The sequence below is a fragment of the Durio zibethinus genome, chromosome 7 (assembly GCF_047325235.1).
Source record: "Durio zibethinus cultivar Kanyao isolate XHJ-2024 chromosome 7, ASM4732523v1, whole genome shotgun sequence".
Classification (NCBI taxonomy): domain Eukaryota; kingdom Viridiplantae; phylum Streptophyta; class Magnoliopsida; order Malvales; family Malvaceae; genus Durio; species Durio zibethinus.
The window spans coordinates 16,912,007-16,967,779 of NC_143168.1; the positions used below are offsets into that span (position 1 = coordinate 16,912,007).

General features: G+C 27.5%; 2 protein-coding genes, 1 non-coding gene and 1 pseudogene across 5 annotated transcripts; 2 read left to right on the forward strand and 2 right to left on the reverse strand.

The window, feature by feature from the left end:
• Positions 1 to 8,963: 8,963 nt before the first annotated feature.
• On the reverse strand, positions 8,964 to 12,101 carry LOC111277714 (auxin efflux carrier component 5-like). 2 transcript variants are annotated; one of them, XM_022864127.2, is made up of 5 exons: positions 11,200 to 12,074; positions 10,986 to 11,071; positions 10,367 to 10,524; positions 9,742 to 9,818; positions 8,964 to 9,289 (listed from the first exon to the last, which is right to left on the reverse strand). In XM_022864127.2, exons 1-5 carry the CDS (start codon positions 11,856 to 11,858, stop codon positions 9,217 to 9,219), a joined length of 1,053 nt encoding a protein of 350 aa, XP_022719862.2. In that variant the 5' UTR covers positions 11,859 to 12,074; the 3' UTR covers positions 8,964 to 9,216. The 2 variants fall into 2 exon arrangements, with proteins under 2 accessions (XP_022719862.2, XP_089620470.1); XM_089764344.1 differs by lacking the exon at positions 9,742 to 9,818 and having other exon boundaries at positions 11,200 to 12,101.
• Positions 12,102 to 22,720: 10,619 nt separating this feature from the next.
• Positions 22,721 to 22,938, forward strand: LOC149518033 (small nucleolar RNA U3). Its single transcript, XR_016343874.1, has one exon. It is a non-coding gene; the product is annotated as a small nucleolar RNA U3 (small nucleolar RNA).
• A 1,501-nt stretch (positions 22,939 to 24,439) lies between these two features.
• LOC111276853 (CBS domain-containing protein CBSX6-like) lies at positions 24,440 to 29,840 on the reverse strand. Its single transcript, XM_022862759.2, has 3 exons — positions 29,284 to 29,840; positions 28,820 to 29,195; positions 24,440 to 25,703 (listed from the first exon to the last, which is right to left on the reverse strand). Exons 2-3 carry the CDS (start codon positions 29,161 to 29,163, stop codon positions 24,776 to 24,778), a joined length of 1,272 nt encoding a protein of 423 aa, XP_022718494.2. The 5' UTR covers positions 29,164 to 29,195; positions 29,284 to 29,840; the 3' UTR covers positions 24,440 to 24,775.
• A 12,870-nt stretch (positions 29,841 to 42,710) lies between these two features.
• On the forward strand, positions 42,711 to 45,447 carry LOC111277715 (receptor-like protein CLAVATA2 pseudogene; annotated as a pseudogene). The gene has a single exon (XR_016343522.1). The product of XR_016343522.1 is annotated as a receptor-like protein CLAVATA2 pseudogene (transcript).
• The last annotated feature ends 10,326 nt before the right edge of the window (positions 45,448 to 55,773 follow it).

Below are 55,773 nucleotides of genomic sequence, written 5' to 3' on the forward strand. Positions count from 1 at the left end.
AACAACTGAATGACCATAGGATTCTTTGGTGTTTTGAAAGATAAGGATAAGCAAAAAAAAAAAAAAAAGTGCGAACTCGTGTGAATAGGATATATATGATTCAGTCATTACAGCCACGTGATTCCATTGTTATAACAAGAGATAGATGCTCTCTTGATCACACACTTAATTTGACTGAAAATGAATTAATACGCGGAGCTTACACAGATGTTTAAAATGCTCTATTTTTAGCCCATAAAAAAATATATAGTAATTAAATACCTTTGATTTCTATTATTTAGATATTCCCCTTTATTTTCAATTGCCATCCATCGTTTGGGTGCCTTTTGGCGAGGGAAAATGATAGGAGATTAGGAAGTAAGAAGGAGAATTGAGACTTGGATGTTACGCGTTGAAATAAAAAAGAACATGTTTTATTTACACTCCCTAGATTTTGTGAATGTGAATACGTGAGTTTCATTAATAGTGTTTGTGTTTGATGGGACGGAAAAAGGTTAAATTATAATAAAGGTTTTGTACTCTTTAAAAATTTAGAATTTAATTTTTATATTATTTTAATTTTATAATTTTAATCTAATTATTAATTTTATTAATTTTTTGTGGTTAAAAATATTAATATGACCGTTGATTTGATGATGTGAATATTGGCTTTGTTGATGTGATAATTTTAATAAATGAAATAAGTTGTTAAATTATGTAAATGATCTCTACACTTACACAAAAATTAAAATTTAGTCATTTTAGTATAAAAATTTAATATTTCAAATTTTTTTATAAATTTTTTAGATTTTCTAAAATTATTAAATTTGTTTAATATTTTAATTTCATTTTTCAAAATTTTTTTTATTTTTTCAAAAAACATTAAAAAGTTAAATAAAAGTATAAAAAATTTTATAAAAATTTCAAAAATTTAAAAATAAAAATAAAAATGTTGATTAAATAAAATGTTAAAAAATCAAAAAATGATTTTTATTTAAAAATTAAAATATTAAAAAAGTACATTTAATATTTTAAAAAATTAGAAAATTTTCAAAAAAATTCAAAATTTTAAAAATTAAAATATCATTTTCAAAAATTCAAAATATGATTTTTAAAAAATTAAAATATTTAAAAATATTAAATTAATATTTTTCAAAAAATTAAAATTTCTAAAAGTTTTTTAGATTTGATTTTTTCAAAAAAATAAAATTTGATTTTTTTAAAAAATTAAAAATTTGATTTTTATTAGTAATTGTACCAATATTATTAATTTCAACTTGTATGAAAACAAGATTTTTATGAAATTAAACTAAATGGATTAAATTTCAAATTTAGTACAAATATAAAGACCATTTATATAATTTAATAATTGATTTCATCAATCTAAGTTGTTATGTTAGCAAATCAATGTCACATTAGTAAACTCAATACCCATGCTATTAAATTAATGGTTATGTCAGCATATTTAATGTAGGGCTGTAAATGAATCGAATATGAATGAACAAACATATATTTGTGTTTGGTTCGTGTTCGTTAAGAAATTTGCTCTATTCATTCATGTTTGTTCATTTAAATAATAGGTTATTCGTGTTTGGTTTGTGTTTGTTTAATTAAATTAAATGAGCTCATTCGTGAATATTAAACGAATATATTCACTAACATGTATAAATAAATAATTCATGAACAATAAATAAACAATAATCAAATAAATTTAAATAAACAAACCTTAAAATAAGATTAGGGTAAATGATAAAAATGTAATTTTATTAGTATTATTATAAACAAACAACAAACGAATAATAAACAAACGAATTTTAAATAAACCGTAAACGAGCTTGTTTGTGAACATAAATAAACGAACAGATAACTGTTTGTATTCGGTTCATTTAATAAACAAATGTACAAATAGTGTTCAAGATCGTTTGTTAAGATTAGCAAACGAACATAAATGAATAGAAATTGAACATATTCATGAACGATTCGTTAAAAGCTCTATTCACTTACACCCCTAATTTAATGATAAAAAATTGATAGAATTAGTGATTAAATTAAGATTATTAAATCAAAATAGTACGATAATTAAATTTATATGAATTACAATGCATAAACTAAATTCCATATTTTCGCAAAGTCTAGCATAATTTGACCCAAAAAAATGATTTAGAATATTATTGCTACTTTTTTTATTTAGGGCACTACCTAAAATTGTAATAGTATATATTTCATTTTTTGTTAGTAATAATATTATCGATGAAAAATTCTATCAATATATCCCTCATAGGAAATATAATTTTTTTGGTATTATAAAATTTCATCGATAATTTATTGACACAAATTTCCATGGATAAAAATATTTTTTCCTCAATATATTAATTTAGTTTTTTATTTCAAAATCAATTTTTAATTTTTAAAAAAATTTAGTAATAATTAAAATTTTGTCTAATGCGTTGTAGAGTTTTATCCAAAACTTGTATTATTTGATAATGTCATGTGAATCGCTGGAAACATGTGAAGTGTATGGCTAACCCAATAACAAAAGTTTCATAAGGGGATTAGAGTAGGCTATCATTAGAAAAAAATCTTCATTTTAAAGAGATCCGATTTGAAACTATTATATATCTAAGGTTCAATATTGAAATAATTTCAAAGGTTTTTACCTAATGGTAGCTAACATTTTCATTAATACTTATTTTTTAGTATTATTTAATTATGTTTTTATTTATAATTTTTGTCATTTTATTCTAACTTTTTAAATTTGTTTTTAAAGTAATTATATGAATATTAAAATATATAAATAAAAAATTAATAAACAAACTATTCCTTTTCATTTATAAAAGAATATAATAGTATTTTGTAAAATTATTTATGAATTCTAATTAAATGAAAACATAAAAAATACATATATGTTATAAATTCTTACAAATATTTGCTAATACACACAAGCTTAGTAACCAAGTTTGCATCAGTAAAATTCCATCAGTAATATACTTTGGAGTGTTCATTTGATCAGTTTGATTAATTTAGAATTGAATTATCCAAAATTGAATTAATTGAATTAATTGAATTATATTACTTTATTTTTGTTAACCGAGCCAAATTTATTAGTTTCAAAAATTAACCCAAAAATTAATTCGGTCGGTCCGGTTAATTTTTTTGGTTAACCGGATAATAAATACATTTAAGTTAAATTAAATTTTAAACTCTTAATTTCTCATATTTTAAACAAACTAAATAAAATTATCTAACAAAATATTCAAATATCAAAATATTATATTAAAAACTTTAATAATTTATGAAATAAAATGATTAATTTCATATATTTTTCATTTTATATTTGAATTATATTTTATTTTGGTTAAAATTTTGGTTAATTTGGTTTTTGAATCGAATTAATTAAAAAGCAAAATTATTTTAAAATTATTTTTGTTAATCGATCGAAATTAATTCGGTGGTTGATCGGTTAACTGAATTAAATTAGTTCAATCGATTAATACAGTTAAAATCGAATTATGAATACCCTTAAATACACTTAATTTTGGTAATGGGAGCTACTAAGGCTTTGGCTTAATGGTAAGGAGGAGGCTTTAAAATCGTAAAGTCTTAAGTTTAAATCTAACTGTGTATGGATTTAGTTGTTCAGTTATACTCTAATTTATTAATTAATTATTCAATAATTGTAAATTAATTATTATATAATAATTAATTATTTAGTTAATTATATGAATATAATATTGATTATGATTGCAATTTAAAAAAAAAAGGCATTAACACCATGTAACCAAAATGCCATTAAGTATTTTAGAATTGTTACCCTTGCTACTTTTTTGTTAAAAAAAAATGAGGATAATAATATAAGTGATGATAAATAAAAACAAAAATAATATTAAAAATTTTCTCATTTTTTATTACAATTATAATTATAAAATAATCATGAAATATCTAATATAAAATAAATGAAAGAGAAAAGAAATATAACTAGTATAACAAATTTGAACTTTATCAAAATTGCATAAGAACTTTTTTTTAATTTGTCAAGGTCTTTTTTTTTTTCAATTTAAATGAATGAAAATAGCAAATTACCAAAATATAAACAAGCAAAACTATAAGTCAATTGTAAAAGAAATGAAATATATGATTCTTAAACATTTGAAAGAATCTTACGTGGGTGACTTAGCTAACATCCTACTTTGTTTGATGTTTCTCATCAAGCGTCAATGTTGACTTATATCCCTTAGATTCCTGTGATGTTTAAACTATTTGAGATTGACAGAATTTGCAAAAGCTATTTCTTACCCCAGTTATTGAGTCATTTGTCAAAAATCTTACCATACTAACATTATCAATGTTTTTTATTTTTACTTTCCACCATCTTTTATATCAGCGAGTTCATTTTATTTTCTCCAGATATTTTGTGGTTGAACTAATATTCCAAGTCTCCTGGAAGTGAGAATTTACATGCTTAAATTTTTTTCAATTGTTTTTTCTAGAGTTTAGTAACTTGAATTTGGGTTATTTTCAGAGTCCCATGTGAAATCAGAACCAGCTGACCATGTTTTGACACCAGAGATACAAAAAGAGGCTCCCATTCGGTTGGATGGTAGGTGCCCTGATACTTTACTTGCTTCAAATTGGCTTGAGCAGGGTTCTGGTTATGATAAGGACCAAACAATCATGACTGATGCCATAGCAACCCTTCTTGGAGATGATTTAAGTAGCGATATGGCAGCTGGAACATCTATTTCAAGTCAAGCATGGGGTCTTGATCCTTGTGCATGGAATAACATACCTGCTGTCTGTCAAATGTCCGAACTCCCTTGAGATCTGCTATCTCAATTGTATGAACTTCTATGGAGCTTTTTGTTTGTTTCACTCATTCCATAATTTGTTTGATGTGGGTAGTCAGGTGAACCTGATGTACTGAAGATCATTTGGGGTGAGACTATAATATGTTATTGAGTCATGGATGTTTGGTTTGTTGTTTTTGATGCTTTTCTGTTGAACTGTTGAATGTGTGTATGCTAATACGGAACTACGAGGTATACAAATGCATTCATGCTGTTGTTATAATTTTAGAATAACTATGCACTTTTAGCATGGAACCCCCAGTCCAATGATTTTCTTTTTGGTATAAATGAGGCCATAACCTGGAGATAGGAAAAGAAGTTATAGGTGTTAGGATTTGAATTCTAAATCTGTAAGATGCCGCCATTTAAGGGTGATTATATGAATCAAGTGAGCTAAACTCCGGATTCTTAGTCCAATGACTTTCTTATTTGATTCATGTGTCTTAACTGATGCTGATTTGTGGCAGGGCTGTCAATGATATGATTGTTGGAGGAAACACGTTGTTAATTTTTAGCCATATCTCAAAACTTTCCCCTGTTTTCATTCATATACAATCATCTTTGATAGATTGGTTTTTGATTGACTTTTTTGCTCGGGGTCAATTTATATGAACTTAATGGTTTTTCTAACCCTTTGTTTGAGGGAAGTTTTTGGCAGATGTATAGATGTTTAGCTACTTGCTTTAAGATTCATTTTTTTTGCAATTCCACTTATTGTTTTTATGCTGAGGGCTGTAATGTGTGATATTTCAAGACAGGTTTTAAAATACATTACTTTGGCAACGTTAGTTTTGAAAGAGCATGACTTTGATGATTAAAATTACTTTTAAGTTGAAACGTCCTAGATTGCACTATTGTTCCCAATGAAGGTTTATATTGAAAATTAGACATGATAATTCATGTGTTTGTTTCGTGTAAAACATGTATAAAACGTAAAATTTGTGTTATAATTCGTATTAATGTAAAAATATGAAACATATTTTTAGTTATTGTCAAATTCATATATATATATATATTTGTAAAAATTTTAAACTATTTTTTTTTTATCATTTTATCTTTGACAATATTATAGTTTTAATTTGAATTCAAACCGTTATATTACAGTTTTTCTTTTATTTATAGACTGCGGTCCCTTGTTTAAAATGAAAACGATATTATAGTTTAAGTAGATAATTGACATCAAAGGCAAGAAAAACAAATTAATGCCACTACTTGAGAAGGTGTGTTGAAGTAAGTGTTAAACATAACTAATAAAAATAAAACTTAGGGAAAAACAATAAATTCGAAGAGCATTTGGTCCATGGAAATGGACCAAAAAAAAGGTTGATCTTCTGTTTTCTGTTAACTTTGTGCAAGTGGAGATTTGTTTGACTTTGGGATTGTAACTTCCATGAGAAACAAACTGCAATATTTAGCATTGTGTTGTTTATAGTTCCGAATTCGATTCTTGTGAAGTATTTGATCATAATTCTTTTTTTTTTTAAATCAATTATTGCATTTTTTTATATAATTGCAAAAGTTAGAATAATTTAAATTTTATAAAAAATATATAAAATTATGCATTGGCATGAATTGTCATGTTTATTGTTTTTTTATCAAAGTTTTATATTTGTTATATTATCAAAGATATAATGATAAAAACACATGATTTAAATGACACAAATTCCTCCAGTTAAACACAAAAAATATGAAAAAAGAAATATTTTAAAAATCACATTTTTTTCTAAAAATTATATTTTTTCTGTTCAATTTGGGCAAGTATAAGATATCTTACGTGGGTGACTTAGCTAACATCCTGCTTTGTTTGATGCATCAGAAATCTGTATCCTACTCTTGTTTTTATTGTTGTTCATGAGAGTTCCTCGAGTTTTGATCATTAGAAAGTTTAAAGTTTTGTATCGGTAATACATGGACTATAGGTCTTTTAAAGTTTTGAGTTTCTAGTTGATTTCGTTTCTTTTTTTTTTTTTTTCTTTTAATCTATCAGGTTGTTTTTTTATCCCTCTTGTTTGTTTAACATACAAATATTTTATCTTTGGCTAAAAAAAATTAATGTCAAAATAAGTCTTAGCCTTATTGAGTGCCTCAACACTCCATATGAATTTAAACATAATAATTTAAAATATGATATAATAATATATCATAAAAATAATATATAAAAAGATATAATTTAAAATTTTAACAAAATTATATATAAATTTGATAAAATAAAAAAATTATATTTTCATATTCACACATTTTTTTTGGATAAGTTGTATTTTATTTATCCAAAAGAAGCAATAAAATTGTTACAGTACATACACTTCATATATACAGTCAAATCATATTCTAACTATTATACAATATAACTTTATTTATATTCCAAGCATCACACAAAATCTTGTTAACTGGGTTAGCAGCAATTGAATACAATCCATGTAATCGAATCCTAACAGCTTTCTTAATCAACTCATACATTTGTCTTTCTGTTCTTTCTTTATTTTTGAATAATCTGCAGTTTCTTTCTCTTAATATATAGTATATATGAGCATTTCAAGCAATGCACAATACTATTGACATCGGTGCCTTGCCTTTTATCCTTGTCATTGCCCATTTCAATTCTTTAATCCACTCCCCGACTATTCTATCAATCTTGCATAATTGTAACACCTTTCTCCAAACCATTTTTGCATATTCACAACCAAAAAATAGGTGGTTCCTGGATTTCCTCCCATGTTAACATAGGTAGCACCTTTCATCTATCTTCACTCTCCAATTCCTTAATCTATCTTTTGTTGGAAGCCTATTTAGTATTGTCATCCATGCAATCATTGAGTGCTTCGAGATATGATACTGAAACCAGATTAATCTGTGCCACTCAACCTTCCTTTGCTTAGACCTTATCTCATTCCAAACCGTTGCAATAGAATAACCATTGCGAGGGATAGGCCACACCTCAATACCATTTTCCTGTTTTATGAATTGATGTGCAGTAGTATGGAGTTGAAGTAATTTCCTCCAACCCCAACTGTTACCCTGCTGTGGTTCAACTTGCCATATACTTTTGCCTTTCAAGACATAGGCTTTAATCCAAGCTATCCATATAGATCCTGCTTTTGAGAAAACAGATCAAATATTCCTCATCATGCATGCCTTGTTCCAAGTTAGTGTGTTTTTGATACCGAACCCTCTTTCGGACTTAGGTTGGCAAATGGCTTCTCAACTGATTTTAGCTCCTCTGGCAATCCTTTCCTGGCCTTTTCAAAGGAAGCTAGAGCATAGTTGATTGATCTTTTTTAACACATACTTAGACAATATAAAATGTTTACACCAATAATTGTGTAAGCTGAAGAGTGCTGACTGGATTAGCTGTAGTCTTCCAGCATATGCATTGAAAGTGTTGTTGGTATTCACACGTTTTTATAGACATTGATTATAGATCTTTTAGGCTATAGTATAGATGCTGCTTTCTTTCTTTCACGATAATCAGAAAGAAAATCCGAAAATTTTTTTATCTTCACGCCAGCATATGCCTGGTGTTTCTGGGTGGGTTAAAATTGGGCTTGTGGCTTATTTAGATCATGTTGGCTACCTTTCTTTGGGCTCCTTCACTTATTATGCAGGCTTCCATCTATCGAGTCTTGAAAAAGATTTGGTACCCCAAAGAGACTTGGTTTTGGGGTTTTTAATAATTGTTTGGATTTTATTTTCGGCCAATAATTTGTCTTTGATTTTTTTTTCTATTGCTTTGTTCAATAACTGTCTTTGATTACAACATAAATATCAGCATATATTCTGATTATTGTTGTTAAACGTGGGACAATTTATATTATTTCATTAAAACCGTTGCTATTATTAGTATAAATTTGCATTAATATATTGACTACGAGATGATCATGATAAAGATACTGTTATTAAAATTATTTAAGCCCCCTAAGATGGCTTCTTTATTTATAGTTTTTTGGGCTAAATATTTGTATATAAGTTTAGCAAATGCGTTGTTATTATTTTTAATTTTTTATTATGATTAATGTTCGAACTCGAGATTTTCGATTTTAAAATTGACTTCAACAATGATAGTTCATTGATAAAATCTTGATTGATAAGGAAAGAATAATATTTTTAATACTTGAATTAGCTACTAAAATTAAAAATTCAACATTTCATCCATAAATTATGCATTATTTTTGTTTTATTTTATACTATAAAATATAAATAATTCATTGATGAAATCATCGAAATTGAAGTACAATAACATTACTTTTACTACTTATATATTGTTAATTTTTTATAAACTAATAACTTGGATCAAAATCAAGAAAATGAAAAAGAGTCCTTCATCCTTCCTTCCTCCCTCCCTCTCCTTTGATCAAAAAGGAAAAAGTGTCGAACGAGGCGGGGGTGGCGAGGTAGATTAACTTACAAACTCTAAAACTGCATAATAAGCGACTAACACTGGCAAGGCTACAATGGTACCAAAGATCACTCTGCAAAAACAATAACCACAAATATTGGTAAATGATCTTCAATGTTTCATACTAGTTAATTTCAAAATAGATGTCCAAACCACTCACAATCACAAGTTTCCTAAATAAATTTAAAATAAAATCAAGGCCTTTATAAGATTGTGAGTGATCTCAGATTGTTTCAGCTTAAAAAAAATCAAGTTATTTCGTATTTCTCTAAATATTATATGTAATTATGTTATTTAATATGCCATGTAGATGCTGATGTGACAGAAATAATGATCATATAGATGTTGAGGAAAAAAAATAATAAAATTTAATGGTTTCATTAAAAAAAATTGATTTTAAAAAATAATATTTTAAAAATTTAATTGAGAAGAGAAAAGATATACAGATTTATTTAAAAGATTTGAAAAGGTAGGAGAACTTTTGTAATATTGTAGCCAATTCGGAAGCTATGAAGGAGTTCTTACGCAGTGCTAAGTACTTCTGCATGCATTCCATATTCCTTGGCGAAGATGAAGGAGGTAATGGATTGTGGCAATGCTGCCTGCAAAACATTAATGGACAACATAAACATTAAAATCTAATTTCTATGCCTATATTTATTGCCTTACATAAATGTAGTTAAAGATCAAATTAACATTAATCTACATTTTTTTTACCAACACCTCCCATGTTTTTGTCTTCTCAAATAGCATCTATCAAAAGAATAAATTGAAACTAAAAGAACTTAAGAACTATATATTATAATCGATGATCCAAACCATCTACTATCCATTTCTAATTTGGTGATCTCACAATTTTGTTTACACGTAAAAATGTTTCGAAAAAATAAATTTAAATTTTTACATATATAGTGTTGAAAGGATGAAAAAAATAAAATTGGTTTGAGTGAAATAAAAAATGAAATCATGAGTCATTAAGTGATGAGTCGAGGGGATTTGTGTAGAAGTATAAGTTAAAAAACATTTAGAATGGCAAAGGCAAATAAAGGAAGGTTAAGATGAGATGCTATGTATATATGGCCTCTGACTCTGAGTAAAGGTGAACATCCAAAGCAAAGATGGAATATTATAAGAAATCATTTATAATAACCTGAATGATGGCGACACGTAAAACATCACCATGCAAACCCACCGCAATGGCCCCAATAGCCATGGCCGCTGGTCCAGCAATGAACCTCATTACCATAACAAATATAGTCAAACTTGTCCCACATGCTATTATTTTTTCTTGCAAAGCCATGAACGTTCCTGCATATATAGTTCCAAATAAAATTACAATGTATCAAATATTGTTATAATTAAAATTTATAGTTTAATTTAATTAGTTCATACAATTATATTTAAGAAATAATAATATCTAAAAAATTTGAAATTCAAATTTCAACATTTATAATTTCTTTTTTATCAACGAATTATGAATTTCTTCATACCAAGAAAATATTAGTTATAATTATAATATATCAAATATTAATTTATACAATAAAGTTATCGGTTGAAAAATTAAAGCTTAATTTTTAGACAATTAACCTTTATCTTAAATTACGATGTGAGAGTTAAATTGGGTATAAAATTATAATAATCATACTATTAAATATGCACATAAATTTTTAATTTTGGAAGATGTGCATGCCAGGTGACAACATCAATTCCGGTATTTTGTTTATCTCTCAGGTATTGTAGGCAATTATCTAGGATGTATAAAGTCTCACCCATGCTAAACATGGCAGTGCCTGTTCCAGCCTTTGACATGATCAATATTGATCCCTCCATGATGCTTGGCATCTCAAAATGCCACCTATAAAAGAACGAAGCATACGGTCAGAGTTAACTACATCCAAGTTAAAGCATGGTACTAATATATTTGAGATAATAATCCCAAACATCATATATATATATATATATATATAAAATTTTAATGCAAACCTTTTTGCAACAAAAGCCCAAGCAAGTCCAATAACACAAGCATATGAGTTAGGATTCGTAGCCATTTTCATCCCCACAACCTTCATCAGATACCAGAAAGAAGGCCTACTGCTTACCCCACCATCTGTGTTTCCTTCCACATCTTTCTCCTGTTCACCATCTTTCGTAGCTGAAGCAATGGAGACTCCTGACCTCCGAAATTCAAGAACAAATAGCAAGACCGTCAACCAGATAATGGCTTGAACAACAGATGACTGGACAACAAGATCAACACCTATTTGGCCATACATGGCTTTCATCAAAGGCACTCCTACAACCAAACCATTAGTTAAAGTAGACAAAGAGAAACTTGTGACGGACCAGCAATAGCTTCCTTTGCTGCTACACTTGGCCCAAAAGGCCAGAACCACCACAATAACAAGCTTGGAGATGGTATCAGCTCCAATAAACCGATAATTCATTTCAAAAGGATCAATATGACTAGTGAATTCTACAGCAAAGAGGGGGAAAGTGAAATAGCAGACGAGGCGGTTTATAGCATCACACTGCTCTGGGGTGAATATCCCCCACCATTTCACTGAACCATACCCTAACATCAGTGCAACATAAAGAGGCACCATAGCCACAACCACCTTGTAAACATCTTCCCACCCTATCATCTTCTTTTTGTATTCTTTTTCCTTCTAAGTTGTACTTAAAACCCTTCAATATGATAAGAAAAGGATTGTATGGGATGGTGTATATATATGCATTTCATGCAAAGACAAAGCATAAAAGTTTCTTTTAGTTTTTACAAAATTAATAAGTAATTTAGAGATCATTGGTGGGTGTATATGATTCTATACCATGGATTCTTGAAATAAGGTTTTTATGTGAGTGCATTAAGAATAATGTGGTTTTCGACAAATGGGGTTTTTATGCTATGGTCAGCAATCTTTCTGTAGAATAAGGAATGAGGTCCAGTGATCATTCCACCCACCATTGCAAATAGAGTTTCTGACTTTGTGTAATATTTATTGTCATTATTCCCTTCAACATTATATACCAAAGTGATGGGTCATCCGGGAACCAGAAGCTTATCAAGTTTGGGATTCAAAATTTTGCAACTGTAACCCTTTTCTCTATTTCAAAACTTGATTTCTTTTTGTTAAAAAAAAAAAAGAAGAAGAAGAAAAAATCATCCAGCGATAGAGGCCAAAGATTGCACAAACTTTTTTTTTTCTTTGTTTGTTTTATCCAGACATTGACATTTTATACTGTGAACTGTAATGAGTCATCAGTGATCTCTTAAGCCAATGGTTTTGGTCTTGAAAGGGAAAATGTTAAAACATTTAAGCAAATAAAGGCATCATATGCTTAGCACTTAATTCCGAAGTACTTTCTGTGAGTTTCGGAAGCAAATTTTGGGTTACATAATTTTTCTAATGAAAGCAAAACATTAATTGTGCTAATTTTAAGCAGCCAAATTGCTCTACAACATCTGGGAAAGTCGAACATTAATAGAACAGCATCACTATTTTATATATATCAATGCTTTGAAAGATGCTTGAATTCTTGAGTCACAGTTGGGGCGATTTGACTCTCCCATTGCATGAAGATTTCAAGCACTGGCTGGTTGAGCATCATGGCCGCACTTCATTACAAGAAGGATAAGAATATAGAATAAATTCCATTTGTGTTGATTATATCATATATGCTGCCCAAAATCCGATCCTGTTAACTACAGACCCATCATTGCATTGGCTATCTTGGCATTATCTGAACCAAAACCCACTTAATTTATTCCTCTTCAGAGTTGTTGATGGAATGTGAAAAAAAAAAATCGATGTACAAAATTGTGTGAAGGAATTATCATTTCAATGATGTATAGCTAGTTGATTGAGCTAATGGAATTCATTTTCTTTTTGGTTTGGATGTCTTATGACTAACGGCTTTGTACTGATCAGGACTAATTCATGTGCTTCATTCAACATTTTCTCCAAGTGTGCTACATTATACAGGCAAAGGACAAGAATAATTGTCTATCTGTTTTCTCTTTTTCTTGGTCTTTAACTTTTATTATATGTTTATTATTATATTCTGTCTTGTCATTTTCATTAATAAAACCAGATTGAATTGTTATCCTATAATGTATTATTGAATCCAAAATGCTTGAGAATAGCATCCCTCTAAAGGTGGTGGATGATATAATATTAATTTCCCTCTTTTTCCCCCCATTTATGGGGCAGTTTAATTGTGGTAGAGACTAGAGAGAATGGAAGCAGAATTTGTTCACTCCATTCTTTTTCATCTGTACCTCTCGTCTGCATGCTGGACAATTTGTCCTGGCATTAATGGTGTTGAATTTTCTTATAAATATAAAATATTAATATATATATATATATATTGTTACTTCCACAGCTAATTTGTCATCAATAGTATTTCAACATGGTAATAGCTTAATCATATACTTAGGTATATTTGTTACTAGAAAAATAGAAAATCTATGTGCAAAACAAGTTTAAATAATCCTACACAAAAGGTGCAGTATGCTATTCCATTTTCATCATCATCATCATCATCATCATCATCATCATCATTATTATTGTTTGGTAGCATGCATCACTTTTTACATCAGATTAAGGTGGCTGAGTACTCAGCAGGCAGTCTAAATAATGGGATCCTATTTCAATTTTCATCTCAAATTCACAACATAAAATTAATTAAAGATTCATTTATAACTTTGATTATATCTCTGCTTCCCCCTTGCCTTCTTTTGACTAATTTCTTGTCAAAGTAATTTTTTACTTCAAACTTCATTAACCATTTATTTTATTTATTTGTCCTTTTTATGTTGTCACCTAAGCATTGTGAGTATTTTCCTTTGGAAAATATAAAATTTCTAACTCAAGAACAAATTCCACATTGGGTGGTTCTTAAGCTGACTCGTGTAATTTTCTATTTGGACTCTCTCAAATATTATATTTTAGTATAATTAAAGCTACCCCACTTTCAGGAACAGAATTTGGCTATTTTCAAAGGCCATATTAATTGGTGGGTGCAATTGAAACTAGTTTTAAAAACTGAAGGAGGTATTTACTAAATTCTCTATGTAGGCATCTCGTCTCATCTTCAATTTGGCCAATCTGAATATTCCATTGTTCTCCAACAATTGCTCCAACCTTACATTGGAAGCTCTAGCTGCTTCTATCACACACATGTTGGACCCTCTCAGGTGCTTTCCAAGCTGGAAGATCCAAAAATTGGAAGGAGAAAATATTTTTTTTCAGTTAAATACGGAAATGGCTAAGCATTTTATTTGAACAACTATAGAATCAGAATGAATGATTTTCTGTCTATTATCGAAGGCATTTTGAAATATTTGTTGATACAGACAAATAAAAAAATCTTCTGAAATTATTTCAATATTAAACTTTGCACATGCATATAATAGTTCCGAATCGAAATCCTTTGAGAATAAAACTTTTCTCATGATATCATGTTACATGATAATATTACATTATACACGTTGTTGTAGGAGCTTTTTTTTTTTTTTGTTTTTTTTGGAGTTATTTTAACATTAAAATGTAGAAAAACAAGTTAAAATATAATAACAAATCATAATTTTTAAATTGATAACATAAGAAATTATGTTCAAATAAATATTATAATAAGAAAAAATTTAGTGTATTATTGACTTATAGTTTACCTTGTTCTTTGTTTTTTCTTTTTTTTTTTTTGGAAATTGTTCAAGGAATAATCTGGAGGTAATTAAACTTGTATTGTTGAATCAAATAAGCTATCATCAGTATGATTTTATTCATATGTATTTACTATTTAATAAATATGTTAAATTTAAATTACATTAAACATTAAGTATATTTATTCACAATTAATTGAATTCATCAATATCATAGATCCATGAATAATTATGATTATAAATAGTTAAATTCATTCATTTTGGATTTGATTCATAATTAATTAATTGTAAATATAAATCTACACTCAAAATTTTATATGACACAAAACAAAAGTACATTTATCCATAATTAACTAAGTTTATGAATATAACAAATTCATGAATGTATAAGTTCATAAATAATCAAAATATAGATTAATGTTAGATTATTTATTACTAAGTAAACCTTAATGACATATAAAAAAAAGTTTACATGACAATTAATAGATTCAAACGTGATAAAAATTAAGCTGACAGTGTCGATAAATCACAATGATAAATGATATGGGATATATATATATATATATATATATATATATAAACACACGTATGTGTGTGTATGTGCGCATTAGATATGAAAAATGTTAATGGATGTCTATGAACATCTGTAAAGAGGCATTAAAAGCCTGTCACTAAGTGCATATTACAAAGGCTAATCACATTTGTAACTGATGATAGACAGATAATTAGACAGTTATTGACTGCATTATTTAGATGACTAGAACACCCTTTTCTTAACCTCTTAGTGTTGAATTGTCCATTATATCCTTTTGTTCTATATTTTATTTTTAAATTTCATTTCATTTATATTTTTGTTTTTATACAAACTAATTCATTTTTATTTGAAATCATAGTTAATTTCGTAATGATAGTTCTTTCAAAATGTTCAACAATTATATATTTCATTTCTTTTACAATTGACTTATAGTTTTGCTTGTTTATATTCTGGTAATTCGCTATTTTCATTCATTTAAATTGAAAAAAAAAAGACCTTGACAAATTAAAAAAGAAGATCTTATGCCAATATTTTTTTTTACATTGTAATCATAATCAAGAATTATATTTATATAATTAATTAACAAATTATAATATAATTAAACAACTAAATCCATTCACAGTGAGACTTAAACTTAGGATTTTAAAGCCTCTTCCTTTCCATTAAACCAAAGCGTCATTGGCTCTCACTACCAAAATTAAGTGTATTTATGAGTGTTCATAATTTAGTTTTAATCGTATTAACCGATCAAATCAATTTAATTTGGTTAACTAGTCAGCTATTGAATTAATTTTGATCGATTAATAAAAATGATTTTAGAAGAATTTTTATTTTTAATTAATTCAGTTTGAAAACCGAATTAACCAAATTACCTAAAATTTTAACTAAAGTAAAATGTAATTCAAATATAAAATGAAAAATATATAATTGATCATTTTATTTCATAAGTTATTAAAGTTTTTAATATAATATTTTGATATTTGAATATTTTGTTGGATAATTTTATTTAATTTGTTTAAAATATAATTTAACTTAAATGTATTTATTATTCAGTTAATCAAAAAAATTAATTGAGCTGACAAAGTTAATTTTTTGGTTAATTTTCGAAATTCATAAATTTGGTTTAGTTGACGAAAATAAAGTAATATAATTTGATTAATTCGATTTTGAATAATTCGGTTTAAAATTAACTAAGCCGACCAAATGAACACCTCTAAGTGTATTATCGATGGAATTTTATTGATGCAAACTTGGATATTAAGCTTGTGTGTATTACCAAATATTTGTAGGAATTTATAACATATATGTATTTTTTATGCTTGCATTTAATTAGAATTCATAAATAATTTTATAAAATATTATTATATTCTTTTATAAATGAAAAGGAATAGTTTGTTTATTAAATTTTTATTTATATATTTTAATATTCATATAATTACTTTAAAAACAAATTTAAAAAGTTATAATAAAATGATAAAAATTACAAATAAAAACATAATTAAATATGACTAAAAAATAATAATTATTGAAAATGTTAGCTACTATTAAAGATAAACCTTTGAAATTATTGCAATATTGAACCTTGGATATATAATAGTTTTGAATCGAATCTCTTTAAAAAGAAGATCTTTTTTCTCATGATAGCCTACTTTAATCCCCTTGCCAAACTTTTGTTATAGGGTTAGCCATTCACTTCACATGTTTCTAGCAATTCACGTAGCATCATCAAATGATATAAGTTTTGGATAAGAATTTACAATGCACTAGATGGAATTTTAATTATTACTAATATTTTTAAAAAATAAAAATTGATTTTGAAAAAAAATCTAAATTAATATATTGATAAAAAATATTTTTTGTTGATGAAAATTTGTGTCAATAAATTATCGTTTAAATTTTATAATATCAAAATAATTAAATTACCTATGAGGGATATATTGATAGAAGTTTCTATCAATAATATTATTACTGACAAAAAATGAAATATATACTATTACAAATATTTCAAGTAATGTCCTAAACCAAAAAGTAGCAATAATATTCTAAATCACTTTTTTAGTTAAATTATGCCATAGGTTCCTATATTTTGCAAAAATTTGAAATTTAATTTTTTCATTGGAATTCATACAAATTTAATCATCGTACTATTTTGATTTGATAATCTTAATTTAATCACTAGCTCTACCAATTTTTTACTGTTAAATATGCTGATATGACCATTAATTTAATGGCATTGGTATTGATTTTACTAACATGACATTGAGTTGCTAACATAACAAGTTAAATGGATGAAATCAATTGTTAAATTATGTAAATGGTTCATATACTTGCACTAAATTTGAAATTTAATCCCTTTAGTATAATGTCTTAAAAATTTTGTTTCCATACAAGTTGAAATTAATAATATTGGTACAATTACTAATAAAAATAATATTTTTTTTAATTTAAAAAAGATTTTATTTTTAAAAAAAATCAATTCTAAAAAGCTTTTAGAAATTTTAATATTTGAAAAATATTAAGTTAATATTTTTAACTATTTTAAAAATTTAAAAATCATATTTTTTAATTTTTTAAAATCATATTTTAATTTTTAAAAATTTAATATTTTGAATTATTTTGGGAAATTTTCTAATTTTTAAATATCAAATGTACATTTTTTATATTTTAATTTTTAAATAAAAATCATTTTTTGATTTATTGATTTTTTTTCAATTTTTAACATTTTATTTAATCAACATATTCAATTTTTTGTTTTTAAATTTTTTGAATTTTTATAAAATTTTTTATACTTTTATTTATTTTTTTTGAAAAAATACAAAAAATTTCAAATAATGAAATAAAAATATTAAAAAATTAAAAAATTTAATAATTTTAGAAAATCTAGAAAATTTATAAAAAATTGAAATATTAAATTTTTATACTAAAAAATTAAAATTTAAATTTCATGTAAGTATATGAATCATTTACATAATTTAACAACTTATTTTATCTTTCACATTATTACATCAACAAAGTTAATATCCACGTCATTAAATCAAGAATCATATCAATATTTTTAACCAAAAAAATTAATGAAATTAATAATTAGACTAAAATTATAAAATTAAAATAATATAAAAATTAAATTCTAAGTTTTTACAGACTACAAAACCTTTGTTATAATTTAACCTTTTCCTTCCCACCAAACGCAAACACTATTAATGAAACTCACATACTCACATTGACAAAATCTAGGGAGTGTAAATAAAGCTTTTTCTTGTTATTTCAACAAGTAACATCCAAGTCTCAATTCTCCTTCTTACTTCCTAATCTCCTAACATTTTCCCTCGCCAAAAGGCACCCAAACGATGGATGGTTATTGAGAATAAAAGAGAATATCCAAATGATAAAAATCGAAGGGTATTTAATTACTATATATATTTTTTATGGGCTAATAATAGAGCATTTTAAACATCCGTGTAAGCTCCGCGTATTAATTCATTTTCAGTCAAATTGATTGTGTGATCAAAGGAGCATCTATCTCTTGTTATAATAATGGAATCATGTGGCCATAATGACTGAATAATACATATCCTATTTCCACACGAGTTCGCACTTTTTTTTCTTTTTTTGGCTTATCCTTATCTTTCAAAACACCAAAGAATCCTATGGTCATTCACTTGTTTTAATATTTGACAACATCATAAATGTTAAAGTTGACCAGATTTATCATCCAATATCATCTTTGAATACACAAAAAATAATTACTATTAATAAATGGATATTGACTTTAAGTGTTAAAAAATTTTGAATTTGTATTTGAAGAGAGAATGTAATATTTATTAATTCGTTAAATTTGATATAATAAATTTCTTTAAATCAATTAAAATCATATTTAAATAATTTGATTAGATTATACCTGTGTTCAACATTGGTAGGGTTTAGGCATTTTAGTTATTATATATAAATGATATAATGTGATAAGACGTGATAATAAGGTTTCATTTATTTTATGAAAATTAATTTTCAAAAAATATTTTTTAAAAAATATTTACATTTTTTGGAAAGTAGATATTTTTTATTGTTTAGATAGATAAATAAAAAATGTTTTTTCTTGTTTGGTTTATTTTTTGAAAAATTTGTCTACTTTTCCAAATAAGATTGACGTAATTGTTAAGTATTGAAATTTATGTATTATTAAAATATATTAAAGTTATTATATTTAAAAATAATTATATTTTAAAAATAATGATTCACTTATTCTATTTTAAGAGTTACACATTTTTTTGTCTTTGAATTAAAATAAAATTTATAACAATTACATTTAACTATTTTGATTACAGTAAAAAAACTTATAACTGTTACACTAGTGTAAGTAAATTCCTCCTTATATTTGGATGATAATATTTAATATTAAAATTAAACACTTAAAACAAAATTATTTATCATTATTTATATTAATATTTAAAATTTAAAATAGCATTAATATCATTAAAATATTATTTCTATTAATATAATAACATTAAAATATTAAAAATATTTATACTCTTAAAATAGTTACTTCTTATATTAAAAGTATTTATTATTAAATCATAACAAAAATATTATATATTTATATTTATTATTGAAATAGTAATAAAAATGCATTTTCTTATAAAATATAAAATAGTATATTTTAAATTAAAAATATTCATAGTATTAAAATAATAATAATAATATTATAATAAATATATTAATTATTAAAATTATATAATAAAATAATATTTATTATTGAAATATTAAAATATTAATGTAAATACTTAAATTAAAATAACAAAAAAACTTTTAATATTTTTTAATATTTAAAAAAAATTACCAAACAAATTTTAAAAATAAAAGACGGTGACAAAAAAAAAGTGATTTGGTGGTAAAATATTAAAATTTTAATTTGTTCAATTTTTGGTAATTATAAATATTAAAAAATTATTTGGGACTTTGTCTCAAGCCCAATTTGAAGGCCTCTAGTTCATGGATATTCCATCAATCCACAGCAAACTAAAGTCCATCAATCGCACTATTCATAAATTTGTTAAGATTTGCGGTAAATTTAAGATAACTGGTATTCGATTTCAAAAAACAAAAAGATAATTGGTATTCGAAATTCAAATTTACAAATAAAATAATACAAAGATAGAGTTTTCTACTTCCTTTTTTCTTTTTTTTTTTTAGTATCAAATTTCATTTATATGTACCAATCCCCTTTTGCTAATTTATACTATATATAATGCATATAAAATCTTTGATTGAGTTGGTGTGACGTTAATTTAGTTGAAAATTTATCAAAAAATCAAATAAATTATTTTAACAAATATAAATTAAAGATATTTACATCTTTACACTTAAATAAAAGTAATTACCTACTTACATCTTTTCTTAATGTATTATTTCTTCTAAATCACAATTGTATATAAAATTTTTTTTTTCACCCATATAATCTTTGTACCAAATTCTAGTAGCATTTACCATTGTTATGTTGTTATATTATAAAATAATATTATCAAATTCACTTATAGTTGATGAAATAATGTTTCTAAAAAAAATATAATTTTTATTTTTTGGGAGATTAATAAATATCTAAGTCTCTTTTAATTAATTTTTTATTTTTTAAAATGTATTCTAATGTGTCATTTTATTAATATCACCTATAAATTTTAAAAATTTTATTAACAGTGAAAGAAATAAATTTTTTAGAAAACAAAATCATTAAAAAAATTTTTTTTTTGACTCACATAAGAGAATGTCAAATTCTAATAGATTTATTTTTTTAAATGAAATAGTATTGTATTCATAATTCAATATTGGAAATATCCACGAGTACAATAGAATTGATAGCATTTAACGTTATTATATATATATATATATTATATTTTCTGTTATTTTGAAATTTTCAAAAATAAAAATTTTATTTTAATATCTAAACTTTTATCTCATCAAACACTTTGATATTTCATATTAACACTGTTAATCAAGTTTCTTACATTACATTAATATTCAATAACATTATTACATGTGATATAAATATCCAATTATCATCACATCATTTATTTTTCATGTCATCTCTTTTATTTTTTGAAACTTTTATTTAAAAAAATCAAATTTCATTTTAAAAAACTTTTTTACTAACGTGATAATAATTAACTTGAAAATAATTGAATATTTATAATATATGGTATGATTTTATTTGATTTTCATAACGTGTTAGCCACTTGATTAATGGCATCAATGTAAGATATCAAAATAATTGACAAAATTAAAGTTAAAATATCAAAATAAAAATTTTATTTCTTTAAATATTAAATTGATATCTAAGATAAATAGTACATGAATTATTTTACATATTAAGATCATGTTTAGTATATAAAATTATGATATGATAAAATAAGATAATATTATAAATATGATTAAATTAAATAATATCATCATATTTTATATTTGATGTATGCAAAGATTAAGATAGAATAATTTATTTATTTATTTATTAAAATTATTTTTTTTTAAAATTTATGTAATTTAAATTATTGATATTATTTTTAAAGGTATAATTAAATATGTAAGTTTAATTTTATTGATTAAAAATAATTATTTTTAATTGAAAAAGATTAAATAATTTTATGTCAAGAACATATTAGTCCTTTTAACAATTTATATATCTTTTTTAAATACAAATTAAATATAATATAAGATAATTAATATCTCATTTTATCAATAATTTTATACATTTAACATGACTTAATTTTATAAAATAATATTGTTTGTCACTTAATGTCAGCTACTGGATTTTTTTTTTTTGAAATTTACTAATGGTTAGTTAAATCTTTTAAATTAAAATTTAAAGATCAAATTAAATCATTGCAGCCAACATAAGCCTCTTCATTTTGACAAAGAAAAAAAAAACTATATATATATATATTTTGTATCGGTTGCAACTTGTGAAATGAATAAATAAAAAAAAGAAATAGATGTTCTTGGAAGGAAAGTAGACCTAGCTTTGTAGCCACAGCTAGGCTTAAGGTTAAAAAAAAAAAAGGGTTGAGATTGTTGTCGTGTTTGAAATTTTATTAGTCTTAATTAATCAATTATTTATTTGTCAATGGAAACAAACAAATTGGTTTGGTTTTGCGCTTTTTGGATAAGAATGGCAGAAGACAGGTGTAATTAATAACCTGACAGCAAGAACCCAAGCGGGACACGGACTAAACTAAATTGTCGGAAGTTAAAGGAAAATCCCACATCGAAAGGCTAAGACAGAACTAAATGGTATTTAAGATAAAACCAAGTGGTAAGAGGGCACGACCTTACTTGAACAGGATCTGTTCTATAGGCTCGTACCTCTGTGTTCTTGAGTTCTAAGGAGACAGGATTCCAAGTCTGGTTGATGAGATATGACTGTGTGATCAGAGCGTGATTATTGGTCTTGTCTTCAAATGTAGAAAGACAAAGACCGCAGAGGATCGTTATCAGCTAGTGTTTGCCTGGCTGAGATGGTCACTCAGTTGTCTGACAGACTCCAACTTTCCTTTTGTGGCTCCTGGGTGAGTTCTTTTCTGAACGGGCTGCCATGTCCTCCTTGTTTGAGACAACGATTTCACCATGTCAGCATTCCTTAGAAATCTAGGGGAATGATCAATTAAATCCCATTCAAACTCACCTGATAAATATATCAGAATTAAGGTCAGACAATTATATCTACAATAATACGAAAATAATTCTTTAAAAATAATTATAATATTATTTTAATTACTTAATAATTGAATGATACGTGTAAAATTTTTTTATAAACAATAAAAATTATTATAATTGTTTTATTATAATTATCAAAATAATTTTTTATTATAGTTAATTAAGATTTTTATAATATTCTCTCGTTATAATTATAAAAATATTCTCCTATCATCATTTATTAAAATTATTATAATAATTTTTTATTATAATTACAAAAATATTTCTCTTATCTTATTAAAATTATTAGCTTTTTTTTTTTAAAAAAAAAACAAGTTGAATGGATGATTATATTAGTGAGCTTTCATTTCATGAGTAAATAGATTTGAATTTAATAATAAATCACTATTGGTAATAAGTAAATATTATATGGATAAATTATATTATCATTTATATATTATTAAGTTTGGATTTAATTTATACAAAATTTTAAAAATAATCTCTCTTATTTAAAATAGAAGCCAACAACTAATCAATGTAATTGAGTGACACAATTAAAGTATAAATTTTTTTTTATTTTTTCAAAAGATTATATTTTAAAAAATAAAAAATAAAAAACCAACAAAATAATATAAATATTTAATTTTTTATTTATTATTAAATTAAAAATTAAATAAATTATATGTTATCAAAATTAAAAAAAAAAAATTGCATCCTAGGCGAAGCCGGGTAATTTTTCTAGTTGTGTTTTAAACCAACATAATCAAGAATTGATGGGCGAATTAGAGATTCTGATGGTTAGTTTCCATGCCCTTTTTTTTTTTTTTCATAATTTTGGGGTGACAGTTACAAGGTGAAGCACCAAGGCTTGAATCCAAAATCATTATTGAGAAAACCCCATTCCTTCCCTACTTATCTCAACAGCATGTTCATATCGTGGGCATTGAACATTTCTGAGACCACCAGAGACCATGGACTTGTGGCTGATTTTAAAACAACCACAAAGAAGAGGAAACATGAAGTTCCACTTAGAGATGGCCCGATGGGTAAAGCAAAATAAAAAAATCCTGACATTGAGAAATAAATAAGGTCCATGAATGAGAGAAGACATTTCTCCAGATACAAAGAACATCGTAATCGCTGAAGAACCATGTCCATCTTTTGATAGGATACTGAACTTAATTCTAGCAATCTAGGATCAAATCTTGAATGTCTAAAGTAAAAAAAAAAAAAAGTCATAATTACCATAGACTCGTCCCCAACCCATTTTGCAGAAAGAAAAGGAATGGGATTGTAATACATTCAGGTGGGAAGCACAGTAAAGCCGAGCCTTAAGTACACTCAACACGTTTCAATTGCAAAGATGATTATATCCCAAAAAACCTCAAAAACATTGTCTAGGTTTAATACAACTACAATAACTTTGCTGTCCTAACATACATGAGGATGGACAGCAACTATAATCCACTCTTTTGATATCTTTGAATGTAAAAGACACTCCAAAATTATACAAAACATTGATCAATTTTTATAAACCCCATTCCAAGCCCCAATCTCTCAGCAACCTCATAAGAGTATGCTGCATAAGAGGGCTAAAATGCTGCTAAAGTACAACATTAGAACCAAAATAAAGGAAAGACACAAGCAGAGACATACACAATGGTAAACGGGGGGAAAAGGGAAATTCAACATTGAATTTCTGAGCCAAGCTCCGTGATTGATCGAGTTGAGGAAATCACTACAGCAGGTTGTTTGGTCACTGCAACCAAAATGTCAGCATAACCAACCACCCCAACCAAAACATCATCATTTTCATCCTCAGTCACCCAGACATGGGTTGCCCTATGAGATAGCATTTGAGCCATAACTGCGGCCAAAGAACTAGTAGTTTTACATGTCAAGGGTGCACTTCTGCCCCTATACATGCTCCCGCCAAAACTGAAAGTTGGGCTCACTGGATTAAATCCAATGCTTCTACTACTGAATTTCCTTGGCCTTGTCGACCAGGCACCATTCACTATTTTATTATCTTGAACTGGTGAATCAACAGAGAAGTCCGGGAGCAATCTTGAACTCACATTATCCTCAACCCCCATAACAAATTGTCCAGCTGAGAGGTTGGCTAAAGCCCAAGCTGCAGCTAAATAGTCACATTTCCATAGTTTGGAAGCTGAGATTTCTCCTAAAATTTTATGGTGACCATCTGGTGTGCTCTCCACAATGGCAACTGCTCTGAGATCACCAGGATGTTTTTGAGTTGCTTCTAAAGCAGGGAGGGAGGCTTCAATAGAGCTATAGTTTAGGTTTATGGCTCCAAGCGAGGAAATAGAGGAGAGGGGTAGTGGAGCTAGAGCACCAAGGCAACCAATGAGGAAGCGGATGATGTCTTCTCTTGAGAGACAGCAAAACTTGTCACGCATATAGGTGGAGTTGGACGAAGAAGGGCCATTGGCATTAGCAATGAGGTTGTTGCTGCTACCATTTTCAATGTTCTTGAGCCACTTCCCATTATAAAGAATTGAGAATCTCTTGCTCATGCCTTTCCATACCTTGCTCTTTGGAACAAGAAGTCGCCTCACACCCTGCTTCATCATCTCGAGTGCATCTATCAATCTAGTCCAACAACAAAGAATTAACAATGCCATTAGAGAACATTAAGACAGCTGCAACTAGATCTAAGCGGAAGAAGCCAGCATATACAATGATTTCCTTTTTTTTCTTTAATGGTACAATGGTTTTCTTAATAAAATTAAAACCACTAAATATCCTATTGTTAGTTGGGAACCAATATGGACTTTCTTTTTTCCACTAATTTCTTGCAATAAAAATGCCAATATGTCCTTACTTGCAACATAAATAAAATCATAAATAAGAATAAAATCTGCTTTTTTCCTCAAATGAACCACATTGAACGATGGTGAAGCATCTCAAATGCTAAGCAGTCTTGACATTACTAGCCACGTGAAAACTCTGAAATAAAACATTAAACCAAACAAAAATAAAAGATAGAAGAGCTCTTATGAATAACATATTGTTTGTGCAATAACTCAATTCTAACGATTACCTACCAAAGACAAGAATTTTCTTAAGAGAATCATTCAGTAATAGTCTGACAAATTTAGATGGGATCAAAACTTAGATATGGTGGTTTAAAATATAAATTCCAGAGATGATTGTGCTTCAAGGTAGCAAAATTAGTGATGAAACAGCTTGAACTGAACACAAAATAAGCAGATGTGGGATTTTCTAAGTGGGTTTTTGACAAAATCTTGCAGACATGGTTAGACCCATTAACCTAAAAACTGACACAAAGGATGCGGTAGATACCTGGCATCAGCTCTAACCACAAGATGCTTGCTCCTAAACTCTAAACTGTAATAAAAGAAAGGTTCTTTCTAGAGGAATACTTCTCATGGCCTAATCAAAACATATTCCAGCACTGAAACAGATTTGTATTCAGTTCAACTGCTCAATTCTACTTAAACAGGCCTTAATCAAAGCCATGTCAGTTAGATACCTAAAAAAGAATCATCAAATCTGCGTCATACCTTAAGACACCTAGAGCTGGAGAAAGAGATCAATATCTCAAAAACTTTCTCCTATCAGTGAACATAATTTCACTGTGAAACATTTGAGAGGCTCTACATTTTCTTTCACATCCACATAAATTTTAGCCCAAAAAGTAGTAAGCAAAACAGAATAATCAATTTTCTATGATCATTAAACAATTATGAACAACCTGCTCAGACTAAAGATTGATAAACAAGCCTAAATCTTTTTAATTTGCCAAATGCTTAATTCCTAGATTAACAATCAAATGAAAGTATAACTTGTGGGTAAAAATATCTGATTCCTGAATCCCTGTTATCCATTACTGAATGCTAGAAGGGACTCACTCAACATGGTCAAAAAAGTAGTATACAATAATAATTAATTAAGAAGAAGCAGAAAATGAAGAGAAAAGATAATGACAATGCATGCTACAGCAATCATCCATTTAACAATGGCTTTAATAACATTGACCAATAGAAACTGTTAGTTATAAGAAGAGAACATCTATACTAATATGAATATACACCAGCAAACACAATCATCCTTGAGCAATAGTTTTAATGTAGACATGAATCTAAATTTTGATTATCTTAGGGTGTCTAAAAGGAAATGTACCTAGCACAAGTTGCGTAGCTGCTATTCAAGAGACAATGCTTCTTGAAAATAAGAAAAGGATAAGATTTATTCGAAAAGACAAGAAGTCCGAATTCCACAAAACTATTAATTTGAACATGCTTTTTGCTTAATTTATAGCAGGAGGAAAAAAAAAGTGCACCAAAATAGTAACAATGGGGAATATATGGAAAGAAAAAGTGAAGAATATGTACGGTTCAACCAAGTTAAGTCCAAATTCCAAAAAACTAAAATCGGACATGTTTTATTTAAATCAGGAATGTAACATGCTCAATGCTACATTGCACAAAAATTGGTAAGACAGCAAATTGTATGAAAATAAAAAGTGAAGAACAGAAATAATAATGATTGGTTCGAAACCTCAAAAGTACACCCGAAAAAATTTACTATTTACTGCTCCAGTCAGAAGAAAAGTGGATGTCAGTCTGAAAAGTCACTGTACGATTCTTGTTTAGTTGACTAGTATCTGTTTAGAGAGGAAACTAAGACCTAAACCTGCACCCTTTTGGGTTCTGTATTCTCGGGATTGGGTTCAAGTTGTGGGGCTTTTGTGCTTGTTTGAGACCCTTGCAACTTTCTTTCAGTTTTCCTTATTCTATAATCATAGAGGAGCACGGAAACATTAATTATACAATTTCAATAAGGGTGACTGTTTTTATAACAGCCAATACATAATGACAAATTTGTTTTGAAGAATAATTACAATGACTACAGAAGATATAAGGTTCTTGGTTTATATGATAAGGAACATTGAGCATCTTGCAGACTTGGAGGAATGGAGTCAAAGAAAACCAGAGCCAAAGTCACAAATTGAAAGAGCCCCAGACTTGCAATTCTTAGCAGCAGCACAAGAAAAATAGAAACACCACTACTGCTAGGCACACTATCACACATGCATGACAATCTTCAAGGTTTAATCTTTGTGATCCTAACCCATAAACATTTGAACATAGACAACATTTTATGAAGTGAATAATAAATATATCTGAACTGTGCATAAATATGCTTCAATGCAGACGAAAACAATAAGCCTTTACAATAAGGTAACAGAGTGGGAGTGGGGGTAGGGGCGGAGGGGAATCATAATATTCTTAAATATAAGGATATAACAACCATCCCGGTCATATGTAATCAAATCTTGCTTTGGAAGCAAATCATGCCAACTCGCATGGGCACACACACACACACACACATGCTACTCGATTCTAAGGACAAAAATGCCACAGGCTGTCATTTTCCCTATGATTAATTCCATGCCAAACAAGATACCAAGATACGAACCAAGCCAATGAAAGGCACATTACATATCTCACTAATAGAGAGAAAATTCACACAACCAAAGCTCGAGAACAAGAACGAGTCCACTTGAAACAAGTATAAATAACTTTAACATAAAGTTCAAGTAATACTCAGGTTTGGCCCAACAGTTGCTATATCTCTTCTTGAGAGGTTAAGGTCATAGGTCAACCCTCCTAAAAAGTTAAAAAGTTATAACGTGTTAAGCTGAAAAAAAAGTGATTAAAAAAAAGCGGCGATTAACTAACCTGGTGCCAGGATCAACAATCTTCAAGAGAGCATTATTACGGTCAACAACATCAGAAACTTGTGTTTTCATAGCTTTGTCCTGATCTTCCAAACACTGAGTTTTAGCTAAAAAGGAGACAATATCAAGTGAAGTTAAAATACCAACAAATCTCTGTTGTCTCATTTCATTGTTTTCAATCATTCCCACATGAGATCTTCTCTTCCAAACTGGTATCCCACACTCTGTTGACTCTCCTATTGCTCTTATAGCAGATTCCACCACCTCTGTTTCAGAGAATTCAACCAACTCAGGCTTCCCCACCGTCAGATCTCCCACCACATGGTACAAAAACACCGATGCCATTCCTTAAATTTTCTGTTTGTTTGCCGAGAAAACTGAAAAAAAATCAAACAAAGAAAAATCATCATTAAGTCCTAAATTATTCAACCTGTTCCGATAAAGGGTACTTTTATTTTCAATTACCTGAAATGGGATTTGGTTTATTCAATCCAAAGTTGAATATTTTCCTTCAATTTCCCCCTTTCTCTAGCCAACCAAACAGAAAAACTACAACAAGAAAAAAACTAAAAAGAAGATATTGGATTTTCGATAAAATTTGTATAAAAATCGCCAAAAGGGTACTTTTTTTAAAATCAAAGATCTATTTTTTTTTTCCTTATTCACCTTCAAAATGAAAAAGTATTCTTGAAACCGGGAAAACCGGTGAGGAGGAAGAGCTATAAGAGGGAATGGAGGAGAATAAGGAGGAGGTTAATGCCGTTGATAGGTAATCTATAAAGTATCAGAAGAAAGCAAAGGTTTGGTGCCATTGAAGAAGAAGGAAAGAAGCAAAGTTTTTGAAACAAAAGCCCATTCACGATGAACTCTCTCAAACTCTTGACAGAATTGGTGCCGCAAGGAGCGTGATTTTTGGAGAGAAATAAATTTTCTTTTTGTTTTGGCCTTTTTCTTATTTTTTTTGTTGTTTTGAGGAATAATGTGGATGAGATTGACAGAAAGAGAATAAAACTTGGTGAATTATTGAGGCAAGGGGGAAGAGGAGGCCAATATGAGGGAAAAAAAAAGAAAACAGGAGATTTTGGAAGTTGGGTACTGTCTGGATATGTATCCGAATTAGGTTTAACTATTTTGGCGGTTATTAAATTTTTTTTTTTTTCACTGGAAGAGAAAAAGGAAATGAGATTTTTACAGATTGATATACTTTTTTTGTTTTTTATGATAACATATTATTTTTTATAAAAATGAGGTTGAAATTTTACTTTGCGAAAATGAACTTTTAAAGAATAATTTTATGAAGTTATTTGAAAAAGAGATATAATAATTTTACCATTCCGTCAAATAATTTTGCTATATGTATTTGGTTAAATTTTATATTTGATTTATTTAGTTATATTTTTTATTTGTTAATTAATTTATTTGATTATTTATTAAATTTTTATATAAATATAATACTTGATTATAATTATAAATTTTTTAGTCATAATTTTATAAAAAGTTGCAATGCATTGCCCTTTTTTAAGGTTTTATAAAAGAATTTAATATATATTAAAAAAAATTTAATATACAGTAATAAATGTGATTTTTTAAATAAATGCAAGTTATATTTGGTTCAATTGTTGCCTTCTTTGTGGGATTGAAATCTAAATTGATACTTTCTAAGATTTGAATCCCTATTTCATTTATACCTTCCATATGTATCAAAAATATTGAATTCAAATTATTCTTCTAAAAATTAGAAAAAATAAATCCAAATATCCAATGGATATTATATTTATGGTTAACTAACTTAAAATTTATATAAAAATAAAAAATACTATATATTTAAAAATATAATATAATATTTTATTTTATATATCAACGGAGGAGATTTAAATAATTGATGGTATTCTACCAAACAACTTTGTCAATTTATTTTATTTATAATTCAATGAACATGAAGTTTTGGTTTTGTGATAAGAAGGAGGTTTTAGAATTTTCGAGTTTTAAGTTCAAGTTTAATTATGTTTTATTTGATTGTCTAATTATGTTTTATTTTGTTAATTAATTATTTAATGATATATTATATATAGATGTAATATTTGATTATTATTATTATAATTTATTTTATATTTGTAATTTAATAAATAATCCAATAAACACTTATTAATTAACTAAACCCATTTAAATAGAATTTAAAACTTCATGTGAATGTATAAAATGACGGTAATTTATACATGTCAAAACTCATTGAATATAAATTACACATAATTTTTTTTTAATTGTACTTTGAATTGTTAGGATTGAAACTCTAATAGCTAAAACAGAATCTAGAATTCTACCGAATTTTATTTTCTCTCATAAACCTCACTTTTCCTTTTGGTCGAAGGACTAATTAAATAAAGAAATCAATGATCCATAAAGATTGGATCTAAGTTCACCTCATCTTATTATGCTATTGGGTGTGATATGAAAGGACACAAACCCTTGATAAAAAAAAAAAAAAAAAAAAAGAGGACTTGGCTTCACGATGGGAGGGTTGAAATTATTATAATCTAAAGCTAGGTTCATGCACAGTCGATTTGATCAAGAGTAGGATAAGGAGAGAAAAATTGTAGCCATAAACAAATCCCAAGTTCTAGTAGCTGCCTCTTAGATCTAGCTTTTAGTTTTTCCATCTATTATTGTTTGCTTTAATATGAAAAATCTGATTTTGTATCAAAAAAGAATTTATATTTTCTTTTTGATCTTCCATTTGTCTAATTTGGTGGGAAATTTTGTGGTAATAATGTATAGTCTAATATAAAATGATTAGGTTGGAAAAATAATGATAGTAGCATGATAATGACAAAACCTCATTGTAAATGCCAAGGATATTTATTGGTTAAAAGGATATCATATCCTTTTTTTATGTTAACAGTTTTCAACAAATAATCAAGATAATTTTAATATTTATGTTGATCTCATATATCATATCGATATGATATTTTCAGTGCTACATTAATCTGGGTAATGTTTTTATTGTCTCCTAATATTCTCTTACCACTTATCTATAAATATAAAGATCTAGATACTATAAAAGTAACACACACTACTCTCTCTTATCTTTATTACTTTTTTTTCGACAACATTGTTTTTGGTTCGTGTGTCGAACTACAAATGTGAAAAATATTTTATGCCTTTACATCTAATCGTTTTTCTCTTCTATTTTTTTAAAAATATTTTGAGATCAAAGCTCGATACAAACAATAATAATTTTGATAGTTGGAGATTCGATAAAGTTGTATTCTTTTGTATATAAAAAATTAAGAGAGTGTATCCCAAAAAATAATAAAAAATAATAAAAAAAGTGTCTTCAAATACATATTGTAAAATTTTAAAAATAAAATTTTATTATTTTATGTTTTCTTAGCAATTATCTTTTTATTTTTAAATTAAAATTTTAAAGCATTTGATTGATTGATTGTCAAATATATTGTATGTATCTATTCATGCAATCCACTATCCAAAACTCAGATGAAACTATAGTTTTAAGCAAACTCAAATAAATAATAAAGAAAAAAAAGCTATAACTATGGATGAATATCTCTTTTTAAGCTTCAAATTGACAATAAAAGCATCTTTAATAATAATTTTTTTTAACCAACCAAAAAATAATTTATTTAATAGATATTGAAAATCTAAAATGGAGGGCTGCAGGTAATCCATCCTTATCAAGAATATAGACCTAGTTGAATAAGCTTGTCTTCCTTTTAAAGAATAATTTTATGAAGTTATTTGAAAAAGAGATATAATAATTTTACCATTCCGTCAAATAATTTTGCTATATGTATTTGGTTAAATTTTATATTTGATTTATTTAGTTATACTTTTTATTTGTTAATTAATTAATTTGATTATTTATTAAATTTTTATATAAATATAATAATTGATTATAATTATAATTTTTTATAGTCATAATTCTATAAAAAGTTGCAATGTATTGCCCTTTTTTAAGGTTTTATAAAAGAATTTAATATATATTAAAAAAAATTAATATGTAGTAATAAATGTGATTTTTTAAATAAATACAAGTTATATTTGGTTCAATTGTTGCCTTCTTTGTGGGATTGAAATCTAAATTGATACTTTCTAAGATTGAAGTGTAAGATTTGAATCCCTATTTCATTTACCTTCCATATGTATCAAAAATATTGAATTCAAATTATTCTCCTAAAAATTAGAAAAAATAAATCCAAATATCCAATGGATATTATATTTATGGTTAACTAACTTAAAATTTATATAAAAATAAAAAATACTATATATTTAAAAATATAATAATAAATTTTATTTTATACACCAACGGAGGAGATTCAAATAATTGATGGTATTCTATCAAACAACTTTGTCAATTTAATTTAATTTTTTTTTTATAATTCAATGAAAACATGTCAATGAAGTTTTGGTTTTGTGATAAGAAGGAGGTTTTAAAATTTTTGAGCTTTAAGTTTAGTTTAATTATGTGTGAATTTAATTGTCTAATTATGTTTTATTTTGTTAATTAATTATTTAATGATATATTATATATAGATGTAATATTTGATTATTATTATTATAATTTATTTTATATTTTTAATTTAATAAATAATCCAATAAACACTTATTAATTAACAAAACCCATTTAAATAGAATTTAAAACTTCATGTGAATGTATAAAATGACGGTAATTTATACATGTATAAATTGTACTTTGAATTGTTTATTGGATTGAAACTCTAATAGCTAAAACAGAATCTAGAATTCTACCGAATTTTATTTTCTCTCCTAAACCTCGCTTTTCCTTTTGATCGAAGGACTAATTAAATAAAGAAATCAATGATCCATAAAGATTGGATCTAAGTTCACCTCATCTTATTATGCTATTGGGTGTGATATGAAAGGACACAAACCCTTGATAAAAAAAAAAAGGGCTTGGCTTCACGATGGGAGGGTTGAAATTGTTATAATCTAAAGCTAGGTTCATGCACAGTCGATTTGATCAAGAGTACGATAAGGAGAGAAAAATTGTAGCCATAAACAAATTCCAAGTTCTAGTAGCTGCCTCTTAGATCTAGGTTTTAGTTTTTCCATCTATTATTGTTTGCTTTAATATGAAAAATCTGATTTTGTATCAAAAAAGAATTTATATTTTCTTTTTGATCTTCCATTTGTCTAATTTGGTGGGAAATTTTGTGGTAATCATGTACAGTCTAATATAAAATGATTAGGTTGGAAAAATAATGATAGTAGCATGATAATGACAAACCCTCATTGTAAATGCCAAGGATATTTATTGGTTAAAAGGATATCATATCCTTTTTTATGTTAATAGTTTTCAACAAATAATTAAGATAATTTTAATATTTATGTCGACTTCACATCATATTGATATGATATTTTCAATGCTACATTAGTTTTGACAATATTTTTATTATTTTTTAATAATCTTTTATCTATAAATATAAAAGTTTAGATATTAAAAAAGTAATACACACCACTTTCTCTTATCTTTATTACTTTTTTTTTTCGACAATATTCTTTTTGGCTCGTGTGTCAAACTATAAACGTAAAAAATATTTTAACCTTTACCTTTAATCATCTTTTTCTTTTGTCTTTTCAAAAATATTTTGAGATCAAAGTTCGATACAAACAATAATAATTTTGATAGTTGGAGATTTGATAAAGTTGTATTCTTTTGTATATAAAAAATTAAGGGAGTATATCCCAAAAAATAAAAAAAATAATAAAAAAGTGTCTTCAAATACATAATGTAAAATTTTAAAAATAAAATTTTATTATTTTATGTTTTCTTAGCAATTATCTTTTTATTTTTAAATTAAAATTCTAAAGCATTTGATTGATTGATTGTCAAATATATTGTATGTATCTATTCATGCAATCCACTATCCAAAACTCAGATAAAACTATAGTTTTAAGCAAACTCAAATAAATAATAAAGAAAAAAAATCTATAACTATGGATGAATATCTCTTTTTGACCTTCAAATTGACAATAAAAGCATCTTTAATAATAATTTTTTTTTAACCAATCAAAAAAGAATTTATTTAATAGTTATTGAAAATCTAAAATGGAGGGCTGCAGGTAATCCATCCTTATCAAGAATATAGACCTAGTTGAATAAGCTCATCTTCCTTTTAAATTGGACGCAATCCAATCTGAGGGCCGCAGGTAATCCTTCCTTATCAAGAATATAGACCTAGCTGAAATTGGATGCAATCCAATCAGCAGCTTTATTAGTTGTTCCATCAACACAACTCAATTTATTTTTCAAAATTTCATCTAAAAAGGTAGTTTTCAAAATTCCTTTAAATTCTTCATTTCCTTATTGAATATGATCCAAGATAAAATATAAACTAAAAAAAATAAATATTATTTTATTTAACTTTAATATATAATTTATATTATTAATAATATCTATATATTTTTATAAATCTAATGATACTCATATTGCATATTTTATTTATACATATATATTTTTTATTTTTAACATTTTGTTTTTCTTTTATAATTATTTTTTATCTTATCAAATTTTAATAAACTAAATTTCTTTTAAAGAAATATTTATCAAAATAAAATAATGACATTAGCTAAAAAAATAAAATAATTACAAATGCTAACATTTTGAAATGACACATTTTAAAATGCTTTTCATTTTAAATTTCTTCAAAATTTCAAAATTCTCTTTCAAATGCACCATAAAAGTAACCCATCCAGGTTTTGGAGGCTCATCTTAAGTCTTTCAGCACCATATACTCTGAATTGAATTAGCCTCTCCTTCAATATTCAACACTTCCACATATTAATATATCTCTTTTACACTAAAAAAAAATATAATTAATGTATCTCCAAGCTGCTAATTAACGATTTAGGTTAGGGATAATAGAGTCGGTATTCAACAAATTGATGTAAGAATTGATAGGTTGATAAGTATCCATCCCAACATTCCAGCTCTAATAGAGAAGAATCTAAAATTGAGCAACTTTCTGCTTGCAGTGGTTGGCAAAAGTAGATACTTCATATTGGAAGAAATCAGTATCCTTTCATAATAATCAATGTCCTGCTCAAGCTCAATGTTCTGTTCAGACTCTTATAATCCAGCAATTTCCTGCACGTAAAAGGGACACCCATGCATGTCTATGAATAGCTGTACGTAACACCATCATACAAAGTTATGGCTGTGGATGTTCGAGGGAACTTAGTAACAGTACTATGAAAAGCATGAATGCCTAACACAATTTACTCACGATGGTAAATGCATTAGAACTTCCCAAACGATTTTTATGCAGTGAAATTATGCACTCCACACTTACCCTTTGTAGCTGTTTTCTTATATATAGCAATGAGCAGCATCAATATAAGCTTGAGCAGAGAACATGAGAAATTTACCTGAGAGAAGATCGTGGAGAGAACCGTTGGGCATAAACTCATACACCAACATCGTGAGAAAAAAAAGACAAACATCTAAGAATGGCAATGGAGTAGATATTCGTTATTTTTTTATATATTTATATACGAATTCATTTAACTAATAACACTGCAAATAACACTGAAATGGTTTAAACATGCAGGGAGGCGACAATCAGTGAAACCGTGCAAAGAAATCAGTGAGAAACTGAGAATTTATGATTTAATCCTTCGGTGAAATAAATTCGCAATTGTTCAAAAAGTTTTTGCTTAAAAGACATTGCCAAACATGCTCAAGTAATAAACATTGATTTTTCATAAAAAATAGACACTAACCACTATTTTAAGTCTTTTTTATTTCTCCAAAATAACCCTGCTAAAGACGTATCATAATATATCTTATAGTTCAAAGCTTGTAGAGATAGATACATGATTAGATAATTTTGTAATTCAAGTTAGCATGTACAAAAGATTAACATCCTAGCAATTCGTATTAACATTGAAACAAAAATATGAAAAAAAAAAAAAAAGGAAAAAAGTTTAAGTCAAATAAGCAAAACCCCCCAAAACTCAACAGGATAATAATGTCGTGTAGGTAATGGCATATAGGAAAAACGTAGAAAATGCCAAATGGCTAAAGCAAAAGACGTAATTTTGGAAAAACTAAGTACAATGGCACCATAAGCATAAGCCACATGTTCCTTTTGTTTCAAATAAATGGAGTCCACAATAAAAACGTGTCAAAGCCTGCATGTATATATATATATATATATATATATATATATATATATATATATATATTGTGCAGTGGAGCTTTCATATTGTCACACCCCAAATTCAAATATTTGTGACATGACAACACTGTATGCTTATTAGATGAATCTCATAACTATATAAGGTAATAGATGTTAAATTAAATTAAAATCTTTAATAATCTCTAAAATAATATTTTATAGAATCTCAATTTTACAAAATTATATTATTGGTAAATTGGTCAAAAATACTAAAGTTTTTACTAACAAACCTTTTAAAATCAATAATAAAATACTTACTTTGAAAATAATATCAAACTAAAAACAGATGTTAATCTTACTAACATAAGAAATTGTCGAGATAAAGATTAAGTATCTCAAGACACAAACAGTGAAATCTAAAAAAGTAGAGAAAAATAAAAGAATGAGTACAACAACTCAGCAAGTAATCGATATCCCCTTAGTTAGATTAAGCATGCTACAAAACATTTAGGTTAATACATTAACTAAGTGATTTGAAAATATTTTAGGTAATCTTGTATTCAAATATATTTCTACAAATTAGATTTTCAGATTACAAAATGAAATAAATACCACAAAATTATAAAGTTCATTAGTCTCTTATAACATTTTAAGACCACATATAACTCTTATAAAGTAGGTCAGAATCAAAATTTTTCCTATTGTGCAATTAGATCATTGCATTGATAATCATAATTAACTAGTTAGTGCAATGGGACAGAATAAAAAATCACAATAACCCCTTTACTACAATGAGATATAAGCATATCACCGATGATATGATAAACAAAAATCACTATTCTCAATCGATGGCACAATTCGAAACAAGTATCGATATCACAAAATATTTATCGACATGACCAACAATTAACCCCCATTGGTAGCGTTAAAACATGGTCACACTAGAAGACAAAATCTAAAATATATTTTTAGGTTACTTAACATATACAAATTTAATATATATATATATATAAACTTCCTCAAATTTAATAAATTTCATAATTATTCCGAAGCAAAATTTTATATTTTAACACACGATGGATATATATAGATATATTATTATGAAATCATATTCGGAAATCAAAATAATATCAAATTATATTTCAAACTTATAACAAAGAAATCATACATATATTTTGCATGCTCAACCTGGCTTATAAAACAAATGAACAAAATAATATATATTATATATTTCAACTCTAAATATATTGAGGCTAATTTTTAGGGATATAAAAACTAAAGGGATGTTAAGTTACTTACCTAATGCGTTAAATCGATACTTAAGTAGCAAATCACTCAATTATCTTGGTATCCTAATAATTCAAGAAATATTCAAAAATCAAAATTTAACCCAAAAACATAAATTTAATAAGGTAAACCTCCCGCGGGTTATTCTAAGCAAATTGGATTATGTGTCAACCTTTTCGACAATTCAAAACAATTTGAAAATATTTTTTTAGCATATAAAATAATTTCTTTTGATATAACAAAATGTCTAAAATTGAGTATAAATATGAAATTAAGGATTAAAATATAAAAATCAGTAACAATATAAATTTTTACAAATATTTAATTTTTTTTAATTTGAATATAATTTAATAACCCTTTAACAATATTAATAATATGAAATTAATACAGTAAAAATATACTAAAACAAGTAAAAATTTATTAAAAATAATATAACCAAAATTCAAGTAATTTACAACTACATACATCAAATTTTGGCTGGAAATAATTTTAAAAATAATTAAAAATAAGAATTTTTAAATTCTAAAAATTTCACATTTTGTGATCATTTGGCTTACTTTGAGCTATAAAAACTTGAACATCCTACAGTTCCTAATGACAAAGGGAGGCACGAATTTAAAGTATGGATGTAATACTACAACCTAGAATTTTGTTTTGGCAAAAATGATTTTTGGAAGCTTAAGTTTCAAAGATCAAAGCTTGACAAATTATTACAAATAATCCAAATTTTTTGAGTTTCAGATTTATGAAGATTATTTTGGGGCTTCATTTCTCTTAGGCTATAAATTATATGAATAAACCAATTATACCATTAAAGATTTCATATTTCATACTATCAAATGCACTTAAAGTTTGACCAAATCGATCACTAGAGTAGGGAGCTTTGACCACTCAAAGTCGAACATTTATAACTATAAAAAATTCAAAAATAAAAAATTTCAAATATTCAATTTTCTTAAATTGCTTAATCAAATAAAGTGTCACATGTACTATTAAAAAGGTTTTGAAGAAACCTTTTCATTGACACCTACAATTTCATCGGATTATCATTAAAAAGTCACCAAAATTTTTTTAAAATTGAAAATATACAAAAATATAAGATAAAGTTTATAAAAAATTTCATAAAACATGAAAATTTTAAAAAAATTTCATAAAACATGAAAATTTTAAAAAAAATTTTATGATTGATTTGCCTTTCCTCTTCCTCTCTATCTCTTCTCGAGAGTTTCTTTAAGTTTTTCTCTTTCTCTTTTTCTTTTTTGTTAGAGAAAACTATCAAAAAAATTGTCGATAAGTTTTTTTTTCTAATTTTTTTTCTCCTTTAGTATTTTTTTTTTAACATTAATGATACTTATGGGCTGGGTAATTGATTAGGCTATAACAACTTGGGCTTGGGTATTACAATATCAATTAAATATGTGTAGAAAAATAAGTATTAATTTGAATATTAAGAAATGAGGTACCTATAATTTCTTTCCACAATTTCATGTTTCTATAGGAGGAAATAGAATTTTGACAGATTAAGATTACACTTTAACAGATAATGATTATCATGATCATTTTCTTAATCACTCCACTCTATCTTATTTTTAGTTGGATTTTGTATATTTTTATCACATTATATATTTATCATGTATTTATTTTGTATTTTTTGGTATTTACCTTTTATCTTGTATTTATCTTGTTCATTCTTCTTTGTACTATAAATACCATACAACACATCAGTTGACTTCAAACCATTTCCTCTCAATTCTATTTTTCTTCAAACCCTTTTATGGTATCAGGCCAACGAGCTCAAACGAGTATAGTGTTGATTCTTTCCTTTTATGATAATCTTCAATCTTCCCTTTATTATTATTTTTTTATTATTTGTCTGCAATGTCAAATCACACCATTTTCACTATTATCAACAACTTTTCTAATCCAACTTCCCACAATACTAGTTCCAATCCAGTAGATGGATTGACTACCAACACTGGATCTAATATCTTATTTTTCAACCACCGAACACCTTTCTTTACTATCAATGCTATTGCCCATCTCCCATTCAAACTCGATCACACATTCTAAGAGCAACAATTCAAGTCCCTTTTGCTTGGCTAGCTAGTTTTGGGCTATGTTGATGGATCAATCCCTTGTCCACCAAAAATAATTGTCAAAGAAAATTCCAATTCTCCTGAAATGATTCCCAATCCTATTTATGATCAATGGATTCACCAGATCAACTTCTTTTACATGGCATAATTTTTTAACTTCAGAGAGATTAGAGATTTTTATTTTCCTCTTTTTTTTATTCTCTTACTTCTTAATACTGTTAAAAATCTTAAACAATCCCAGTAATCACATTACCATGAGCCAAATCAAGAAATTAAATTACAAAAAGTAAGATTTTGTTCAAAAAATTACCTTTTTTCAAATCAAACACTTTCTTAATATATATTTAAAAAATGAAGACTAATTTAAAAAAAAAAAAGAAAATATATCATCCTGTTAATCTAATTTGTAAAATTAAAAAACTTCAATAACAATATATTAAATAATTTATCTTATTTTTAACCATAATTCATTAACAAAAATCAAGAGAAGTAGGTGCAAAATCCTGGAACCATATATTAGAAGAATAAACCATAAAGGAAATGTAAGCTTCGCAACCTAATTATCATTGTAGCAGATTTAATTATTTGACACTTAAAAATATAATAAAAACCAATATCTCCAAAGAAAGTAACTTTCCATGACGTTAGGCTGGCAAAAAATTACGTATTTGAGTTAGCAATCATTCCATCAAACCAACAAAATACAGAAGGGTCAATAATAGACGCCTCTATTCCAATCAACCTCTTGCCCTAAAATTATTTCGCGGCTATACCTTAAGTAATTTTAAAAAATTCCGAGTCCTTAAAGATAAATAATTAAATACTAAAATTTACTTAATTGAACAAAAGTAATTATTGATTTTTATTTTTAAGCTTTATCTTTTACAAACTCTTAATTTTTAAATTTATTAATTAATTAATTATCAATATTGATAGTATATAAAATTTATATATTCATAATATATCAAATATAAATTATAATAGTAAATAGAAATAAAACAAGAAAATACAACAAAAAAATACCTTGAACTACACATTGCAATAACATTTAAAGATTTTGAATTCCAATGTTGAAAAATACACAGTTAGTTCATTAGTTACACCATGATTTTTTTTTTTTAATGAAAAGAAATGTTTAAACAGGTTAAAATTCATTAGACCGGATTCATGTATTATATTTGCCATTTGAAAGTAAGCATTTCAGATAAGGAAATGAGTTTAAGACGTGTGAGTTTGTGCTATATATCAAGCTTTTGCATAGTCACTTTGACTCGATAAGCTGAAAAAATGTTTCAAAAACAGGATGGGGGGGCTTTTAGATGATCTAAGAAGAGATAAGGACGGGGTTTTCGAAAACTGTGTGCTTCTGGACAAGTTCCGAATCAAGTGAGCTATCCAATTTTGTTGGATGGCTTATGCAAACATGATAAAATCTAAGACAATATGTTCATAGCAATTAAAATGTGAGTTGACTCGTTTTATTATTGTTATTAATTTAGGACTTTTGTAGTTAGTCGATTAATTGAAAGCACTAAGCCCAAATAAAAACTCCATGGCTACATGTGAATGCAACTTCAACTCATATTCACTGTTTTATATGTCTCTCAAATGTAAATTACTAGTAGTAATTTTTTTGAATAAATATTTATTATCCAAGAAGACGTAATCACTTACAAACATTAAGTACAACAGTATCTTATTTTTCATACAATCAAATTTTTATATTTTTTTTATTATCACTGTTACTGGATAACTATACCTCAACTTAAATCTCATAGTAGTAATTTGTTTTGCTTGGTTGGCAGGAATTTTTCATCAACTTGGGAAGATTATTTTTGTTTTAAATCTAAAAGTCTAAGGGTATCAAGTAAAACAATTGTCTGTATCTTTTCTCTTTATCCATTTTTCTCAATGATCCTTGGATTCAAACTGAGCAGCCCAATTACAGTTTGGTACATGGGCAGCACTTTAACACCAAATCCAAAGTCGTACCACTGTTTTCCGCTTTTAGCCTTCCACAAAAGCACGGTGCTTTGGATCTCTTTCGTATGAAGGCCCATAACATTTTCCATATGGATGGGTAAAGGAACCCAAAAACAAGTTTACGTCTTATATTTTAATAAAAGAAAAAAAAGTAAGGAATAAATAATGAATTCATAATAAACTTATAATTGATTAATTATATGATTCTGATGTATAAATTTTATATTATCATTCAATTAAATTAAATGATGTTAATTAATTAATATTTTTTAAAAATTAATTTTTTATATATTTATTTTTTAAAATTAATAAAAATTTTAAACTCGTAAATAAAGTGATGTCCGCTTTACTTTAATAAGCGCATTTTAAAAAGAAAAAGGAACGAGAATGTTTGAGTAATTATTCCTTGGTAGAACTTACGCACATAACTGTTCTTAGCTGCAAAAATTCTCCACTTCCTCCAGTAAGTCTCTGTCTCTCTCTATCTAAGTACATTATTCAGTTTTCTGTTTGTTGAAAACTCCTCCACTTCCATTGAAGAAGAACACAGGTTTTCATCCTTGTAACACTCCTTTTTTACTTCTTCTGCCCACTGTGCTGTTCTTTACTCTTGGAACTTCAGTTTATGGCTTGAAACATTTAGCTTATTTAGGACATCAGAAGAAATGGGTTTTATGTTTTAGCATATGGAACTGTAAATATTTCATAGTTTAGCTTCAGTTTTTGAGTTTGTTTCACTCATGGAATTGAGATGGGATGCTCCTGTTTTTCACCCCTGGATACCCTCAAAATTACCTGCACTGCCACTCTTGCTCTTGCTAATGCTACCTCTATGTTTGTTTAGCCCATCTCATTGTTTTGATCTTGACCCAGAGGACAAAGCCTCACTGTTGTCATTCAGGTCATCAGTTCAAGACCCTGGCCTGAGCTTAGCAACCTGGTTCGGGTCAAACTGCACAAACTGGACCGGAATTTCTTGTGAAAACAGGACTGGTCGGGTTATTTCTGTGAACCTGGCTAATATGAATTTGTCTGGTAAAGTGCACCTTGGTTTATGTGAACTATCATTTCTTGAATACTTGAAATTATCTCAGAATAACTTCAATGGCACAATTCCAAAATGTTTTGGTTCATTGGGTAGTCTTAAGACTCTTGATCTTAGTCACAATATCTTTAGTGGAGTTCTACCGGATGATATCATGAGGCTTAGGCAATTGAGAGAACTTGTGTTGAATGGAAACCGAGAACTTGGTGGTGTTTTGCCGTGGTGGATTGGTAACTTTTCGAGCAATTTGGAAAAACTTGATTTGGGCTCGAATTCATTTCATGGGGAGATGCCTGACAGCTTGTTTTACTTGAAGTCCTTGAGGCACTTGGATCTTGGAGACAATTGTTTATCAGGCAATATTCATGAGTTTTATCAGTCATTGGAGTTTCTGAATCTCGCTTCAAATCAGTTATTTGGTACATTGCCTTGTTTTTCTGCTTCTACACAGAGTCTAACTGTTCTGACATTGGCTAACAATTCTCTTGTGGGAGGAATACCTACTTGTATAGCCTCGCTGGAACTATTGGCACATCTTAATCTATCATTTAATCACCTGAGTTATGGTTTATCTCCGAGACTTGTGTTTACAGAAAAGTTGCTTGTGTTGGACTTGAGTTTCAATGCTTTATCAGGTCCTCTTCCAGGCAAAATTGCAGAGGCAACAGAAAAATCAGGCCTCGTTCTTCTGGACCTCTCTTACAATCAGTTTTCTGGTAAAATCCCATTGAAGATCACCGAGCTGAAAAGCTTGCAAGCACTATTTCTTTCTCATAATCTGCTTACAGGGGCAATTCCAGCAAGTATTGGAAATTTGACTTATCTCCAAGTAATTGATCTGTCACACAACTCCTTATCAGGTTCAATTCCATTGGATATTGTTGGGTGTTTTCAGTTACTTGTATTGATACTCAATGACAACAATCTTTCTGGTGAAATTCAACCTGAGCTTGATGCATTAGATAGCTTGAAGATATTGGATGTCAGTCACAACAAGATTTCTGGTGAAATCCCACTAACCTTGGCAGGGTTAAAATCACTAGAGATTGTAGATTTTAGCTCCAACAACCTCTCTGGAACACTGAATGATGCAATAACCAAATGGTCAAACCTCAAGTATCTCTCCCTAGCTCAGAACAAATTCAGTGGGAATTTACCCAGCTGGCTATTCAGTTTTGAAGCAATCCAAATGATTGATTTCTCTGGGAACAAATTCTCAGGCTTCATTCCAGATGGTAACTTCAATATTAGCTTTCGCAATAACAATGGAAACATTGATAGAGAACCTAAAGAGCCATTTATTGCAATGAGAAATGCTGAGATAAAAATTTCTGCCATGGTCATTGATAGTAAGGAATTGAGTTTCAACTACATGGTTTCTTCAACAGTTGGAATTGACTTGTCTGATAATTTGTTACGGGGTGAGATTCCAGATGTTCTCTTTCAAGTAGAAGGATTGGAATATCTAAATTTATCTTATAATATTCTCGATGGTCAGCTTCCAAGTTTGGAGAAAATGCAGAACTTAAGGGTCTTGGATTTGTCACATAATTCCTTATCTGGCCAGATCCCTGGAAATATCTCCACCCTTAGAAATCTGATACTCTTGAATTTATCATATAACAGATTTTCTGGTTCTATTCCTGTTAATCAGGGATATCGGAGATTCCCAGGAGCGTTTGCTGGTAATCCGGATTTATGTGTGGAGTCCTCCGGTGAGGGATGTGACAGAGCAAGCCTCCCTGCTGTACCTGGGAAGACATTTGAAGAAGTTGAGGGACCAATACTGGTTTGGGTGTTCTGTATAAGTGCTTTTGTTAGTTTCTATTTTGGTGTTGTGGCTCTCTTTTGTTCAGCTCGAGCTAGGAGTTACATCCTACAGACAAAAGTTTAATGCAGTGAATGCTTTCTTCTGTACATTTACACTTCCCTACTTTTGGGGGTCAATGTTCTTATTGAGAGAGATTAAACTAAATGCTCAACACATTAGAAGGTATGGCATCTCAAAGATCGATTCTCTTTATCAGCTGATTTTTAATGTAACCGTTCAATATATGACAACTTCCGGCTATTAAGATTGGATGACATTCCAACTGCAATCTTTTGTGAGGACACAAAAGGCATCTGATCTGCTTTTATCATCCTAGGAAGAGAAGCCTAAGGGCTTATAACACACATATATTCTCCTCCTTTTCACTAATAACTGGCTGGATTCAAATTTAAACATTCCATTCCCCCATAGAGTTGTTAGACGTAGAAAAGGTAACTGGATTTGGGTTATGGTATCCTAACTCGAAGATGTTGTCCATGATATTGTTAGTATAGTTTCAAGATGCTTCTTTCTAGAGAAAATTAAAATGAAAAAAAATGGCCTCTGGGAATATGGTAGTTCTGATAATGTTACATGATGTATGTAGGACAACAATGCAACTCTATTCTTGATATGAAAAAAACGAAAGATGAACAGTAGAAAAGGAGTAGTGAAGCAAATAAACAAAGATTTCAGTATCCAAGACCACCAATACTCCCAACATTAAAAACCATACAGAGGAATACAAACAAAACTAGCAAAAAGGAAGGGGAAGAGGAGAATGTTGATATGGAAATTAAACTTGCCAAAACAGCAAGCTTGAAAGTTAATAGTAAACTACAAAACTATCATTGACTTACAAGGGGAACAACCAAATGTTTTTAAGTGCTTGACCAAAGAATGAACATGTGCAGCCAAATAGCATGTACTCTATAATCAATAAGAAAGACTCGTGAGGGCGGCTTCTATATATGGAAAGCATTAACGGCGGAATCGCTAGTATTAAGAAGAAAAGGATACAACTTGGGAAAGCATGATAGGAAATGACGAGCAATCCTCAATTCAGTTGGCACCATTTCTTTCAAAGGAGAATCCATCAAATGGCACGTAAATCATCCAAATCATATGCTCAACGAATCACCCATGCATAGCATAGGTCAACACCCAAAATCCTCTTCTCCAACACACACATGCATATCCCCCAGTTCCAAAAAACAATTGTGACACGTGACATTCAAAGGAACTTGAATTCCCTTTTATTATAGAAAGTACTAATTAATGTAGAAAGGTTGAATAGAATTCAAACGTCTTTTTGGCCTTAAGACTTTCTCAAATCTATTCGTTGCAAAGCATAAATTCCAAAAGTTGATAGTATTTGTTGGTGTTTGGACTGTGATACATTTTATATTAAATAAAAAAAATTTAATTATTAATAAGTAAAGTTAATTTTTGTATTAATTTTATTTTTATTTTAAATAATTATATTTGAATAAAAATAATTATCATATGAGAAATTATCATAAGTATTTAAATATAAATAGATTATTATTTATAAAAGTCATGATTATACAAAAGATCATAATCATTTAAATAGAAGTTTATATTTATTCATTAATTATAAATAAATCTTTCAGTATAATCATTTTCACTACTCTGATTAAAGAGTTTTAAGGCTTTATTGTATCCTAAAAGTATAATTATCTTTAAAAAAATGTTCTTTATGTCTCAAAGCCAAAATTCTTTTATATTATTTTTATTCTCTTATTTATTTTTTTAATAATTTAAAGGTAATTATGAGAAATTTATATTTCGCATGAGGAAGATACAAGGAAAAGAAATTAGCATGATTTGGAGATCAATATTAGATGAGGCTTAACATGTCAAAATATTTATGTTTTCATAGATCAAAATATTAATTTTCATAAAGATCTTAATTAGAGGTATGTATTTTATTTTTGCATAACTGCTGATAAGAAGATTGATTAAATGAGATAAACACATTAACAATTAATTTCATTAGTGTGTAAAGTCAAAACACAATATACAAAATATTGATTATATTGCATAAGTTTATGCATATACTGAAACTGACTCCATTGGGTTTAATGAATTGTATTATATCTATTTAAAAAACCGATGCTTATAAAGATTAGGATGAAAAGTAACCTAAAAACATAAATGAAAAAAATATGAATTGATCTATGACCAAAAGAATTATCACTTGTTATCAAGTAATGAATTAAAATGGGTTCTAATGGAATGATCGATTGTTTAATTGTTATGTCTTGGTTATAAATAGAACAGGAAAATTGTCTCACGATTTCTATGAAAACAATCGGAAATGAGTAAAGAAATTTACCATGAAAAATTAAATGTAAGTGGAGAATATTTGTAGAAAATAAAATTTGACTGCAAAATTGGTTTTATTTTTAAATTATGATACCCAAATTGAGATAATAAGTTGAGTTAAGTTATTTGTATAGTTCTATCTTTGTTGGTCATTTATAAATCAAAAGTTGATTTTTTTTCTTAATTTTATTATTAGTTTAACTTTTAACTAGTGTTCAATTTTCATGAAAACCAATTAAAATTAAATTGATGTATGTGAATAATTATTATTAAGATATGGTGTTTCATGGATTAATTGGTGGATAATAAACCAAATAATTGTTATTATCAGAAACTTATACAATGTAACATATATTTTACTTGCTAGGTGTGTTACATTAAAAGTAATTTTACAAAATAAAATTTTATTGTAAACAATCACAAAGTGAAAACCATAAATAGCCTACAAAGAGTTAATCAATAGTTATATAAAAGCATTGTTGCTTTTCGCATATGGGATATTGATTAAAAAAATGCATGTCATAAACATTGAGACACTGGCTAGCTATCATAGGTTCAAGGGAAACTCATCCAATGTGTTATTAGTCATGTTTATGAATTTGAAAAGTTTTATGTTGGAATGCCTTTGAGAAAATGACACGATTTGCCATTAAAATAAATAAAAATAAAGTTTTTTTTTTAATGCAAATAGAGATAGCTTCAATTGCCCGAATGGTTTCTTGGTGAAATAAATACTAAACACAAGATAAGTTTTTTATTACTATTTTTCTAATTGTTATATTCTACTAAAAAAATTGATAATTAATAATTCATTGGAGACCTTGAGTCTCATTAAATTTTGCTTTCTTTATTGACTATTCTTTTAATCTTTTGATTTTGAATTAAATTATTTAATTTATTATTCATGATTTTATGGTATGTTATATGTGAATTTTCTTGATCATGGCATTGAATGGTTATGAGTATAAAATGGACATGGAGTACTTGTTAGCTTTGGTTAGTTGGCCTTAAATTGATCCTTATTTTGAAATGACAAAACATTAAAGCTAAATAAACTTGATCAAGATTTTGAAAAAGATTTATTTAGTACATGTTCTTAAGTTTTATATTTTGGTACTAAATAAATAATATGATTTTCAAAGCTTAAACAAACCTTTCTTTGTTTTCATATTTCTCAAACCAAATTTACTTTTAAAGATTATTTATTTGAGCTTAAATGAAAGTCCAATTGTTGTTTTTAAAGTGAACTTATTCATTTTGGACTTAACACAATTTTGACAATATTGATTTTGAGAAATAGATTAACTTAAGAAAGTTGTTTTACAAGAACATAGTTTTCCAACATTGAATTTTGTTTTATTTTTTTGTATTAATTCACAAAGTTTTAATATTTGAATTTTATATGGTTGGAAAGCTCTTTGAGTCTACTTTCTAATGGATGAAACAAAATCAAAATCCAAATTTTTTAAGAAAAGATTTTGAATTTTTACTAGACACTCTACAGTTGTCAGAAAAATTGCACAAAGGGTAAATTTGAAAATTCACTATAATTTGTACATATTGAATTAGGTGATGAACTTTATATGGATAAAAATCCATTTAAGTCTAGTTTCTAAATCTTCAAATGGTTTGTAATTTGGATTTGTATAACTCAAGTTATGATCAAATTAGTAAGTAAAGTATAAAATAGGAAACTACCGTTGAGCATGGACAGGATCGATCCCCTCTAAAAGGGATCGATTGGTTTTCAACCAGAATGCCCAGGACTGAATTTCCTTAAAAGGGATCGATCGCCCCACATAGGGGATCAATCAGTTAGGCAATTTTCAAGTGAAAAAGGTTCAAAACATGAACCAATTGATCCCCTCATAGAAGGGATCGATCGGTTCTTGCCCAGAATGCTCCAACGACTACTTTTTCATGCTTTCAACAGGTATTTCTTCACTCCAAGCTTCCCCAATGGTTATTTCATCAATTTTTCTATAAAGGGGGTACTCCAACACACTAAGAGGACAGAGGAATCAAGAGAGCAAGAGTCAAGAAGCAATATTTTTATTTTCTCAAATAATCAAGAGTTTTTAAAGCTTCAAAGTCTATATCTTTGTATTTATTATATCCAAACTATTTTTGTTGTTCATTCATCATTCTCTTGTCTATACCTTTGTATACTTTAACTTAGCAAACACCCAACCTTTGTGAGGTTCTTAGAGTTTGCAAAACACTTCATTTTTCTATTTTGTGAGTTTGTAAGCTTAAGGGGGAGGATAACCCTTAAGAGTATATTGTGTTGAGTTTGTAAAGCTTAGAGAAGCTTGGTTGTAATCTTCAACACTTATAGTGGATTGAACTCTTTGACAAGAAAGGCTAAGGGAGAGGACGTAAGTGCCTAAGGAAGGACTGAACCTCTATAAATCGCAGTGTTATTTTCTCTATCTCTATCTCTTATTTACTTTCAATTATTGTGTTTAATTGTTTAGCAAAATTTGTGCTTATTGAATATTGTTTTTGAAAACTTTATTAAAACCAATTCACCTCCCTCTTGGTTTATTCCAAATCTTTGAGCTAACAGCTTTGGTTATGAATCTTTTAAATCTTGTTATATTTTAGTAAGACCATGGTTATCAAATCAAAATGATGAAATTCTCAAAAATTATTTTAAGGTATAAAAGAAATTGCGAATTTATAAATCTTTTTGAAAAAGAAGCAAGTATATATGTTCTTATCATAAAATCATATTTTATGGTCCATATTCATGATTGCATTTTATGAATACGAGAATAATACATGATTCATATTATTTGATTTATATAATATTATTTCGACAAGAAATAGATATAATATCTAAGATAACTTCAATTTAATTGGGGAAGTTATATAATTCTTTGTAACTAGTTAACATACTTTCTATTTGTTAGGTGAAAAAATTTCATGTATTTTATAATTTGGATACAAAATTTATAGCATTGTGTAGTTATACATAAAATTTTGATGGTTTTTAATGACATGAACCGTGGTGGATATGGCTTTAATGTCCATGATCAAATAATTTTTAAATATCTAAGAGTTGGAATGAAAGTCTCAAAAGGAGACTATAAAAAGCATGGGTATACTAAAAAAAAAAAATTGAAAGTGATTTTATTTAACATCATTCTTATTAATGTATACTCTCATATTGAGTTTAAATTAAAGTTTTGAAATTTTTATGAAAAGAAATATTAAGATATAGAATATTTGCTAATTCTCTTTCACTAACGGTGGATTTAGAGTCCTCCTATTTAAAGAAAAAAAAAACCACAAAATATTGAAAAGATAAAAGAAATGCCAACTTAATTAAGTATACATGATATCTTGATAATTAAATGAGATATTTTTTAATAAAAAAATGATATTTGTACATGATGGGGGTGATAAGAATAAAAAAAAAATTACCACCATAGTGTTATAAGATTTTATTATAATTTTATTAGCAAATTATACAGCTAATAAATTTAGTACACTTAATAAAGTAAAACCATCAAAAAAGTCCTTACATATCTTAAAAAGACTAAAATGGTTTGGTTTATTCATTAATTTTATCCAATTGTACTAGAAGTATAATTGTATTAAAGAGATATAAAAGTATAGAGCTTGATGCAATTTTTTTTTATCAAAAGAACATGAAGAGGAGTCAGCCAAAAAGAAACACCACCAAAAGTAATGACCACCAAGATACGCATAGTGATTCGATCTTTTGATCACCCATTTATGGAAAACCTTTTTTGGGGCTAAAGGCGAAAGCTCCCAAAAAAAGGATTTCCATAAATGGGTGATCAAAAGATCAAATCACAAAATAAAATGGTTGAAACTTTTGAGTATAAAGTTGGGGCGTAAGCAATACCAACTATTTCTTAAAATGATAAAAATGAGGTAACAATGTGTAAAGCATATAAATTATATGTAAAATAAAAAGTTTGAATATGTTAGCCTGTGAAGTGAATATATTAGAGATTCAATTTCAAGTGGGATAATTATTATAAAAGAAAATTGAATTCCAAGAAATTTGGTTAGTAGTACTACAAGTAGAATGAATTTAAACACGTACTATTAGGCACTAATAATAGGAACCTAACTTTGAATTAGTAATTTCTAATTACAAAGTTTAATAATAAAAATAAGTTAGTGTTATGTGTCTGTTAAATACTAATAAAATCCATTCAAAATTTATAAACTAGTGTGATCCATTACGTGAGAAAGATGAATTTTTATACTTTTAATAGAGTTTATTATTTAAATATTGTAGACACTCCAATCTGTCTGGGGGTCTACTAAATTGGGATCGTGTTAATTAAAAATAAAAAATGAGAAAAAAAATAAAAAAATAAGTGATTTAGTTTGTGTGAAATTGTCTGATTTGGTTTGAGATAGGTTTTCATTTAAAGTTTAAAAGGAATTAAGATTCCTATTCGGATTAGGGTTCTTTAGATTGAAACCCTATAATACAAATGCAAATCACACAACACAGATCACATAGAGCAAGCAGAAAGCAAAAAGGTTTTTGAAGTTTTTTTTTAGGTAAAAAAATTTTTTTGTTTGGAAATTTTTTGGAAATTTTTTAGATTCCAGTGAAATTTTTTGGCATTGGTTGAATTTTTCAACAAGCATCCCAGAATTTGATTGAAGATTTCGACCAGCTTGAATTTTTTGATGAACGTTCAGCGAACCTACCTAGATTCCAGTTACTTTTTCAGAATTCGATGAAAATTCAACCAGAGTTCTTCAATTTTTAGAGAAAGAAAGAGGGAAAAAAGGGAGAAGAGAGAAAAGAGGAACGAAAATCTAAGGGAAAAAGGCTGAAACTTGGCCTTTTATATTGTTGTAAAACGACATCATTTTAGCATTAAGATACCCATTAAGATCTGCGTGTTTTCATTCGGGCGACTCAACCCGCAGCGTGACCTATTTTTGACCCACGTTTGACCCATCTACCAGCCGATCCTTTGAGCCAAGCCGCATCCCTCGAGTTATTTTCTGTGCCTAGAGTCGAGCCGTACTGAATTCCTTGAGTCGAGCCATTTCATTTGTTTTTGGTTTTTTTTTATTTATGTGTTTGTTTACTTTTAGGGCTATTTTTGCATGATTAAGTTTAGGAAAATATAAAATAAATTTCGAGAACAAATATTAATTATCCAATGATAAAATTTTTAGAAATTTTAAATGGTAAATTTTTATAAAACTTTTAGGTGAGAAATTTTATCTGAATTTATCCCAAATTGTGGAATAATTTAGATAAAGTTTCAATAACAATAATTAATATTTTTTTTCAAACAAAAAAATAAAAAAAAATAAAAAAATTTTGGTTGAAAATATTTGATAAATTACCAAAGGATAAAATTCTTAGAAATTTCAAATGTTAAATTCCTAAGAAATCTTTAGGTGAGAAATTTCTTTAAATTTGTCCAAAATGGTGGAAAATTTTAAATGAAATTTCAATAAAAAATAATTTTCATATTATTTTCTTTCCAAAAACAAAAAAAAAAAGAGAGAATTTCTAAATAAGCCCAAATGGTGAAAAATTTAGAAATTCAAAAAGAAAAAATATTTCTAATTTGACCCAAATGATGGAATAATTAGATATATTTTCGATAAAAAGAATAATAAATAAATTTTTTTTTACGACGGAGCCTCTTCAAAAAAGCAAAGGAGATCCTTGAATATTCTTGAGGTGAAAGAATATTTTTAAAAATTTTACCAGATTGATGAAGAGTCTTAAAATTTATTTACAATCTTTAATATAAAAATTTAAAACCATTAGACTCAAGACCTTAAGATAAATTTAAAATAAAATGGTAACATCCTTTGGATGGGCATATGGGGGTGCTATAACCTTTTCTATATGTAACCGAACTTTCAAAATATGTTCTGATTTGTAGACCTGAACCTATTCTTTTAGGGATCTTTAGTTAAGCTTAGGAGCTCCTTAAGAGGATAGATTCCTTAGGCGATCAATTACACCTAGATAAAAATGATTGATGATGATTTCATCAATTTATTAAGTCTAGCTATAGATTTACAGATTTATATATTATAACAGTTTGGCGACTTCATTGGGGGACATTATAGAGAGTTAAGCCATAAGCTTTTAAATTTATCTTATCCTTTGGTCCAATGGTTTTAAATTGTAATTATTTGTTTACTAACATTTTTTCTCTTTTGACTTTTATTTGATTTTTTTAGGGTATAAAACTAATATGTTCCTTCACACACATTATCACATGCATTTGCTTTGCATGAGCTCTATACCTGGGCTTCGTCCCTCTTAGAAGGGAATAAAGTACCATGCTCTCGCGAGATGATAATCTCCATAATGACTAGCGAAATACTCCTATTCAAATTAAATTTTTTTCGTTGGTAGCCTGTGATGGGTGATGATTGGACTGTTTTATTAGTTTGTGATAGATAATGATGTAAGGAATAATTTGAGAACCTTTAGTGGTCAAAATCACCTAACCCTGTATATAGTTCACATTTAAGAGGCCAGCCTTAGGATAGAGCCCTTCTTACCCATTGATAGATGTAACTCGAAACTAGGACACAAGAAAGAATAATTCGTATATTACTTATCTAACGATTTTGTTTATTTGACTTTATGTATTTGCATTACCATATCATACATCATTTTTATTGTCATATATAACATTCTACATCTGCATCATATTTATTTCATCTATAAAAATGTATATTTCATTAATACATTAACATATCATGCATAAAGCATAGCATTTTTTTATCATAATTATGGTGCTCAAGGTTTAAGGATAGCTCCACTAAGTAACCTCACTCATCAATATAATACAAGGGCTCAATCTAAATAGATGGAATAAGAAAGTTCTAATTGTCTTGAAAGGATAAAAAAAGCCTAGAAGAAGCCAGAAAAAGAGTTGAATGAGAATTTTGGAGGCTTTAAACAAGTTAAAAAAGGGAAAAGATATAGAAAAAAGTACTAGCCAACAAGACCATCCATCATAAAAGGTGGATAACCTACTGTCTCCTCTTGATTTTGGGCCACATTAAGCCCAACCAGTATAAGGTCCATCACCACAATAGTTCACCTATCCTGTAAGGTACACATACCCTGGAATGCTATCAGCTTCAAATCTGAGGTAGTACTAGAGTTATGTAAATCTTATCTTTATCGAAAAGGTAGTAAAATCAATATCAATCCCTAATTTAGATGATCCAAAAGAGAAAAAAAAGTTAAAGCCTAAAAAGAAAGAGGTTTTAGAAGCCTCAAAAGCAAAACAAAAGATGAACTTGTTAAAGCAAAGGTTATGAGTCACAGAAGGCATTGGTTTTTATGGTTCTGTAGATACTGCTGGGCTCTGTTTAGTCCCAGATGTGGTTATTCCTCTAAAGTTTAAAGTTTCAGAGTTTAAAAAATATGATGGTACAAAATACTCGAAGATCCACATTACCATGTACTGTCAAAAGATGGCAACCTATGCTAACAATGAGAAGTTATTAATGCATGTATTTCAAGATAGCTTCACAGGCTCTGTTGCTAGATGGTATGTCCAGTTGGATAGGACCCGTATTCGATCCTAGAGTGATATAGCCTTTGACTTCATTAATCAGTATTAGTATATCATAGACTTAGCCTCAGATCGCCTTTCTTTACAGAATATAGAAAAAAAAATGACTGAATCATTTAAAGAATATGCCCAGAGGTGGAAGGACATAGCTACTCAGGTGTAGCCTCCTCTGACTGAGAAAGATATCATAGTGTTGTTTGTCAGCACTTTAAAATCTCTTTATTATAAAAAAATGATAGGAAATGCTGCAAAGAATTTCACCGATATGGTAATCTCAGGTGAAATAATTGAGAATGTCATTAAAAATGACAAGTTAAAAGGAAAGAAAACTAGAAAGGTACCAAAGAAAAAAAAGGTTGAAGTTTAAACTGTAAGCTTTAACAGACAGTTTAAGGGTTATCAACTTTATCCACCATAAGATTACTTCCCATACTATCATGCTATGAACAATACCTCACCCACCACATATCAACCACATCCATAATCAATTTACCCCCTAACTTACCAATCAACCTTTCAAGAACCTACATCAGTTTTAAAGCCTAATAATCAAGTAAGTGATTTAAAGAGATCTTAAGATAACCAAGAAAAGATGCATATTGTCCTTATCCCCATGACTTACACTAAGATATTTCCAAAATTGGTTAAGAACAACTTG

Bases quoted from the DNA above. Each gene is read 5' to 3' on its own strand.
- LOC111276853 (XM_022862759.2), bottom strand. From the start codon at position 29,163: ATGGCATCGGTGTTTTTGTACCATGTGGTGGGAGATCTGACGGTGGGG. The intron at 25,704-28,819 runs GTTAGTTAATCG...TTGTTGGACTAG, and splicing joins ATTGTTGATCCTGGCACCAG to ATTGATAGATGCACTCGAGA.
- LOC111277714 (XM_089764344.1), bottom strand. From the start codon at position 11,858: ATGATAGGGTGGGAAGATGTTTACAAGGTGGTTGTGGCTATGGTGCCT. The intron at 10,525-10,985 runs GTGAGACTTTAT...CTATATATGCAG, and splicing joins CACTGCCATGTTTAGCATGG to GAACGTTCATGGCTTTGCAA. The intron at 9,290-10,366 runs GTTATTATAAAT...TTGTTTTTGCAG, and splicing joins TACGTGTCGCCATCATTCAG to AGTGATCTTTGGTACCATTG.